We start from the raw sequence: 52,463 nt of genomic DNA, 5'->3' as shown, positions 1-52,463 counted from the left end.
GCATAACCAGGATAAGATCCAGCAAAGTAGACTAAGAAATAGCAGTCATACAGGGAGGAGGGAAATCAAAATAGGGTAGTGTCATGGAAATCTGGTGAAAAGAGTATCCAGGAGAAAAGGGTGACTGACAGTGTCAAAGGCTGCAGAGCAGTTTGGAAGATAAGTACCAAGAAAAGCTTGTTAAATTCAGCAATTGAGAGTTCATTGACAACTTTGGCGAGTGTAGTTTTAGTTAAATAATGAAGCTGCAAGTCAGACTGAAGAGTAATCGAAACATCTGGGAGAGCTGCTGTAATTAGAGGTATAAATGGATTGCTTTGCCACAGTGAGGGCCCATTTTAGATTATGTAACATAAACATGTTGTGAATCTCAAAGTATCCCAGCTTTCTCCCACATGGGGGTATTTAGTCTGTGCCCTGATTAAGTGGTCAGTACTGATCTCAGCTGGGTGCTGTGCTCTTTCCCACAACTTCCCACAGGCAGTGTCCTGTCCTGGTGATCTGTCCCATTCCCTCTGTCCCTCAGTTCTCCAATTTGGCATCAGTGGTTCAAGACTTGTTTTCCCCATCACTGAGAGATCAAAGCTTTGCAGCACTGGTGCTCCTGAATTGCAGTCCCGAATAGCCTTTTGCTACTTGGCTGTGGCTAAATTGGCTGAGGAGACCCAAACTTCCACAGCCTGGAGTGTGTTGGGAGAAGGGTATCCATAGCAGTGGGGAAAAAAGGAGGTGGGATTACAGAAGCAGGTTTTGTTGTAAGCCTTTTGGTTTAGCCCCACTGTGGTTGCGTGGTAGTGGGGAAGGGGTGCTGAATGAACTCAAGGTCAGTTCCTGTTAATTTTTTTTCACGTTCTTTTAGATTGTGGGTGTCCTAGACCATGGAGACAGCTTAAGTTACTTCATCTTTGGCATACAATTTGGTTTGGAGAAATTTGGGGGGGGATTGGAAAAAGGATCTAGTCTGCCATCTTATTGTTTAGCACCTAGTCTACACGACCAGTTCACACACACACACACACACACACACACACACACACACACACACACACACACCCCTATAGTCATACAAACACAGATACATCTACATAAACACAGATATATATGCATATTTTTCATTCAAAGTGTTGGAGAACTAGGTTTCCCCTAAGAAATGCTTTGGCTGTATCTTCAAACTTTTGGTATGCTTTTTCATTGTAATGGTTTGATGAAATTATCTATTGTTTCTGCGATTCGTTCTCTGACCCACTCATTTTTTAGGATTGTCTCCATTTAAGTTTGACTCCTTTCCTTCAAAAGTTATTTACTAATGTTAATTTTTATTATGCTGTAGTCAATAATAGGTAGGGTTAATTGCTTTTTGGCTGTGAAAGTAAAACTTAGAAACTTGTGTTTTAGGCTAGAAGTGTGGCAGAAATAATTTATTAATATTATTAACACATGCAAACTTGGAGGGAGATTCAAATGATAATTTCAGTTGTTGATTGAATTTTTCCTTCTGGCAATATGTATTAGAAATTAGAATTTCAGAATTTAGGATTCAGAAATGAAATTTCTTTAGAGAAATAAAATACATGAAGTTTAACTATGGGGTTCTGTTTAAATCAAAGAAACCCTATAATTAAACTTCATGTATTTTATTTCTTTTAACCATTTCACCCTTCTAATAAACTGATCAAAGATAAAATTATCTGACTTCTAAAGCACTTTATAACCCAATACCTTCCTACTTATCCATCTTCTTACACTTTGCTCCCCACTGTGGGCTTTCTAATACAGTCAACTCCCTCTCCCAACTCCTGGCATTTTTTTAAAAAATGAAATTAAAAGGGCTGTCTCCTGGAGTCTTTCACACTTCATCTCTGCCTTCTCTCAGCCATAATCATGTCTCCTTCTAGAAGCCTTTCCTAATACTTCTTAATCTGAGTGCCTTCCATCATCACCCATTCATTTTCTGTCTGTTCATTCTATTTGTTCATAGTTGTTTGCCTGTGGTCTAGACCTGGAAGGCAGGGACTGTGTGTGTTTTGCTTTGCTTCCTCAATGCTTAGCACAGTACCATGTGCATAGCAGGCTCTCAGTGAGTACCTTCTGTGGGATACTAACATCACTGATGTACTCTTTGGGGAAACACTAGATTTCCTGGAAAACTAAATCTAAGATGGAATAAACAAAAAAGGCTAACCTGTCTCCCCCCCATTTAAAGTCCAGGATAAAAAAGGGACACTTTAGTTGATAAAAAGCATTTCCTCTTTTACCACTACCCTCTAAGATTCTCCTTTTATTATGACCAAAGGTGAATAAGGCAGTAATTAATTGGAATAATTAAGATATTACTGCCCTGAATTTGGAAAATTCCTTCCTGACTCTAGACTAGAACACTGTTTTCTTGAAATGTGACTAAGAACAGACAAGGTTTTGAGACCGAGGACACAAGTAACATTCTTAATTAATATTTCTCAGAGGACAGGCTTAGTGTGCTTCCATATTGCATCTTTTTCCACGGTGTTAGTCACTTCATATGTTCAACTTTTGGAAGGTAAAATTTTTATAAGGTAAAAAGTGATAATGTTTAATATAAAATTTTGGAATAATCTCTTTGTTCTCTCTGAAGCAAACTCAGAGAATGCCCCTTCCTATGTCAACAAAGCCAGCCAAGGCTGACTCTACATTCCTTAGGAGACCTTTAACCTAGGACACTATCTTGAATAATGGGACTTTCCTTTATATCTTATTATCTGTAGACATATACTATGTTATGGCATATTAATGGTAAAGAAAATATAGACGTCTTAGGTCGTAATTTCTATTGAACTTTGTTTATCCTTTCCTATGTCAGTTATCTGTTTAGGGCAGGAAGCCTGCCACTCATTAGTGGTGGGATTTCTTTCCTTGTCACCGAGACATATGTTTACACAGCCTGGAATTGCAAGGCCTGACCGACATTACTTTGTTAATTGTCTTGTCTTACTAAATTTATGATTTGTTTAACTAGGAGAGTTCCTTTCTCACGGCAAAATGTATATAAGCCAGAAGATTTCCGCACTGGGTAGCCAGAACATTTCTGGCTCCATAATGCATTATGTTACCGTTGTCTTTAATAGGGAATTGATCAATTAATTAAATCATAAAATGTATGCATTTAGCCTGTTGCCTTTTCTTTAACAAAATTTTCAGGTCAACAAAAGTAAGTTAAAAGTTTACAACCTTCCATTCCAATTCTGTAACCATGGAAGACAATCATATCAAGCTTTTCTAAAATTTCATTCAGATCTTTAACTTATTATCTTTTCAGTAATTTCATCTTGATCTGAAAAGAGCAAGATTTAAAATCTCAATTATGGTAATCAGGTTGTTACATCATCCAAATGAACAAGGAAGCGGCTGAAGAGGATGACCAAGAACCAGATAGTGAAGTCATTGTGAAAGCTAGATGAAGGCTGGCAAAAAAAAAATGGTAATCAAGATAAATGCTCCAGGGCATGGCCAGTTTTTCTTAACTCTCCCATCCCCCAATCCTAATTACCTAGCTCCCACTAGATGCTGAATGTTTACTCTTAGTTGGATGCAGACTGACTATTCTTACCTCCAACAAAATATTCCAGAGTTCCACTCCCCCTGCTCTTAAGACCCATTCTCTTTTTGGTCAGGGACCATGGCCACTGACCCTTCAAGTGCTTCAGACTCCAGGTATCACCTAGCTTTTCCTTCTGCCACAAAATCAGGTCCTCCTTTATATTTTGTCTCACTCGATTAGAACATGAGCTCTTTTGAGTGTAAGGACTGTCTTGGCTTTCACTTTATATCCCTAGAGTTTAGATTGAGTACTTGTCATTTAAATACTTTTCCATTCTTTGACAAATGACTGCATTACTGAGTTGTGAAACCTTTCCTGGCTAATCACTAAGATCTTGAGTATTTAAATTCAATTTATTTATAGAAATATTTATTTATAGAAAGATTCTGTCTCAAGTTAGAGGAGTGAAGATGAGGTTACTAGCTAGACCACTATATTGAGCAAATGAAGGGATGAGGTATAAGCAGTGGGTCAGGAGCTATCTGAAGTACAGATATCATGCTGGCATTTGTGACTCATTTGAGGAAATCTTGACTTTTAAGTCCTATTTGTTTCAGAAAGGAGACTGAGGAGTAAAGCAAGTGAAATAACTGACTTGGTTAACAAGTTTGAAGTATACATCACAGAAAAACATTTTATTATGGTGATTTGCATTGTCCAGCCAGTTTTTTACATGTTATTTTCATTAGTACCTCTGAGCTAAGAAACTTCCAAAAACTGCATCTAAACTGCCATATATGGTATCTATTCAAGGGCCATCATCAAGAAGATATTTAAATGATTAACAATGATATTCAGTGATCAACAAGCATTTGAGTGACTCCTAGGTTCAGCACTATATATTGGGTCCTAGAAGAACAAAGACAAAAATAAGTCCCTGTCCTCAGGATTTAATATCCCATCAGTGAAAACATGCACACCTAAAATCATAGTGAAGGAAATGCTAAAAGCTGGAGAGGCACCAGCAGTTTTCAAGAGAAGGCCAATAGGGGAAGGCCTCTTATAGAACATGTCACTTGACTTGAATTCTGAACAAAGCTAAGAATTCTAAGAGGTAGAGGGGAGAGAAAGCATCTTAAGCGTGAGCGTGTGTGTGTGTGTGTGTGTGTGTGTGTGTGTGAATAGTAGCCTATACAAATGCTCTAAGGGGGGAGATAAATAGAACTTACATTTCATGAAAGAAAGTGATAATAAGCCTAGGAAAAGGGGCTGGAGCCAGATTGGGAAGGGGGTTTAAATCCCAAATGTTAGAATTTTATTCTAGAAGCAATACTAGACCTCTGAACCATTACTCTATCGAAAAAAGAAAATATTAAGTGGAATGTTTCCCAGATCAGAATTTTAACAATATCACTGTAGAAGGTGTAATGCAGGGGAAGGAAAACTACACTAGTCATAGAAACTAAGTTTGAATTCAGGCTCTGACTGTGATTTTGAGGAAGTCTTCACTTCCTCATCTGTAAAATGAGGGTGTTAAAATGAGAGATGACCTCCCTCTAAAGTCCACATCCACTCTGGTTCTAAATTTATGATTCTCTGATTTTAGGTAATGTATTTTAACCTTTGTAGCTCCAGAACCATCGAACATTTGGTAGGTTGTTACCTTTCTTTCCTGAGACTTCTGAATACTTGATTGCCTCTCCTATATTTTTGTTTTACTTAGTATCGTTATTTCTAATATCTATCTCTACTACATTCCAAGTGTTTTTGTGTCTTTCCTGGGGCCCTGCACATGGCAGGCACTTTGTAAGATAGTGCCCCACTGCCAGCAGCATAACTCACTAGGGCAGCTGCAAGGGGTGAGGAAGGGAGGAGAACGACTGCTAAAACAGAACAGAGACATGCCAGTGCAGCCACTGCACCAATTATACCTGAGATAATTGCACAGGAATCCAGTACTGGCAATGTGCATTTTCCCATTTGCCAGTTGTACACGTACACTGCCACTAGAGGGCAGTGGTTTCCAGAACAAAACCCTATCCAGACAAATTTGCTAGTAACCAGGTTACCTCTTAAGGGGACTGAAAATGAGGCACAGGACAGAGAAGTGGATCCCCAGGTCTGAGATGTCACCACAATCCAGCAAGATACAGTCAGGTCAATAAGAAATGATGAACAAGAAGACTTCAGAGAGGCCTGGAAGGACTTATATGACCTGATGCTGAGTGAAAGGAGCAGAACCAGGAGAACTTTATGCACAGCAACAACCACAGTGTGTGAGAGTTTTTTCTGGTAGACTTAGATTTTTGTAATAACACAAGAACTTCTTACCAAAAAAAAAAAAATCCCAATGGAGGATCTCAAGGCAAAATGCCTGCCACACTCAGAGAGAGAAATATGGAAGTCACTCACATATTGTAGCAGATCATGTTTGTGTATGTGTATGTGTTTGTGTATCATGTTCTGATTTGTTATACGATTTCTTTCATTTATCTTAGTCTGACTACATAGCATGACTATAGTGAAAATATACTCAATAGGAAAGTATATGTAGAATCTATACAGAATTGTATGCAGTCATGGGGAGGGAGGGGGGGAGTGGGGGGTAGGTGGGGGGGATAAAATCACAATTGTATGGCAGTGATTGTTAAACATTACAAAATAAAAAAAAAAAAAGATACAGTCAGGTCAGAACTTGTCGTTTTGGGCCTCAGACCATCATTAAACTTCCAAAACACAGAATTTTTCTTTTTTCGTCAGAACAGAATTAAAGTCTGAAGTTGGCTTTACAAGACGCACTGGAGCTGTGGGTCCCCTATGTTTGTGTAGTGGCTTTTGGCTAATGTGAACAGGTGTGTGGGTCTTTCGTGGTGTTCCTCCAGGTGTGTAGGGTTGAAAAACTCAGGTGATGAGTGAATTTCACTGCTTTCGCTGGCAGAACAAACACAGTATGCTCTTTGAAGGTTTTCTTGACCAATGTTCAAATTCAACGAACACTACGCACTTACAAAGTGCAAGGCTTTATGATCACTAATGAGGGTATAAAGAGTGCAGACAGACACTGTTCTCAAGGAGTTGGCAATTTAACGGAGGTGGAGGAAGATGCTCTCCAGTGTGATACAAAGGAGAGAGAATGGCAAAGTGCTACAAGAAATCTGAAGAGGATTAGATCTTTTGGAAGGAAGAGGGAGAGGTGTGAGAGGTGAGGATCTACTGAGAGAAGGCAGATTCTCTGAGGGGAATGACATCTAAGTTTGATTTAAAGGAAGGACTTGAAAACTGACATAGAGGTGGATGGTGAAAGCAAAGATTCAGAAGGCATTAGTATAATGTATGCAGTTCAGTCTGGCTGGAAATGTAGAATGTGTAAAAAGCGGTAAGGCTGGAAAAATCAGGTAAGTAGAGTGGAGGGTCCAGAAGGTTAGCAGTCTGAGTTCTGGAGCAGCCAGTTCCTAATCTGTTCCCTCTGCCTTGTATTCCCCAGTCCTGTTCTTCATCCTCACAGCTGCATTCTTTCCCAGGTCATCACCCCTGTACTGGCAGTCTCTCCTTCCCTATCTTGACCTCTTCGGAGGCTAGTTTCAATTCTATAATGTTCTTTTGAGTTTCTTGCCCCTCTTTATAAGGGATAAAAAAAACCCCATCTGAGATAAAAATTAGACTTTCCAACAGTGATCACAACCCTTGTATACCTTCTACCTCATCTTTGAGGTACACCTCTTAAATGATACTTCAGCCTTTCCATTCTCCAGACTTTGCTCATATATGTACCACAGAATATGTCTCTGTATGTTTAAGGGGGAGGTGGATTCACCAGCCACCCCGCTTTTTTCATCGTAACCTTGTTTTGGGTGGTTTTGGTAATTTTGGGGGGGACAGGCATCTGAATTTCAGGACACACTACTGAGTAAGTTCACATTCTTTGCTCTCTTAAAACATTCACAAGCATTTAAGAGCTGTGGCTAACAGTACCAAAAGCTGAAGAGAAAATCTAGATGATTCTCATGGTTAAAAATAAGAAATGCTACTGCTCTTAACAATGGCCCAACTCCATGCTCCATACACACAACAAACAAAATCAGCAAAAACTTCAAAGAAAAGAACAATTTAAAATCAACGTTTAATAAGAAATTCACACAAAAAATTAAGAGTTATGACAGGTGGTTAGCACTACATAAAAAAAAAGGAAGATCATATAATAAATAACTATTTGAAGTGGGATCAGGGCTGACAATGCGTTTCGTGACTGCCTCAAATGTTGAATTTTGCCCCTAAAGCAGTCTGTCTACAACCTACTGTGGTCTGCCTATAGTATATTGTGAATGTCTTTGGGTCTTCCTGAATACTGCAGTCTCAGTGTAGATTAACAGAGACTTGCTTACCTTAGCAACCCTCCCCTCTAGGACAGGGGGTTCCTGATACCCTTTTCCAAAACTGAGAAGCGCTGAGAATCATTTCTCCATGGGCAAAGTAAAACTAGGAATTCCTTGATCCTATGACTTATGCTACTGAGAATGATGCTCTTTGGCATTCTATGGCAATGGAATGCTGAAGCTTCTGCTTTAAGGAGAATGAAGAAAGTTATAACGTTCCTCTAAGAACATGTAGGGAAACCTCTATGCTTAAGTAAAAGTGAGGCATCTCCCTTCAGTCGCGCAGTATCTAACTACTAACCTGCACATAGAAAACAGAAGCTTCAATAAATATCTGTGAACAAATCAATACACATGACTTAACGGTTAAGCCATTTTATAATGCAGGCTACTTTCATGAGAAGCTGTCAAGTCAACGAGCAGAGCAATATTTGGGCTCATGCTCTGGGAAGTTCTTTGTCCTAGAGCTTAAGAGAATGAAACACAACTGGCATGAACTAGTGAAACTCTTTACACCGATTAACATTTGTTAACCAATACTGGTTTCATGATAAACTGAACTTAGCAAACTCGAGTTAGTGATGAAAGTTTGTTTAAGAAGTATTTCATTTCCTTCGTTTTGCACATGTATCATCCGTATCAAATTGTCTGCCTTCTCAATGAGGGGGGCGAAGGGAAGGAGGGAAAGAATTTGGGACTCAGAAATTCAAAAGAAAGACAAATGTTAAAAAAGTGTTTTATCTGTAATTGGGGGTAAAAATAAAATTTAAAAAAAAGTATTTCATTTCCTTAAGAACTAAAACCAGATGTTATATCCAGGAAAGGGACAGGTCAGCCAGCAGCCTGATGGACAGGAAATTTAAAACCTGGGCTTTTAGTCAAGAGCCTGTCAAAGAGGGCCAAGGAAAAACCATTTTCCTGATTCCCTGCCTTTGGACACTATCTGATCAAGATTCCTGGCTCACTCCTAATATTTCCAACTGGATGAAATATCAAATAAGACAAATGTTCTCCTAACAACAAATCAGCCCCTTTTTTATTTACTATAAAATAAATCCATTAAACAGTCAAATTTCAAAATCAGAAATATGCATCTTTAGCTTAGTATGACTGATTGAGCTTTACTAGCTGTGTACAACATTATACAAGTATTCTTTAAATGCATCCTAGCGCACTCACAATAGTGCAAACATGTTTTACTTTTGTAAACATCTGAGAACTTTAAATCATCCAGTAAAAAAAGTAAAATGAACCTTTTTAGTATAAAGTGGAAATATCCTTCATTAAGAAAAAAAATCAATACCAAAAGTATTCCAATTTTCTCCTTACTCACAGATGAAAAATTCAGTAGGATAAATAATCTCACTGTCTAACTCTGAAAAAGAAATGACTGCCAATTCCTCTAATGTAACTGTAAAAACACAACTGATTCCAGGTGTTTTGGCACTTGTTTTAAAATCGTCTCTCTTCTGGAAACTATAAGTTGGAACAAGACTCCAATGTTGCTTCAAATTTTGTCAAAATGACAGTCAGCATGCACCTCCTCATGGTGCACATCTAACGATGAGCTCATGCAGAGCACTGTACAGTTAATATGGAAATAAGCCAGCTGTAGTTAGAGCCTGCTCCAAGATGACCATACAAATCTCTGGCTGTCTTTACTTTTGGGAAGGACAGAACTGTTAATGGCAGGCATTCAAGTCACATACAGTCAACCACATTACTGGATCCTTGGCCCACATCACGGATTTGAGAACTTAAACAGGAACACACGGCTACACCTGCTCCAGCCCTGCAGTGAGACACTGATCCTACAAGCTCCCACCTGGAGATGTAAAAAAGAAATTGTATTATCTTAACAAGCCACATTCACCCCACTCTAAAGTAAGAATGATTTGATGCCAGAAATCATGAGATTTAGAGAGGTTGTCATTCAACACCTTCTCTTTACAGAGTAAAAAACTCAGGACTTAAAGGAATGACTTTCTGAACAAGAGTGAGTTTAGCTCCAAATACAGTGTTCTTCCCATTGCAACACAAAAGAATCCCTTCTGAGGGGCTATTTTTTGATCCATAGTAAATTCTGATGGCAAGAAATAGTTATAATTTAAATTCTTTTTATGCCCCAATAATCGTTAGTACTATGTAAATATGGAACAGGCATTCAAAAAATGATTTTTGAATTAGCTGTTACTAGTGAAAAATAAAATTGTATGAATGAGTAGCAAAATGATTAAAACAGAAAATAAAAATCCTTAAAATTCAGTTGGGAAGGAAAAAAATCAAGCTGAGATTCTGGAATAACAGAATACACACACACACACACACACACACACACACACACACAATAAATAAAAAGTTACCTGTTCACCACAGGATCGAAAGCTTCCACTGTATTGAGGTACGCATTGCCATTATGACCACCAACAGCAAAAATTTTGCCCATCACTGTAGCAATCCCCACACCCCCCCTAGGAGTGGTGAGCTCCGCTACATACTCCCATTTGTTGTTTCTAGGGTCAAACCGTTCAACTGAACTAAGAGGAGAATTATCATCAAATCCACCTATAAAGAGAAAACATTCAAATGCTTCAATGAGCTTGATAACATTTATAACTTGATTTTTACTAGAGCTACTCAGCGGTCTCACAAAAACAACTGATAACAGTAGCTGACATTTATAGTGCTTACTATGTGCTATGTGCTGTACAATTCTCATCTCATTGGATCCTCACAAAAATCCTGAAAGGTAGACACTATTATTATCTTCATTTTAGAGATGAAGAAACTGAGGCACACAGGCTAAGTGACTCACCCAGGTTCATACAGCTAGTAAGTGTCTGAGGATGAAGTCTTTCTGACTCCAGGCCCAGTGCTCTATCCACTGGCCACCCAGCTGCCCCTGGAACACTGACTGAGATTAACGATGGAAAACATCTCTACAGCAAATGAGTTAGCTGGGGGGAAACCCACTAGCATCCCTAGAGATTACAGGAGAAGAAAGGGGTTTAGAGAACACTAAGGACACCAGCCTTTAGGGTTTCTTCCTCGCACGGCTGAGCATTAAGATGAAGATGACACAGTGGTACAACTTCTTTGGAATATTAGCCTGGAATAATCTTGCCTCTAATATTCATCAGCTGAGTGACCATGAGGCCTAATCTTCTTCAGCCTCAGTCTCCACATCTGTAAAATGGGATAACTTATTTTCTCAACCTCACAGGGCTGCAATATCATACGTAATATGCTCTGTAAACTTTACACTACTATAGGTTAGTTTATTTTTCTCTTAAGACTAAGACCATAATATAGATGAAGAGGCATTTGCTATGTTTGGGTAGTTAAAATATCTGAAAACAAAAATATACTATATAATTTCTTAAAGTCTAGGGAATATCTAAAAGTTCACAAATAATTTAAATAAATTCCCTCCCTTAACCCTGAATGAGCTAGATTGCTCAACACAACCATAAATACATGACGATTTGTGCCCAGCCTGCAAGTTTTATACAACATATCCTGGATGATGACAATTGACATTTCAAAGAATGGAATATTTAGAAAACTAAACAATTCTGCTACCAAAAATAAATTTCCATATTCTTCCTGTTAAGATCCTTTTCAAACTGGCTCCATCATTAGTTCTCCTGTGACTAACTCTTTATGAGAATGCCTTTCTTTAGACAAGGAAGTCGTAATGACGCTCAATCTAGGTAACTGGGTCACTTACAGAAGAAAAATTGATCATTTTATTTTATTTTGGAGGCATTTGGGGTTAAGTGACTTGCCCATGGCCAGCTAGTAAGGGTCTGAGGTCGAATTTGAACTCAGGTCTTCCTGACTCCAAGGTGGATGTTCTATCCACTATGCCACCTAGCTGCCCCAATAGTTAAACTTTAGCAACTTTAGGTATGGGGTATAAGTTTAATTATTGCTAACCAAAAGTGTTGTATTGACTGTCCTGTCTTTCCTGAACCTACAGAGTTTATTGTTTGGAAGTATAAACAGCCCTACAATAACAGAAGGGTAGTGTGATGTAGGGGAAGGAACTCTGGAATTAGAGGCAGAAAAATGATAGCCCAGTGCTGGGTCTACTATGCAGCATCTGTGTGTCCTTGGCCTGATCACTTTTCTGTTTTAATCATTTGTAGCAGCTTAAAAATAATATTTGCACCATCTAAAGTTCACAGGAGTCTTCTGAAAATCAAGTGCAATAATATATGTAAAGTAATACATGAACGTAAGTTTTAAAAAATAAAATGTGAATATAATTGTTTTTATTTCATTTCCATTTCCTGACGCATCTCCTGCCTCTCCTCATCCTCCCTTCTCCTCACTTCCCCAAGTCATTCCTTTTCAAAAAGAATAAAAAGTTCAGCAAATCCAATCAACACACTAACAATGTTTGTGGCTACAGTATACAGTGTTCCACACCCACTGTCCTCATCCTCTGCAAAGAAATTGGGAAACTTGAGTTTTTATTGTCTATTAGGTAAGAAGCCCAAGCGTTTCAATGGAAATTTAGCAGTAGAGGGAACTTCTTTTGATGATAAGTAAGGTTTATTGGGAATAGAAAGCTAGATAAGAAAATTTGCAAGGAATGAAACTAGGATAACAGCAGGATGATAAGGTCAAATGGTGACGTTAAAGAACAATGGTGAGAAGAAAAATACTCTGGCAATGGTACTAATTATTTGTATTTTTTGGTCACAACTAAGAAAATCTTTCAAATTTTTTCCAATCTGCTCTATCTCTATGGGCTTCTTTTTTAAAAAATGCTTTTCCAGACACATCTGACTCTAAAATAGGAATATTAAATTCTCTTACAAGTATTTTTTCCTACAATCTTTTCTTTTTTGAATTCAATTGTATAATATCCCACTTGGTATGCACATACTGAGAAATGTTAGTTTACTGTCTATGGGGCCTTTAAATATGATCTTATCTCTGATGATCCCTCACTAAATCACTTAGTTTTACTTCTGCCTGACACGAGATTACGGTGGCAATTTCTGCAGGAAGCAAATTTTATCCCAACTTTCATTTGTAAGCTGTCTTAGACATATTTCTGGTACACAGCAAATAGTTGAGCTTTATTTTCTAATCTACTCTGCCATTACCTTTCATTTAAGAATTAAATCCATTCACATTTAAGGTTGTAATAGTTAGGCTTCTGTTTTCTTTCACTTAATCAACGATGATGATTTTTTCACCCCAACTCCTTTCCAAGTACTTGGTACCTAAGTCGGTACACACTTACATAAATGATATCAATTTCTCCTCTGTTCCCTCCTGTTTTTCTTTGCCCTATTCCAAGTCACTTGAGTTTAATTTACATATTCTCTTTCTCTTTCTTGTATTTGTGTGTTCTTCCCTCTCTGAGCCCTGATAAAAATACCATTCAGAAGCCCCAGTCCTGTTGAGTCATGTTCATTTCCTTTTCAAAAAAATGTTCATTTACCAAATCATTCCTTGTTTCTTTCCCATTCTAGCTCACTCTCAAGTCTAGCTGCCCATTTATGGGCTCACTCATTCTTTGTTGGTTGTCTGTGTTATTCATACAAAGTAAAGTTTCTGGGGGAACAAAAACCTTGCGGCCTCTGGTCATCTAATAATAGGATAACAGATCACAAAACTTCTTCTTTTTCCATTGTTTGGGGTTTTACATATATACACAGATGTGTGTGTACATATATACATACACATAAACACATATATGTATACATACATATACACACATATACACGTGTGTGTGTGTGTGCGCACGCACGCACTTTAGGGGCCTTTTTCTGATTAAGCCCAACTTCTTGAAATCTAACCTAAAGAAAGAACTGTATGTCATGGTGGGGAAGGTGTGTTTCCAAGTTACAGAGCCTGGCACTACTCTACACCCTTACATTTACTGCTTATCAAAGGCCAATATGTGCTTCCTCTGGACTTGTTTCTGACCACCCTGAAGCCCCAAATAACCCTTTCTGATAAGGAGGAATGTATCCTGTTTTTAGGGTATAAATACATTGTGGTACATATATCCTACAAAAAAATAAATAAATAATTTCAAAGACATGGATATACTTATGTGAATGGTGAGGATTTATCAGATGCAGAGTGAAGTGAGCAGAACCAGAAAAGCGGTATTTGATAGCATCAATGTTATGAAAATGAAATGCAGAACCATTTCTATAACTGCACTGTAAAAAACATCTGGAAACTGTACGAATCAACGCAATGAGGATTCCTGAGAACGCTCTTCATTACAGAGAGGTGACAGATCTAAGGTACGAGGCTGACCATTCCTCCTATGTGGGGTGGGTCACACAAATAAGTAGGAAGAAACAGTGGGAAGTGTTCAGCAATCCCAGGCACAGAGAGAAACTGTGCTGTCCAAATACATCCAATTTGAACAGCTAAACAAGCAGGGACAGGGAGTGGGTACTTAGGAAGGAGGATAAGTCACAAATAAACAAACTTCCCAGTCCTGAAGAGGGGAATAAAAGGAAGCAGAAAGAAAACAACTACTGTCTGAGGAGGGGGGACCTGACGTGGCCTCTCACGTAACTAGAGAAGATCACTGTAGTATGTGAGTGCAATAGAATATATTGTGCCATAAGAGATGATGAAAGACACATTTTTAGAGAACCTGAACTGACTCAGAGAATGAAGCAAGCAGAACTGAAAGGACAATTTATAGGACAGCAACACTGTAAAGAAATGCAGTTCTGAACAACTTAGGAACTCTGATGTTTTCTGGAGGATCTACGATCATGGAAGGAAAGGCAACAGACACTAGGTACAGAGACATTCCTTTTTTATACATGGCCACTGTAGAGTTTTTTTATTTGACGCTATTTGTTACAAGGGTTAGTTTTCCTTTCTTCGCCTGCATTTTTAATTGGGGTGAGGAGTCGCCCACAATAATGCCAAGAAAAAGGCCATAATAACATTGTTAAAAGGCACGTAAGAGAACCGGACAAAGTTCAGAGGAAAGCTCAAATGAGCAGGACAGTTTAGAAAGTAACCTGAAGGATTTATTATATAACTTATTTTCAAAGTAAACAGTATGAAATGGAGATTCAGTTTCATAAAGAATCCTTTGTGTTCTGCATTTTTCTGATTTAATTACTATAATACTCTTTGAAGATAGCGAAATTCTGAAGGGATATAGGTTTCTGAATGTTAGCTCTACATTATCATACAACTTCATCCAATTTCTCAAATAAATTTACTTTTCCAGGTTTCTCCGGATTTTTGTGTTTATATTTTAAAGTTTCTACTCATCTTAATTTTGTAATCAGAAATGCCTTTATTACATTTAAAATCCACTCCTCCCCTCCCCCCGAGAATCATTACAATCAACTAAAAACTAAATGAAGTTTTTCTTCATTAGAAGGCCATACATATCGTTACCCTTTGGAATATTATACATCAAGCTTTCCCTCTCATATAAAACAGCCCATCAAATCTTATATGATCTTGACTTTGTGGATGTTCAGTCATTTTAGTTGCGACCTGATTTGGGGTTCTGTTGGCAAGATACTGGAGTGGTTTACAATTTCCTTCTCCAGCTCATTTTACAGATGAGTATTTGCCCAGGGACACACAGTAAGTGTCTGAAGCTGGATTTGAATTCAGGTCTTCCTGACTTCAGGCCTGGCTCTATCCAATGCACCACCTAAATGCCCATGACCCTGACTAGTTCTTTGACATTGTTTCTTCCTGGAAAGTTGCAGTATTTTTTTCTTTGGTTGTGGGAGCTCTGGAAATTGACTATGACACTCCTGGGACTTTTCACTTTGGAGTTTCTTTCATGAAGTGATGGGTAGAACGGTAGCTTCATTTTGCCCTTTTGCAATAAGAGATCTAGGAAGTTTTTGTTTACGATTTTTTGAAATACTTTCAAGACCCTTTTAAAAACAAAACCAAGGTTTTTAAATTCTTTCTCCTTGCTCAGTTTTCCAGGCCGGTTGTTACATATCACGTATCTTATACTGTTTTCTTTATTTTGTTCTATTATGTGTTGCTCTCACACAAAGTCACTGATTTCTGTTTGGCTGCTTTTAGATTCCAGAAAATCTTACTCAGCCATTGCTAAATATTTTTTTCTCTTTACAATTTTCCTTCAGAATTTATATTTAATTTTTTATCTCTTTCCTCTACTCATACAATCCTTGTGGAAAATCTATTTTTTATCTTGTGAGTCTCTGATTGCAATTAGGCAGCTAGCTCACAAAGTGTATGGAGCTCTGGGTCTGGAGTCAGAAAGATATGAGTTCCAGTCCAGCCTCAGAAGCCTAGTGTGTGGCCTTGTTCTTTAGCCTCTCTTTGTCTCAGTCTTCTCAACTGTAAAATAGGGATAATGATAATAAATAGCACTTGTCTCACCAAGGTAACTGTGATGATCAATTGAGATATCTGCAAAGTGTTTACCTGGTGCCTGATACACAGTATCTGCTAAATAAGTGATAGTTTTTCTAGTTATTATTAGCATTAAGAAAATCATTAATATTAGCAATTGTATTAGTAATATACAGTTACTATCTCCTAGTCTAGATTTTTGGGCATCTCTAGATCTACAACATTCTGTTACACTGGTCAATATCTTCTTTAGAGGTTCCTGACTTGGGGCTCTGTGCCAGGTCCAAGGTCTGCCCTGCACTGTACTGGGTAGTGTGGTCAGGTGCCTGGTTGTCTTGGGCTGACCTCCACCTCCCGAGCTTCAGAGACCCTGGATCTTTGAGATTCAGAGAGATGTCTTCAAGGTCCTTCCATGTCATCTCAGAACAGTGTTAGACACCTTGGAGCCTCTGGGCAGTTGGGTTATCCAGGTCTGAGCACTGGTCGATTCTATGCCTAATGATTTCCTGGATCTCTTCTGGATTTCCAACCTACTTGGGACTTTTTTGGGGGATTGGGGGGAGAAAATCCCCTACTCTTGTTGCACCCAGACATTGAGCCTTGCAGGCTACATGTGTATCTGGTTGTGCTGAGATATTTGTTTGCCTATGATGGTTCTGGCTTTTCTCATGGCCTCCTTCATTTGCCCATGTCCATGTCTATGCAGTTCCAAGATGGAAGAGGTCACTCTACTTGTCATTGGATTTTTTAAAATAATATTCAGTTTGGTACAAATTTTAGGGGGATGCTGGACAATCTAGCTCGGGCAGCCATTGTGAGCCACAGAGACCAGTTCCTTTCACATGGTCCCTCGCTTGACTACCCTCCTCTTGACAGAATGCTGAGGCCGAGAAAAATTCTTATCAAAATCATTTTACTCTGCATGACTGCATAAGTCATTCCTTGGTCCCATAAATAACTCATAGTTGTCATTTCTTACTTTACGATAATGTTCCACTAAATTCATGTGCCACGATATGTTCATTCCCCAACTGAGAGGCACTGATTTTATTTCAATTTTTGGGTAACATGAGTGCTACAATAAATACTTTCAGGTCTTTATCCCTTTGACATCCTTGGGATATATATGTCCAGTAGTAAGATTGCTGGGTCAACAGGTATACAAAAGGTAAGCAACTTTGTCTAGCCTATTTCCCAATTATATTCCCAAAAGGTTGAACCAATTCACACCTCCACCCATGAACTATTAGGATGCTTGCCTTCCCACAGCCTCAACAAAATTTCTTATCTTCTTTTTGTTAACTTTGCTAATTTGATAGATGTGATGTGAAATCTAGGAGTTACTTGAATTTGCTATTTCTCATTAGCAGTGATCTGAAATACTAACTAATAGACTACAATACTTTACAAGTGCCACCTTGCCCATGAAGGCTTTCCTGCATCCCTCAAATGTCCTTATTTCTGTCAAAAGCGGAAGCTTCCTTCCAATCTTCCAGGTCTGAAACCATAGCATCATCCCAAACTCCTCACTCTCCCTCAATCCATACACGTAACACTGTCATTATTCCTTTCCTAACAGTTCTGGCACCTGATCTCTTCTCCGACTCACAAAGCTATCACCTTAGAGTAGGCTCTCATCGCCTCTCACTTAGTACTTCTACAGCCTCCAAAGGTCTCTCTTCTTCCAGTACCCCACTTCTCCAGTCCATTCTAAACACTGGCAGCCCAAGTACAGATCTGATCACGTTACTCCCCTACTTAATTCCAGTGGCTTCCTATTGCCACTAGCTGAAATAGAAATTCCTGTTTAGCTCTAAAAGACCTACACTATCTGGCTCTAACCTGTCTTCCCAGCCACATCAGATATGATTCTCCTTCGTCTTCCTTTGTGACCAGAGGAAGCTTCTTCGGCTTCATAGATTTCCCTCTTCCTTTAAGACAGCTTAAGTTCCAATTTCTGTACGAAGTTCTTCCTGCTCATACTTAGCCTATTAAACCACTTTGCAGTTAACTACTATCCATCTATTTTGTTGAGTCTCTTGATATGTAGTGCATATGTTTATACATGCACTTTCCCTCCCTCAAAATGTTAGGTTCTTGGGAATGTTTTGTTTGTACTCACATGCCAAAGTCAGCAGTGTACCTGGGGGATTGATTTCCCCCTCCAAACAATCCTGTATATTTTGTATGTACTCCAACAGAATATAAGCTCATGGAGGGCAGGCTGTTTCATTTCTTTGAATCCCCAGCACTGAAATGCCTACTGGCTGATATGTGTCAGTTCCTTGTAGGTCTTGGACATCAGTGCTTTCAGGTAATTTTGTACCACAGAATTAATTAATAGCAATTTCTTAGCTCTGATGGGACTCCTTTTACCTTCCCTGTTAGTTTATCCTCAAGCTTTCCCTGCCACATTCTTGCCATCTGCTCCATCCTTTTTGATTAGTTTGCTTAAGATAAATGGATGAATGGAAAATCAATTGCTAAGCACCAGGAATAAAAACCACCCCACCCCCTTCTCAAGAAGCTCCCATTCTAATGGCAGAGACAAGACACAATGGAAGTTTTCCCTGGAAAAGTCATCAGAGTCCAAAGCAGAGCAGACAGGAATGCATCTTCTTTAATGAGGTTTCCAATGATAAAATCAGACTGGTTTATGATGTTAAACTACCTGACAGTGTGAAAGTGTTCCGAGTTGGGCCTGACTCAGGACGGACAGTCCCCTCGTAGTTTATAACAAAATTAGACACGTAGGTCAGTCTACTTAGTAACAAGAGATTTACTTAGACATCCCAGGAGGACAGTCAACAAGGACTGGCACTGAGGATACCCCAAGTAGAGTCAGCTGAGGGAAGCTCCTTGACCTTGGCTGCTCTCATGCTAAGCATGAGAGAGGTTTGGGACCTCCTTTTGGCTGCTTTTGTACTTGGACAACCAGAAAATGATATAGCACCAAGTCTTAAGGAGGGCTTTTAAACTTTTCAAAAGAAAATCTAGCTTAACTTGCATAGGATATAGGTCAAAATATTGCTCCTACCATGAAAGACTTTGGAATCAAGAATTTTCTTTCCCAGATCTACAACAGCTGTGGGTACTGAGAATACAGAAGCTGAATATCAGTCAGTGATATGGTTTAGAACCTCTCTAGCAACTACCTCAGTGTTTTTTTTCCCCATCGAGAGCTGGGAAATTTCAGAGGATGCCTATAATTGGGTGTGTACCATCCTCCCTGCCCTTGGCATGGAAGATTGGTTTTGTACGACTGGGACTCCTCTCCTCTGCATGTTACAGTTGGTCATCTTTTTCAGGGAATAGGTCAGTTATTTCTGTTATGTTACAGGTTCTGCTTGCTGATTTTAAAAAGTCAACAATATTTTATCTAAAACTACAAGTTACATACAACCACCAACTAAAGGAGCCTATTGCTCTATTTCTGTTAAGGTTGAAGTAGGTAAAGAAACATCCATGTATGTGACAATTCTACATTCCTTAAGGCACTCAACAGTTCTTTAGAAATGAAAAAAGAACTGATTTTGTGAGATTACTATCTATCTTTATAAAAAGAAGCAGCAATTCTACTCAAAGTAGCATTTTATTTTTAAGATAACTGTCTTCAAAATAGAGTTGATATTAGAGAAGAAGGTTTGAAGATAGAAGAAACAGCTCTAAACGGAAGGAAAGAAATCAAAGAACCAATACTTGGCTCCTGCCTACTTAGCGTAACAACAACATGCAGATAATGGTTTGGCAAGATCATCGTTATTCTTACTACACAATTATGAAAGGGACTGACTACTTACCCACAACATACAAGCAGCCATGAAGCTCACTAACACCATTGCCTGCTCTCCGCTGGCCCATTTCTTTAACTTCTATCCATTTATTCAAATGTGGGTCATATCTCTCCACGCTAGACAAAGAGGCCAGGCCATCGTTGCCTCCCACAGCATAAACATAGTTCTAAATTTTAAAGTAGAAATTAAGGCTAGCTGTTGAATGGATTCTACATATTGCCAGCGACATACCTATAATGTACACAAAAGTAATTATTTTATAATATGGTGTTATAAAGAGATAGTATGGCATTCAACACTGAAATACACAAACGCTGGTTTTCTAACTCATTTGGAAAAACCAAAGGATTCCAAAGAACAGGACAATCTGCACAATGTTTTTAACCTGGTAGAGGAGTATCTGGAATCCACCAAGTTTCTAGATCAAAAGGATTATTGACATCAACCATCTTGATGAGCAGCACAGTGCTTACAAGCATGACAACATATTAAACAATAAATATCTTAAAGACAGAATTCCATGTCAGTGTTTATAAACATAAGATAATTTACTCTGCAACTGGGCACAAAATAACACAAGAGAACTTACGATCAGAGCTACTGAGCCCACCCCTCCTCGGGGAGTATTCATCGGAGCCACCCCACTCCACTGATCAGACTCAATGTCGTATCTCTCCACATCATTGAAGCACGTATTGTCATCTAGCCCTCCAATTGCATAAATTGGACCTCCCAGAGAGGCCAAGGCAATTCCTCGTCTACAAAAGCAACAGAACATATCATTACCACGTAGCATTTTCAGGAAGAAAGTTAGAAATCTGTTTTTAAATGCAGATAATTGCTCAGTGTGCCATTTCCCCATACTTAGGATTCCACTATTAATAACCACCATTTCTAAACTCACTAATCTACAAGATACAGCGTCATCTCAACATTAAACTGACAATTTTTACATAAGATATTTACTAAGACTATTACCTCCAACAACCATTTCCTCCTATGAACAATGACATCTACGGCAAGGGAAGGTAAGGAACATTTACACAGCACCTACTATGCACCAGACGCTGCTTTAAGCACTTTACACATATCACTTGATCCTCACAACAACCCTGCAAGGTAGGTACTGCTATTATTCCCATTTTGCAGTTGAGGAAACTGAGGCAAAGAGAAGTTCCGTGACTTGCCCAAGGTCACACCACTAGTAAATGCCTGAGGCTGGATTTGAACTCAGGTCTTCTTGATTCCAGGCCTGGTGATCTATTCACTGCACCACTAACTGCCTAGACTTGAATCCTAAAAAATAAGGGTTAAAGAAAAAAAGAACTTTAAATAAATCTCCATGACACTCAAAAGCATCAGAGAGCATATCATGAGACAAATGAGTAGAGAGAACATCTGTGAAGCACTTACTATGCACCAGACACTGTTCAGAGAGCTGGGGATAGAAACACGAGCAAGCAAGGTAGCTCCTGCTCTCAAGCAGCTTAGGTGCTAGACAATATATGAAAAAAAAATGGAAAGGGGAGAGGGAAGCACTGGCTGCATTCTGAGACAGCTTGGAAGGAAGGTGGCAGCCTGGATCCAAGCAGTGAAAGGAGGTGAAAAGCTCCTTCATCCCATCAGGGAGGTTCCCAAGGGCCAAGACAAAGTTTTTTTTGCAGGTTTGATGACTGGAGAACAAACAGTATGGTCTGAAGATGGCCAGGAATTACAACCACAGGTTGTACAGTTCAAAACCTTTGTCAGTCAATGACTTCACATGGATATTGATCTAATCATTCCCTAATTTTTCATAAAAAAGATATAAAATCAATCAAAAAGTTTTTATGAAATATCTACTCAAGACACTGTGCTATGTAATCTATTTAGTCTACTTCGATTTTATTCCCTAGTAAAGAATACCTATTGATATTTATCAACTTAGGGCAACGCTTTGCAATCTATGGGACTCAGATCTATGCAAGGTTGTGATGTGTAATTCTTGAACACATAAGAAAACTAATAATTGCCTATTATATTTATCACCAAGAAGATATGTAGCATGACACTGCAGAATAAGGAAGTATACCTGCTGTAGACTGACTGCACTGAACTTGTGGGTATGTATGTATGTATATAAGTATATGGATCAGTATTTTTCAAGGGTTGCTTTGAGTTCAAAGAGATTCACCTAATAACCCATTAAAAGCAAAGTGAGTGAAAAATGCCTGTTGGGAAGACTATGACATGCAATTAATAGACAACCTATAAAGTTAATCCATCATTATACACAACTTGGTTGAAAATGAAGTGGTTGGGTCCAGAATTAACCCACAAAACATGAGAGATTTTTTTTAAGAAACTGCAAAGTTCATTTACTGACCCCCAAATTCTCCCTGAACCAAAGGTGTGTTTTTTTAAGCAATTCAATTAAATATGCATGTACTGACTGCATACTATGGATCAGGTGCTGCCTAGGTGCTTGATATACAAATATCTGGGCTTTTAAATTATTATATTATTTTTTAAGTTAACAAGAATTTATTTTTTTCTCTTTCAATGTACTTCATTCCTTGAAAGCAAAAAAACCCCCCAAAACCCAAAAGCCCAATCTCACCCAAACCCTTGTAACAAATATTCATAGTCAAGCCAAACAAATACCTTCATGGTCCTCTGGAACGGTGGCTGGTCGTGGCCTCAATCAGTCTTTCAAAGTTATTTGTTTTTACAGTGTGATTATTATTATATGAACTGTTGGCTGTCCATTTCATTTTCAGGTTCTCTGAAACGGTTCCTTTCTTCATTTGTTACGGTGCAATAATATTCTATTATATTAGCAAACCATCATCTGTTTAATTTTTTTCCAAACCCTTTTTACTTCTAGGTCCATGCTACTACAAGAAGAGCAGCTATAGACATTTCTGTACATGTGGATTCTTTTTCTCTAATTTCTTTGGGGGCATAACATTACGGAAGTATCTCTGTGTCAAAGAGTATGCAATTGACCGATTTTGTGGGTATAATAAAAATTTGCTCTCCAGAATACCCAGATCCATTTACATCTCCACTAACAGTGCGTTCCCTCAGCCCCTCCAATATCTGGCTTTTTACGAAAGTCATTTTCACAAATCTGATGGGTATAAGGTAGAACCCCAGAGTTTCCATAATTAGCATTTATCCAATCATCAGTGTTTTGGAGAATTTTCTAAAAGGCGATTGATAACTTGGACTTCTTCTTTTGAAAACTGCTTGTTTACATCCTTGGCACAGTTAAGTGACTGAGCATTTATTAAACTGGGAAATGGTACTTTATTCCATTGGAAAAATTGGCTCAGAAGATTCACCCTGTTAAGTGTTTTCCTACTAACTTTACCTACATATGGTTTTGCTGTAATCACAATAGTTCTTTCCAATCTTTTATATCCTGTGACCCTCTCTAGTCTTAATGGGGTTATGAACTCCTCCTACCTATAGATCTGAAGGGTAATTTCTTTCTTGCTCCTGTAATCTGCTTACACTACCACATTTTGTGTGTAAGTCATGTATCCATTTGGAACTTGTCTTGGAATACAGAGTGGGATATTGGTCTACACCAAATTTATGCCACAAAACTTCCACTTTTTTCAGCAGCTTTTTTCCTTCCCCAAACAGAAAGTCTTTACCTGGGGTCTTTGGAGCTTTGTCTGCCTTCCAAACAAAAGCAGTACGTTATCTTAGGTGCTCAGTAAATGTTGACAAAATGTATCTAAAAGGGTCTTGCATAGTTCTCAAAAATAGAAGGGGATGAAAGACATTTATATTTTTCTTTTTAAATAATTTAAGAAGTAACTACAATGCCATCATTTTTAAATACTAGTTTTTCTCTCCCTCGTGGACAAAGAAGTCCGCACGGGCCTACCTCTTTGTGTTCATTGACGCCTTCATCATCCACTTGTTAGTGAGAGGATCAAACACCTCCATGGTGCCTAAATGTTCATTTCCATCATGTCCACCGACTGCGTAGACTTTGCCTATTAAAATAGAAATAACTTTATTTAATCCAAGAAAACTCGTTGGTTAATAATTCTGACACCAAACAGGTGCAGAAAAAAATCACTATTAGTGGTACAATTATTTTTAGCAACTGTTAGTCTAATTTTATCAGTGATGTCCGTAAAAGGTTAAGTACTGATGTCTATGTTATTATATTAAAACTTGGAGCATTTTAAGGGTCCCCCCCCCCCCGCCTCCGTCTGGTAATCTCTTTTGGCTTCCTTCAAGTCTTGGCTAAAATCCCACCTTTTGTAAGAATGCCTTCCCAACTGTCCTTCCCTTGGAGATCACTCCCAGTTTATCCTGTAAACAACTTGGCTGCATGTATTTGTTCACTTGTTTCCCCCACTAGCTTTGAGAGCACTGACTATGTTTCTGCCTTTCTTTGTATCCCCCCCAGCACTCAGCACAGTGCCTGGCACATGGTCGGTGCTCAGTAAATTTGAGATGACTGAAATAACTAAAGCATGCTGATTTACATGAAAATATCAAAAAGTGACTTGTACTTTCTCCTTTTGGTGTTATAATTCTGAAGAAGTGTGGGCAATTTGAAGGGAATTAATTTTTAGCAACTAGGAAAAAACCCTCTAATCTTTAAAAGAGTACAGAAAAGAAATTTATTACTCAAATCTGATTTGTATTTTTTTAATGTTTTTCTAGCACCTATAAATTAAACAGAATTATTTTTATTTAATTTTTAGCTTAAGAACTGGTCTTATTTTCAGTCTAAAACATTTCCACACTGGATCTATCAATAATTGACTTGAGTGATTACACACAGAGTACCTATTAGCTCAAAACAAAATGGCTTTTCATAATGATGAAGTTACCAGTTAGACATGGTACTAACTGAAAAAACATCTAGTAATTACATATATGTGTACATTTATACAGGCACATGCATGGACATATGTTAAAATGAACACTGTATTAATACATGTACATGTACACAGCAGTCATTTTTGTAAGGTAACAGGACTTATGGACTAAATATTTTAAAGTGGGAGATAGTAATGGAAAGATATGGTTTAAGCATGTTACCAACCTCCTACAGATATCACACCCACATGACGCCTTCGACTATTCATTTCTGGTCCAAAGAACCAACTATTTTTGTTTATTGAATAGCATTCAATGCTTCGAAATGGGTCACCTGATCCGCCTCGACCACCTACACAGAACAGCACACCTGAAAGAAGAGATACCATACAGTTTAATCTCAGAACTGCCAAATCAGAGACAGGATTAAAAAAAAAAAACTACCTATGAAGAAACTCAAGTTTTCAGAAAATACAAGAAAAAAATGATCTTTCAGAATGCGTTCAGTAGTCACATTTGTAAAGCAAATAAAAAAGGAATCTAAGATTATCCTGGGTCTATGTTACCACTTCAATGAAGACATCTAATTACATGAACACAATTGAGGATTTCATCAACGAAGTGTAATTTCCTTAGAGAGAAGCCAGTATTTTTAGCTATTCAGATCATCTTATCAGATAACTTTCATTCAAAAGCACCTACACTAAAATATGCGTGTGTATATACACACACACATACACAAATATATATATATGTACACATATACTACTTGGCATAAGTGATTTTATGCAATTTTTGAAGACCATTGACAGTTCTTATCTATCCTAATTCCAAAAAAGAAAAGTTTTGAAAAATAATGCATCAAGGGGACTGCTAGCTATTTGTAGTGAAGACTGATTTTACATGCCCTCATCAATATTACTTATGTATCATTTATGTTTAACTGACACCTTTTCAAAATGGTCATTCCACTAATTTGTTTTTAGATTCCCATATAAAATGGTACCTAAAGTAAGGAAAGCTTTCAGCATTTTTTACAGTCCAGAAGACTACTCTTCCACTGAACCAAACCTTCCCCACAGGAGATCACGGATTTAAAGCTTGAAAGGTCTGTGGATACCGTCTAACCCAACCCTCTCACGGAGACCTGCCAAAGCTGAGGGTGGGAAGTGACTTCTCCCAATCCTGCCTGCTTCTTTATACAACACTTGTCTTTGTGCCTCAAACCCCACATTTTGACTGATAAATTGGCAGAAGAGTTCTCAGTGAAACTGAGTCTAAATTTTGTACAGGGAGGGAGGATGAGATGGTGCATGTTTATAGGACATTCAGACATATTTAGTGGTGCTGAGATTAGGAAAATTTCTTCTAAATTACTTTGCAAAAAGTTTAACCCTACCAGCCCCAAAGTACATCAACAGCAATCAGAGCCCTTCCATCAGCATTTGTTGATGAAAAGGGAAATTGAATTACCAGCAGTCTGCTTCCTTGGAGTGGTTCGAACGGAGTACTCAAAGTCAGGCACTGCCCTGCTGCTCAAGTGGAGGTGGTAATTTCTTGCTTCATCGAGTAAATCCCTACATTTTAGATTTTGCTTGACAATTTCTTCTTTTGCCACAACACCCATAAGAAAATCAATGGGTAACAGTGGTAGTCGAACCTGATGGAATTGTGAAGAGTTGTAGGTATTAAGTTGTCACATTGATGTTAAATACTAATCGGATAGCTAACTGCAATGCTGAATGCCCACCTCTGCCATAGTGACACTCCACTCAGACCCTGCATCTTCTTGGCAAAGGACCATCCACCCCACCATTACTCCCCGAAGTCCTTCACACCCTTACTGTTTGACACTCCACTGCTTTTCCTGCCAGAACCTAATACTGCCTGGCCTTTTCATTTGCTATAAAACTCAACCTTCCTTAAATGTTATCTCATCCAGTCAAAAAGTGAGCTCCTTGAGAGCAAGGACAGTGTCAATTTTCTATTTGTAAGTCCAGTGATTAGCACTAAGTAAGCTATAGAGAAATGCTTTGTGGTTGATTTAAGTTGTATTCCCTATTTCTTATACCTTAGACAAGGTTTCCTTAAGGTCAAGCTATCTTATGTAGGGTTTAAAGCCCTTCTTAAAACCTGATTTTAAAGTTGTTAGACTGCATGAAAAGTTTAATCTTGCTTGTAACTCTTACTTCTGCAAATTTATCTTAACTTAGTGGGCATTTATTGAGTACCTTCACTGTTAGGAACCAAAAGATAACATTCAAAGATAATTAAGACTCAGTCTCTACCCTCAAAGAGCTCACTAGTTGGGGGATGATGCATTGGAGATAAGTTACATATGTAAATTAAAGTATAAAGGTGAAGGTGATTTTTAAAAAGTGCTATTACAGTGCACAGGATAGGAACGGTCACTTTTATCCCTTGGGAGAGATACACAGCAACTTATATGTATATGAACGGGGTCACAGAGGATGAGTAGTATCGTTTGAAACAGCCTAGACATGAGGGTCAAGTGATGTTGTCACCATCCAAAGTCCGTCTCAGAGACAAAGTCTGATAAATTCCTGTGCTTTAAGTTTGGGGATTGTTTTGGTTTAGGTAAAAGTTTAATTTGCGGAGAAGGAACTCCTCTCAGGGAAGGACAATCTCGTTTTTCTTTTTCTCACCCCTTTCTGCACAGTATTTCTACTGATCCCAGCCCAAATGCTAATACTCTGTCAATTAATCAGATGCACATTTACTCAGTTCTGCTGATTCACACGCATATACATACGTGTATTCACACACATCTCTCCATACTTATCTCTGCATCTACACACTTTCTCCCATAGAATAAGTTCTCTGAGAGCAGGGATTATCTCCTTTGTTCTGACAGGCCTAGAACATAAGTGTTTAACAGACTACTAAATAACACATAGGAGGCACTTAACAAATGTTTGCTGACGGATTTATTGTTATCAGAGATGACTATGGAGCAGTGAGACTATTTTTTAAACCAACAAACTGGAAATTATATAATAGAATACTTTCCTTCAAAGATGCCATCCTAAAGGCTCTATTCCTACCATTTGCTCAAAGCACTTCTGGAATGTTTTCCCAACATGGATTACTTTTAGCACCTATGCACATACTTTTTAAATATTCTTATTTGTGGCAATTCTTTGTTTTTGGAAGATAGAACCAATTTTTAGAAATAGCAAAAAGGCACTTAATGAGTAAAAGGGGAAGAGAGGAGGGCATAAACATTTACATAGCAGCTACTACATGCCATGCTACACTGTGCTAAACACTTTACACATATTATTTCATCTGAATCCTCACAATAACTCTGGGAGGTAGGCGCAGTTATTTTCAGGTGAGGAAACTGAGGCAAACAGAGGTTACGTGACTTGCCCAAAGTCACACATCCATTAAATGTTTAAGGCTAATTCAGGTCTTAAATATAATAAGATGAATGACTAGCTTAGTTAACGCCATTCTTCATCCCAAATAGAGTGATTATGAAGAGATCACCTTTGCTTGTGCAGGCTGTCCACTGACAGTGAGGACAACTCCAAACTAAGAGTTCCAGAAAATGTCTTGAGCAGTATGGGTTTAAGTACATACGTTCCCTCCTAAAATGATTACTTCATAGAAGAGGTTTTATTTAGGCATGTTATTAAATGTATCTAATTTTAAAATCCACTCACAATAAAAAATTCCTTTTTCAGACTAGTCTGCCTGCCTACAAACTAAACTAAAGGCACCCATCATTCAGAGGTTCATAAAGACTCCATCTGCTTTCACTGGCATTTAAAAACCCTTTGCAAAATATAATCTTGTATTAGAGCAATGGTAGCTCAGAAAACAATTTATCATCAGCAGGATAGCTAAACTCCTCTACTGAGGCAGAGCCTGAATGCTTAGGTGTGATGAGTAGATATGTAAACAGTCCTTAAAGCAGCATTTCTTTCCTCACTAGGGTCAACCAGAATTTTTTGTTGAGCAAAGCAATTCATAAAGATTTAGAAATTCTAAGAATTCTAATTATGCTACATAGTTTCATTTGCTTAGGACAGATTTGTGCATTTTTTAATTGTAAATGTTTCTGATGCCACAATTCTTTTAACCTCATTCATTTCTGTACAGACTCAATTTTCTAGAAGTGCTGATTTTAATTCAAAACAACATTTTTTTCATATTAAAGGATATAAGACGGCCATTTCTAACATTTTGATTTTTACGAATTAGTGAATGGGATTTCTAGTCCCGGGCTAACAAGAACAAATCTCCACTCAAAAGTATATTAACTGTTAATAGCCACAGATAACCCAGGCAAATATCCAGTCTGTTGGATTATTAGTACACAGAGCAGTACGCTCAGCATTGCCAGTCAAAACCTCCTTAAGCACTATACTCTATCAATGACCACTATATTTCCTCTCATAATATGCATTTTTCTCCCAGCAGTAGAAACAAAGAGCTCTGCTTTCACAGTGCTCCTGCTTCTTCCTTCAGCACAAGTCTATCTCTATTTTATCCTACCTGGGCCAGCATTTCATCCAACCACATCGCATGATGCTGAGGATTGGCAAGAAGCCACTTGATGGCGGCACGATAGACCTGCTTTTCATTCTCGATGTTGAGGTCACTTGAGGACAAAAGCTTATGGAGGTGTTGTGGTGAGACACTCACGAAGTCTTCACATTCCACCACTTCAGCAAAATGTTCACAGGCATATCGGTCTGCCATGTCCATTAGATCAATGCGGTTGTGACTCTCTGCAAACGTTCGGACTGCCAAGCAATTAGAAGGATGAAAATGTAACTTCATGTATTCACAACAAGCTCTCGCCACCAGTTCGACCTGCAGAATACAGGCTGCATACAAGAGAGGCTGGACATTGTCAACCGTCAACGTGAGCCGTGAAGAGTAGACAAACTTGACCAGGTCCTCGATTGCGTCACCATCAAAATCCCTGATCTCAATGAGTGTCTGCTTTGCTTCGGCCATTTCGGAAAGAAACATGGCTCTGAAGTAAGGAATCACGCAAGCCAGTACCAATTTGTGGCAGGAGATTAGCTTTGAACCAACCTAGCGGAAAAAAGGAAAGTAATACAAAAATAGCATAAGTCCATGCTGAAGACAAATGCTGAATTTTTGGTATTTTGTTTTTAAAAGGCAAATTTTAAAGAGCAAAAGTGGTCCTTTAATTTAGAACCAAGCCAACTGTAGATCAATTTTTCAGTTCAGCCCATTTATCTTTTAATTTCGTATACAGCTGATCAGAGCTGAGGACTTTCAAAGCTAAATCTTGGTAGTAAGAAATCAGGCTTTTTTTTTTTTAACCTTGAAAGAGCCCAGTAACTACATTACTAAAGCATTAATAAATTAAAAAAAAAAGTTTCCTTAAGAAACATTTAACCTAAAGTGAGATTCTAGGGTTTTAAGAGAATTTTTCCTTTTATTTATGTACAAAAAAATTGGAAATTGTACGCTTTTTTCAAAAAAAAGAAATACATTCATTTATAGTATAAGTTTCTCTAAGTCAACTTTGCAAGTGAAATAAGCTATATAATACAGGTCTGAAAGTTATTATAAAATATTACTACGGGAATCTTTAATTACTTAGCACTTATAAAACAAGCTCATCCTCCAGACTGAAGAGTGTGTGAAAAGTATCAATTTATTATTTCAAATTTTCCAAAAAACAAAAACCTCTATCTTAAACTGTTTGGGACAGGAATATTCACTTGTCCAATCTCTAGACTGACCCTACTATTTTCCCTCTTCCAAGGTAGACTTCCTAAAGCAATTTTGTGTGGAGAAAAAGAACAGAAATAAGGATGCAATTAATGGAAATAAAAAATGTTAATTATTTTTTCATGTGGATTTTCATGTGGAATATGCCACTTCTGTACACTCCTTCTGAAAGGCTAACCTAACAGCGTGGTATAGTGGGAAAAGCCCTGTCCTCAGAGGTGAAATCTCGCTCTCACAAATCTAGCTATGTGACCAAAGACAAATCACTTCACTTCCCAGGGCCTCAGGCAATTAAGGCTTTATAAATGACCTGCTGAGTCACCCGTCTCTAACCACGGCATTTCCACAAATGTGATTCACAACGTCAATAAAATCACAGGTCTGGACAAAAGTAACACTAAACCCACCATAAGACACAAGAGTAACAGACACAAGGATAGCTCTAAGGCTACAATATAAACCCTACACCCCACTAATAATGAATGTATTACAATGTGAATTATGAAGATATTAGAAACTACTGTAATTTTTCTTGGAGAAGGGTAAACACAGCCTATTTAATCAAGAGCTAGAGTTACAAAAATGTTCTTTCTATATTTCATAACATAATTATTTTAGAAAAATTCAAAATGTAGGACTGAGAGTTCCATAAAATATACTTGGCAACCTAGACCAAGAAAAATTATAAATTACAAATTTACTTAAACCCCAGAGCAGAATGCTAAGTTTGCTGTTTAAAAATTTTCTTTTAAAAATGCAGAAAATCTTAAGTATCCCTAGAAACACTTTCTGGATTACTTGTATATATTGAAAGGATTCAGTTTTTATGCTAGCATTGTTAAATTAGATGTTACAGAGTATGGAATAATATGATTTAGTATTACTGTTGTACAACAGGATTTTAGAGTTACCAGACACACTGTCTTACTTCTGCTGACTCCTAACTCAAGTTGTACAAATCAATGAGAGTAAGAGCTCTTCCTCTGGTTTCTGATAGCTTCTATTCCTCCACACATTTAAATTTCTTGGTTAAAATAAATTTAGAGGGCAGAAAAATGCTAGACCTGCCTGAGTTCTCCCAAATTCCCCTCCAAATAACTTTAAAATAACCTTTCAAAAGGAATTCTGGAGCAGCAGGACAAAAGGACTGGATGAAACAATTTTCAAGGCCAAGACAATATAGAAGTTTGGCAGGAAAGGTCTATTACACTGGGGTGGGGTGGGATCAGAACACAGTCTACCCCCAGATAGCCAACAGCAGGCCTTGATGACAACAGAATCAGCAGCAGCTTCCAGAGCTCTCAGGCCACAGATGGTAAGGGGGCCAACAGGGGTCCCCTCACCGGCACTGGGTAGAGGACTCTGCTGCATTGCCCATATGTGAATGTAGGATGGAATCCTGGGCCACAAGCTTGCAGTCATAGGGGAGCAGAGATATGGTCACAGTTCCAGGGTGGAAAAGGGTGCTTGTGGCTGCTCAGAAATCAGAGCAGTGTGTACACATCTCCTTAAATCATACCAGCTTGAAAGAACTAAAAACCTGCAGGCTCCCAGAACTAGCTCAGAAAACAGCTGCATAAAAAACCTGAAGCTTGCCTATTCCACCCCAACTCTAAAGTTAAAGTCAAGAAACAGGCAGGAAAAATGTGCAAACAACAGAAAGAACTTGATCACAGAAAAGTTACTATGGGGACAGAGAAGAGCAAAACACAGAGTCAGAAGAGAAAAAGTCACAGAACTGTTACATTCAAAGCCTAAAAGAAAAAATGAATTGGTCTCAGGACCAAAAAGAATTCCTAGAAGGTAAAAGAAATTTAAAAATCAAACAAGAAAGGTAAAGGAAAAAGTGGGAAAAGAAATGAGAATGATACAAGAAAATCATGAAAAACAAGTCAACAGCTTGGTAAAGGAGGCACAAATGCTAAAGAAAATAATACCTTAAAAACCAGAATTGGCTAAATGGGAAAAGATGTACAAAAATTCACTGAAGAAAAGAACTCCTTAAAAAGTCAAACTGACCAAATGGAAAAGGAATAGCTCACTGAAGAAAATAATTCCTTAAAAATTAGAATTAGGCAAGTGGGAACTAATGATTCCATGAGACATTAAGAAAAAAATCAAATGAAAAAAATAGAAGAAAATGTAAACGAACTCACTGGAAAAACAAATGACCTGGAAAATAGATCAAGGAGAAATAATTTTAAGAATGGTTGGACTACCTGAAAGTCATGTTCAAAAAACAGTGTGTAGATATCATATTTCAGGAAATTGTCAAGGAAAACTGTCCCAATATCCTAGAACCAGAGGGTAAAATAGAAAACCAAAGAAGGTATCCAGCATCTCCTAAAAGAGACCTTAAAATTAAAACTCCTAGGAATATCTCAGCCAAATTCCAGAGCTCCCATATGAAGGAGAAAATACTTCAAAACAGTCTGAAAGAAACAATTCAAATGTTATGGAACCACATTCAGAATAATACAAAATTTAGCAACTTCTACGTTAAAGGAGAAGAGGGTTTTAGAATGTGACATTCCAGAGGTAAAAGGAACTAGAAATACAGCCAGGAATCACCTACCCAGCAAAACAGAATAATCCTTGGGGGGGTGGAGGGTGGGGAATGGATATTTAATGAAATAGAGGATTTTCAAGGATTCCTGATGAAAAGACTACAGCTAAATTAGAACATTTGACTTCCAAATACAAGACTCAAGAAAAGTATAAAAAAAGGAAACAGGAAAGAAAATGCCTAACAGAATTTCTCTAATCAATAGTGATTCAGAGCATTTTTTCTTATGACTATATATAGCTTTGAGATATTTTGTCTGAAAACTGCTTGTTTCTATCTTTTGACCACTTATCAATTGTGGAATGACTTGTATTCCAATGAGGCCTTTAACAGAGAAACTTGCTATAAAAATTTTTTTCACAGTAACAATTACTGTGTGTTCCGCTCCATCCTATTTTTCCCATTTATCCTTCTTTCTCTCCTTTCACTCTGTCTCTCCTCAAGAGTTTTGCTTCTGACTACCACTTCCCCTCATTCTGCTCTCCCTTTTATCATCCCCACTCCCTTTCTCTTATCCCTATCTCCGCCTACTTCCCTGTAGGGTAAGATCGATTTCCATGGTCAACTGAATGTGCATACTATTCCCTTTCAGCCAATTCCAATAAGAGTAAGGTTCAGTCATGTCTGCCACTCCCTGCCTCCATCTTTCCCTTTAGAGTAGAAGTTCTTCCTTTTACACCTCTTTTATGTCAGATAACTTACCTCATTCCACTTTGGCCTTTCCCTTTCTCCCAGTGCCTCCCTCTTTCTCATCCCTTAACTTTATTCTTTTAGGTATCATCCTATCACAGTCAATTTAGATTGAATTTAGTTGCTCTGATAAAGACTTAATTTCTCAAACATATAAAAACTGAGTCAAATTTATAGAAATGGATCATTTCTCAGCTGATAAATGGTCAAAGGATATGCACAGGCAGTTTTCAGACAAAGTAATCAAAGCTATCCAGTCATATGAAAAAATGCTCTAAATCTCTACTGGTTAGAGAAATTCAAATTAAAACAATTCTGAAGAACCACCACACACCTTCAGATTGGCTAATATGACAGAAAAGGAAAATGACAAATTTCAAGGGGATGTGGGAAAACTAGATACTTACACACTGTTGGTAGAGTTGTGAATGGAAAGCAATTTGGTACTCTGCCCAAAGAGCTATAAAATTATGCATACCCTCTGACCCAGCAATACCACTATTAGTTCTGTATCCCAAAGAGATTAAAAACAAAAAGGAAAAGAACCTATATACAAAAAAATGTTTATAGCAGCTCTTTTTGTGGTGGCAAAGAATTGGAAATTGAGGAATGGCTGAACACGTTGTGGTACTTGATTGTGATAAAATAATACCGCGCCATCATAAAGGATGAGCAGGATACTCTAAGAAAAACCTGGACTTTATGAACTGAGGCAAAGTGAAGCGAACAGAAACAGAGAGGTGTGTGTACACAACAGTAACAATAATGTAAGAGGAACCGTGAGTGACTCAGCTATTCTCTCAGGAAGACAACGATCCAAGATAATACCGGAGAACTTATTATGAAAAATATCATCAACCTCTGGAGAAAGAGCTGATGGGTCTGAATACAGATTGGCATCTTTTTTACTTTATTTTTACTGTTTGTTATTTTTTTGGTCTGTGTTTTCCTCCATAACATGACCCATACGGAAACGTGTCCTATATGACGGCACATGTATAACCTAACCTATATAAAACCGCCTGCCCTTTCAAGGGAGGGGAGAGATGAAAGAAGGAAGGGGGAAATTTGGAACTCAAGGTTTTAAGAAACGAATATTAAGAATTGGAAAATTGTAAGAATTGTAATTGGAAAAAAAATTTTTTTTTTTACAAAAATGCTCATCTTAAAAAATGAGAGATAACATTACTTTTCCTCAGCATGAGCGTTCAATAGTGGTCCATGGAAATTAAAGAGTAATGGAGGAATTTTCTATTGAAGACCTAAAGTTTGGGTCTGACCATGTTTCCCTCCTCACAGCCCCTCAACTGATTCCAACGGGTCCCTATCAAAGAATCAAAATAGAAATCCTGTTTGGCTTTAAAAGGCTTTCATAACCTGGCCCCTATCATCTTTCCAGCTTCTTACACATCATTCTTCTTTGTATTTTCTGTAACACAGCATCATACCCCCATCTCCTTACTATACGTGTTCACTGGCTATCCTCCAAGCCTGGAATGCTCTCCCTCCTCTTTGATGCCTCTAGCTTCATTCAAGTCTCAGTTAAAATCTCACCACCTACAAAAATCCTTTCCCAATCCCCTTAGTGCATCTAAGATTATGTCTAATTTATCCTTTATGGCTTGTATATATGTACATAGCTGTTTGCATGTTTTCTATCTGGTTAAAATGTGAAACCCTTGAAAGCAGCGAGTTTTTGCCTTTCTTTGTATCCCCAGTGCTTAATCAACATCTGTTCACTTAACTTGAAAATTTAAATTAACATTGACAGGCTAACTAGCTGAAAGGTTAAATTTAGAATCATTCTGATCAAAACTGAGATTACACTGTTGCATCTAGCTCTAATGGCAGATTCCCAGGAATATTAAAAATGTTATTAATTGCTCTAAATTTATAGTGATAGTAGCAATTACAGTAATAATAACAAGAAACTATTGCTTTTTCAAGAAATATATAAGTGTTTACTACATGTAAGGCATAGGTGCTAGGGAGAGAAAGATAAAAGGGACACAGTGTTTATCTGCTCTTAAGCAACTTATATATTCTATTAGGGAAGTAACATCTACCTAGATAAGTATAAATACAAGGAGGAAAGTTTTAAGGGCAAAGTTAGGTCAAAGTAAGTGTTCCAGGAAAATCTGAGGAGAGAAAAAAACTTAGATTTGGGGGGAATTAGGTGAAGAAACGAAGAGAGGAAAGGGGGAGTGAGGAAAAGGACAAGGGTCTGCAATCCAAGTGCAATCCTACAGGATCCTCACTGATAATGGAGACAATATCCAGTGTCTATTAATTATATTTATAGATGTAACAAAAAACCTAAATTTTTATTAAACTAAGAATTATGACTCAGAGTACATTCAGATGGCATCTTCTGGGGAAGAGACTCTCTCATTTTAATTAGGCTCATCCCATTCATCGCAAGGTCTATACTTTGACTTTTCGTCTTAAGAGTGTCCTGCATCACACTAGTGCTCAGTCTACTACTAAAGCCCTCCTCTGCCCTCAGGATTTGCTAGGTAGGGGTCAAGGAAGTCATAATAGGAGTTCTATCCCAGGAGGTATAAAGATACCTCCTCTCCTTAGAGTCCTGGGGAAATGAAGAGAAAAGAGAAAAGGCAGAGAAATCCCAAGGTCTGGGTAATGGGTATGAAGCCGCAACTGCCCAGGAACCCTTGTCATCAGTTTAAACATTTAGTGTCCAACGGCTCATGGCAAAAAAAACTGCACCATGAACCAAAAACAAAAGAAACCAAACGAAAAAACAGAGGGCCATTCATTTAGCCCACCAGAGCTCTTACTCGGCGGGCGGTCATCTCCATACCAAGAAGAGGCCTATGGAGCATAACAAAAAGACTGTCACATAACATACAGTAACAAATGAGAAGAAAACATGCAATACCACCTTCAGCGTCACATCACAAAGTTCACCGTCTTCATAAAATCGTAGGAGTGAACTGTGAAAATCTTTCCAGGCTTCATTGGCTTCAAACGTATAAGATTCTTCTCCATCCCCGTCTCTATCTGAGGACCTGTCCTCCTGCAGGTGATGCTGCTGCTGCTGCTGCTGTTTTTTCCCCTTTATCAAATGAGTCTTAGCTGATTCTGGGCGCAAAGATTGTGAAGCCATCGACAACAGTCCTCTTTCAATGCTGATTTGTTCACACATTTCTTATTGATTTTAAAAAATTTTGGGGGGGAAGAGGAGAGACATAACCTATTAATCTTCATGTACTTTTCATGTTCAGTTCAATTTGTCATTTCCCTGTTAGTAGATAAAGGGAAAAACAATAGTCATTAGTATTATACTTCACCTGTCCGCTAGATCTGTAGGAACAATCCCCTCTACCATCAAAATCAAAACCAACGAAACATCTCAAGTACCAGGGTAGATACTCCATACGCTGCACACAGCAACGTCAAATTTATTTAATGAATTCTCACCAGAATTAGTCAAATTATCTTGAGGCACGATAAATTAAACACTTGTTACATGCTGTCATCTGAAAGGAACTGTTCTTGATAAAAACTATAATTTTACATTTATTCTAGTCAGAGATTATCCCATGATTTAAAAAACATTCTTTCATTAGATTTAGTTCAAAATTCATTATTTTTCATAGCAATATGGACAATTTTCAATCATAAAAATCAATTTTCTTAAAAAATAACAACCTTGCCTATCTTATCAGTTAATATCATGTAGAAGCAGAATTAATACTCATTTTATATAGCCCAGAAGGTAGTACTAACAATGGGTGGAAGTTGCAGAGTTGGGTTTAAGTTTGTAAGTAAAAATGTCCTGTCAATTAGGAGATGACAGACTGTATGAAGCAGGCTCTGCCTAATACAAGTCTTCTGCCAACACTAGATGATGGCTGGTCAGGAACATTATGTAGACTGGTTCAAGCACGAGTCAGACACCTACAGATGGCCCAGTTCCAATCTATCACTGAAAGTCTGTAATGTCTACACCAGGAGTGTCAAATCAAAGTAGAAATGAGGGCCACTAATGCACACACAAGGATCATTTGTGAGCTGCATACTGACTTCATTTTAAAATATCTATGTTTTTATGTTTTGTTAAATATTTTTCAATTACAAATAATGTGGTTCAGGCTGCACACAGAGTGCTAGAGGCCACACGTTGGTCTTGTGTTTGACATTTCTGGTGTACACTCTCATAGCCCTCACTATGCTGGCTGTGCCAAGATGGAGCATGACAGTAGTGCAGGGTAACAGATGGGAAGAAGACATACAATACAACCTTCGGTGTCACATCACAGAGTTTACCATCTTCATAAAATTGGAGGAGGGAAACTGAAAATCTTTCCAAGCTTCACTGGCTTCAAAAGTTGAAAACTCCTCTCCATTACCAACTCTATCCGAGATAGTGGAGACGAGGTGCTATTGTGGAAATGCCTTGGCTATTTTTATTATTTGGTAAACTTATTTACAAATAATGAGTCAAGAAAAACATGAAACTGGGCACAAAAATTTCACAGCAAGTTTCAGGTCTCATTTCCTAAATATATAGGGAACTGAGAGCAATATGGAACTATGCCCAAAGGGCTATAAAACTGCGGATATCCTTTGACCCAGCAATACTACTTCTAGGTTTGTATCCCCAAAAAATCATAAAAATGGGCAAAGGACCTTTATGTACAAAAATATTTACAGCAGCTCTTTTTGTGGTGGCAAAGAATTGAAAACTGAGGGAACACCCATCTACTGGGGAATAGTTGAACAAGCTGGGTTGTAAGACATGATGTAAGAAGGGGATGGTTTCAGAAAAGCCTGGGAAGACTTATATATGAAATAACACAAAGTGAAGTCAAGAGAACCAGGAGAATACAATGTACAGAGTAACAAAAATATTGTAATGATCGTTAACAGTGAAAAACTAACTCTCTTAGAAGTACAATGGTCCATGGCAATTCCAAAGAAATATATAAATGTGAACTATGGACTGGACTGTTTTCCTTGTGCTTGTCTTTAAAAAAAAGTACTTATCTCATATGAACTCAATAGATGCTACTTTTGATTATGTTTTTATATAACCTAGAGTTAAAAGCAGCACGCTATTTCTGACTGAAAAGACTCATAAACCACAGAATACATGAAGACTTTCCTTCTGTTGCCAATATCATTTATATATCTTAGTTATTCAAATCCAGAAAACACAGCAGGTTTTAAAAATTCTTAAGAAGGATCATTATCTTTTTCTACAGTCAGTATTTAGGAATGTGGTAATTTATCTGAAAGTTTTCCTAACAGCTTATAATTATATAACACACAATTTTATAAGCTTATTTAGTAAAATCTGATACTACCAAAATATTTTTTAAAAATTCAACAAAATTTCTACTGTCTTAATATAGAAATCATAGTGATTTGTTTTTCATAAACAGAAGCAAATAAAAGAATTTTCTCTAACTCAAGCTACATACTTAAACATAACATTTATAGAACTGTACTATGATCAAAATCTTTCTTTTCCTAAATGGAGTTTATAATCGTGATATTTAGCTAGATAAAAAGCAACATATAAAGCCCAGAGACAGACTTTAGCTATAAAGTCCTCCCAATATGGTATACCCAATTCAATGCAACTTTCTCATTTTTTTAAACTATAAGATCTAATATTAGTAATCTACCTATGTCAGTGATTAATGAACCATTAAAGATCAGTGAGCACTCAGAGAAAAGGGGATTTTTAGGCAACTTTTGATTGATAGACCTAGTACTTTATCCATAAGAAATCTTGCTTTCAAATTCTTATTGACACAACTACGACAATTCTTTGCCTAACTTAATGTTTTGTGTACCTTTCATTTGACCTTCAATATAGCTGTGTAGGTCTTTGAAATCAAAGCCCATAACTACTTCCCCAGTCCACGGATAACAGAACAGCTCTGATTTCATTTATCTGAGAGCTGTTAATATATTTCCAAAGGTGAAAAGAATTGCAGACAAGAGTGAATTAGTTTCTGGGCTCTCTCTGTGCTAGATCATCACAACATGGTTCTAATGTCTTGTTCCAAATTTGTTAAATCAGAACCTAAGATCCTCCTGTATCTTCTACATCTATTGCTTTTCAGTTCTCATTGGCACCACTTTTCAGATGAGAATACAGAAGTACAACTAGCCCCTCCATTTCCTTCAATTCCGATGCCAACTAGCTCAAATACCATCCCCTTCTTGAAGGGATCTTCCAAGTAACAAGTGATCTATTCTTCCTCTGAGCTTACGGTTTTCTGAACATCAATCATTATTTATTATGTGCCAGGCACGATACTAAGCTGCTATGATACAAAATCAACAGACAGTCCCTGCACTTTTTAAGGGGGAGACATTAGATAATTATATAATCAAGAGAGGGAAGGCACTATCATTAAGAATCAAGAAATGTTTCTTTAGCTGATGGGATTTTAGCTGGAACTTGAAGGAAGCCAGGGGGTGGAAATTGGGAGGGGGAGTATTCCAGGCATAGGACACAGCTTGTGAAAATACCCAAAGCTGGCAGATGAAGTATCTTGTATGAGGAACAACAAAGAAGACCAGTGTCAACACTGGATCACAGAGTACATGAGGGTGTGGGGGGAGGGTGTAAGGTATAAGAGGACTGGAAAGATGCAGGAGAGGGTTCCAGGCTGTGAAGGGCTTTGAATGACGAACATAAGATTTTGTATTTGACTGTGGAGGAGACAGAGAGCCACTGGAATATAATGAACAGGAGGGTGACATGAATGGATCTACCCATTTTCACATGTATCCTATCCTATTTTGGTTTATGCTTGTGTATACACCTTAGTTCTTCTAAAAGATTACATATTCTGACAGCACTGGCCTTGTCTTACTAATCTCTATATTTTCTTAATGTCTGGCATAGTATCTTGGATGTGGTAGGTGCTCCTTAGGGTTTGCTAAATGAACTAAAATGTGGTACAAAAAACCTCAAAGCTAAGTAAAAAGTATTTTTACATTGTCAGCATTTCTGTCACCCTCCATTCTTGGGAAGAAGCAGACTTCAAGTATTACAGAATTAGTTTGTTTTCTACTGATAAGGTACTGTGAAAAATAAACATCATTTCACATACAACAGTATCAAACAAATTAATTCTGGACACAATCATACTCTGCTTTACAATGAATGACCATAATAAGCAAATACCTTTTTAAAAAATGAAACAGAAGAACCAAAAATTTAATATTTTATTTCTTAATTAATTGTAATTAATAGAAAAGACAGTAAATATATAAAAATCAGAAGATCTAGGATCATTTTAGAAAGGCACAAGGTCAGTGGAGAGATGATCAGAAAGACTTCAAACCCTGCTTCTTGTACATACTGCTGCAAGGTGAATGTGCGGAACAGGTACAGACCTTCACTGGGTGAAGGTGAGGAAATTCTTCACTGGGAATATGAGCACTCTAGAGTCCCCTGTTTTTGTCTTTCTATGTATCCCCAGAGCTTAGTATAGTGCCTGCCATACAGAAAGAACTGAGGGGGGGGGGGGAGGGGGGGAGGGAGGGAGGGGGAGGAATGGGAAGGGAGGGGGAGGGAGAGGGAGGGAGGGGGAGGGAGAGTGAGTGTGTGTGTGTGTGTGTGTGTGTGTGTGTGTGTGTGTGTGTGTGTGTTTTCATCCTTCACTGCCCAAAGAAGACCCATGCCATCAGAGAAATAATGACATGACTTGTACTTGACTTTGTTTTGAGTGAGGGAGGGCTGTGCAGGTCACCAGCCTCACTTCTCCAGAGCCATGTGAATCCAGTGACCAGATATTCATCAGGATGACTGGAGATGACTCAGGATGAGGCAATTGGGGTTAAATGACTTGCCCAGGGTCACAAATCTAGTGAGTGTCAAGTGTCTGAGGTGAGATTTGAACTCAGGTCCTCCTGACTCCTGCACTGGTGCTCTATCCACTGCACCACCTAGCTGCCCCAGGAAGAACTTAGTAAATGCTTACTGAATGACTGAGAGTTCCCTTGACAGATGAAATCACAGATCCAGACATGCTCTTACTACCTTCCCCAAGTCCCCCAAAAGATTTCTTTACAGAATGGATTTGAAAATAGATTTAATATTTAATTAGAAGACAGTCTTTTTTTTTTGGTCCAGACATGTCTGCAGAACTCCCTCTTCACCTATGCAAGCCAGGCAACTCAATCTGAAGGGATCTAGGGCACTGAAGTTACCCATACAACACCCAAGTCACTGTGTAAGATGCAGGATTTGAACCCAGAGCTTCCTGACCCCAAGGACTGCCTTGAAGGCTCTAGATGATAATTACACCTAAAAATAACATCCTATAGTTGAGATAAGAAAGAGCAAAAGGTGGTTAGGGGTTAAAGCAGCAACGATTTGAACTTGGCTTTGAGAAATTTATTTCCACGAGTTAGGAGCATGACAGCAATACTACTTGAAAGTGACTATTAATCATTGTAAATAGGCTAATTATATTAATATACTATTTTCAAGTTAGTCCTGTTGTTGATACCAAGACAAGTCAACTGCAAAGTCATTCTGCTACTAAAAGTAATCCAACCAGGGCAGACCAAAAAAATGCTGTTGGTTTTAACCTACACTTACAGGCCTATGATTTAGCTGACATGGATAATCTCTCCAATAACGTACACTGCAATCCACCCATACCTGTCCATCCTGTGCAACTCTAATCAACAACTTCTCCCGAAGGGGGGATTCCAGTGGAGCATGCAGGAGATCTATTTCTTAGCTTTGTGTGAGAAGTCTGTTTCTCACTTTTGCTATGAGCTTGGCACATCTTTTTATGGTTATATATTTCTCTGAAGACTTGTTTCATACCACTGGTACTGAAAACACCTCTCATGTGTAATGTGCTACAGTCTGCTCACATTTACCATGTACTCCTCCACTGCCAGTTGGAGGTTCTTCAACTTTCAGAGTCTTCAACTCTTTCAGAGTCTACAATACAGTATTCCACGACTCACTGCCATGTATCACACCAGAAGAATGTTGCTTAGTAAGTTGGGTTTTTTTTGAACAAGGGCAATAAGTTATAGCAGGACTAAATCTGAAGAAATCTGAAGGTAATAAATCAGTTTCAGGTAATAACCAGCTAAGTGACAACACCAGGCGGGACTCAAAACGAGGCCTTCTGATTTTAAGTCTGACACTCTTTCCATTATACCATGCTGCCTTTTAATGATGACTAATATCATCTGAATGAATTATAAAAGCTTCACTGACGAGAAAACAGGCAAAGAGATCACAGATCTTCTCTACTAAGTTAGCATATTCTAGCCTGTTTCCAGGAAGAGACATTATCAGCTACTATAAATACACTTTCCTGTCGGTCATCTGGGGGCTATGACAAAGGTTACCAAACATGCATTGTGGTTGAGAAGATTTTCATAAGTGTGGGGCCAGGTATAACAGAAGCTGATGAAACTAGATTTCCAAAGTCAACACTAGGTTTGAAGGGGGAAGGGGGAGACAAGATTTCACATCAGGAGATTTAAAACCAAGGCATAATGGACTGCTGTTCTAATCCTGACCTTTCCCCTGCCTTTGCTGATGTCATGTCCTGTGTTTTGTAAAGACTACTTCCTCTCGACCCCATTTCCATATTTCGAGGCCTAAATCGGGTACAAGCTTCATCTCAATGAGAATAGTGTGTATAATATCTATCTGGCTTGCCAAATGTTTACTGAATCTGAGAAGTAAAATCAGTGGTCTGGGACTGAGAACATTTAAGAACCACTCATTTAAATCTTTCCTCAAACGGATACTATAATTCCAAGGCACTACTGTTTAGCACCCAGACCATTCTAATGGCCTTCTAACTTGTCTCCTTATCTCATTCTAGTTCATCCTCCAAATAGCTACCAAGGCAACTTTTTAAAATGACAGGTCTGACCATACATCTACTTCCCCACCTCCTTCACTCGGTGAACCCCAATGGTTCTCTATTACCTCCAAGAATCAAACAAACTCCTTTGTTTAGCATTTAAGACTCTTTATAACTTGGCGCTGCTCTTCTGTTTTTTGTCCATGATTTAATTACACTGGCCTACTTGTAGTTCCTTGAACACAACACTCCATCTCCTGTATCTAAGCTTCTACAATGGTGGGCCTCAATGCCTGAAATGTTCTGCCCTCCCCTTTTCCCTGTTTCCCTGGCCTCCTTCAAGACTCAGCTCAAACCCCACTTCTGCAAGACTTTCCTGGTCCCACCATCTATCAGTGCCTTCACTTCTCAGATTACCTTTAATCTCCTCTGCATACTGCTTGTATGTAGCTTATTATCTGCATGCTATTTCCTCCATTCGAATTCAGCTCTTTGGGGGCAGGGTCTCTGTATCCTTAATGCTTAGCATGGTGACTGGCACATGGTAAGCACTTAATAGATGCCTCACTGTCCTGATGGAGCTAAAGGCTGGTTCCCAGTGACTCTCAAAGGATTGGGAAAGGCAAGGGAAACTGGAGGGGTATACCAACCTTTAGAGAAATCATATACTGGCATCTAGGAGAGACCCTCCACCTTCCTCTGAAGGGTACTTAACCAAATGACTCCTTGCCTTAAGCCTCTCTAAGTACTGTACCTAAGGGCCAAACGCCCAATAGCTACAGTTATTGATACAGGAGAATCCATTATGTTCTTTCTGTTCCCACAGCCTGAGTAAAACTGGAAGGACCTCGAGAAAAAGAAGGCACCATAAAGATGTTCAAACGTCTCTAGACAACTTTTAAAAGAGATCCAGGCCATTTAAATAGTCTTTTAAAAGCCCATATGAGGCAAAAATTTAAAGTAATATTAATTAGCAATAGGTGTCATTTATAAAACACATTGTAGTTTTATAAAGATTAACTCATTGGATCCTCACAATCACTCTGTAGGTTAAGTAGCATTGGTAAAACCCCTATCTGATGAGAAAACTGAGGCATGCCTCCAAGTCCTTAATTCTTTCCATTCTAATACCTTACCTCCAGCAATCCATACAGAGGTAGAACAAATAAAGAGTCAACCTTAAAGCCAGAAGACCTGAATTCAAGGCCAGTTCCTGACAAATACCATACGTGTGACATTGGTCACTTAACCTCTTGGGGCTCCTAAGCAATGTAAGCTGCATAAATTGCATAAACGATGCCAACTTGCCTGGTGGTAAAGGGAGTTTCCTCAGTGAAGAGTTCTCTATACTAATGCAAACCCAGGTTCAGTCCCTTTTTCTATTCCTATTACTAGTCTATACTTCCAGAGAGAAGTTTCCATTTGCTTGGATTTGTATTGCTAGCATTTAACAGTACCTAGTACCCTGTAAGCATTTCATAAATGTCTGGTATACTCTGATACATCATATGTATCACATAAATGGTACATGTTCTTTGTGGCCATTATAGAGAACTTTTATAACAGAGGCAAAGAGTGGTAGAGAAAAGAGGATCCCCGAAGTCAAGAGATGTGGGTGTGAGGCTTCTTAGGCGAGCTAGTTACCATCTCTGAGCTGTGGGGCCTTCATGTAAAAGATGAAGTGGCTGGACTAAGGTGGTCACTAAGAGACTCCTAGCTCTTAGAATCTTATAGTAACTTGAACCATTTAAAATGATTATGGGAGCAGAATGGCATAAATAATAAAGCAACTACTTTGAAGTCAGGAAGCCCTGAACTTGTATGTGTTTTCTCATCGTGGAATTCTGCCTTTTGCTTGAGAATGTTAAATTATTTATGAAAAATGACTGGGGCCAGAGAGATTTTCACACACAGAATGGATCTCTTTCTCTTTGGATTTCTCTCATTCTCTAAAATGAGATGTTGAGAGTTAGAAGATAATTAACAAATTTGTTTCTGGAAGAGTTGTGCCAAAAAGCACAAGCGTAAATTGAGTATTTCTTTCACATTACACTGGAAAGAAATTCTTAACCAGAATGACCTTGGAGACTGTCTGCTATGCTAATGTCCAATTTTAGCTCAATTCTTCAATCCCTGTATTTTCTCACTCAATAAAAACAAAGGCAGAGAAATGATAGTCTGTAAAGCAGAGTTGTCATTTTTTTTTAAACAAAAAGCATAGAAAATAGAAAAGGTACAAAGTTACTCTGAGATGCTCAAAAGATAACTAATTATAATTTTTTCACTTCATCAAATGCAGAAAATTAACTATTCACAAATATTTCTTACAGCAGACCTTAACTGGCAAATTAGGAAAGTTGCATAATAAAACTCACGTTACTGGAAAATGTGCACAATAAGGATTTCCTTTTCTCACAGTTAAAGGACAGTAGCACTGGTATCTAAAATCAAGTCAACAAATTTAAGTGCTTACTATGTGCTTATTAAGTGTTTACTATGTACCAGGCATTGTGCTAAGTGCTAGGAATACACATGAAAAGAAAGCTAGGCTATACCATTAAGAAACATAAATCTCATTCTAATGGGAGAAGACAATTCATAAAAGGGTGCTGAAAAGGGGGATGGGGAGTGGGAAAGTACCCACACACAGGAACGTGGATGAAAAACCTGGAAACTCAGGTGCAGAGATGGTAGGTGAATGAAGGCACTTCCTCAATTGGAGATTCCAAGAGGAACTCACCAATAGAGGAACAGGGAACCATAGGATCAAAAGGATCTTCCAGGCTGCTTCCAGGCAGCGAGGGATGAGGTATCTTCCAGGATGAGAAGGTTGCTGAAACATGGTGAAGGAAAAGGTCCTTTGAGTCAGGAGCAGAGCCCAGAGAGGAAAGAAGATTCGAGCACTGCTGGCCCAAATCCTTCCTTAAAATGATGCTTCCATGAGGAACTGGCTGATCAACAGGGGTGAATGAATCTTCCAGGCTGAGGTGTGTCTTAAGTGCCCAATGTAGAAAATTATACACTCTTCAGAGTCTATTTCTCCTTACACTACAAGCCTAGAAGGCCAAACACACAGATCTACAATTTATTCCACATATCTTAAAAATCAACTTATGTCACTGCGTCTACTATTCAATTTTAGGTGAAAATGTTTGCCAATTTCCACCCCTTCATCCCCAACACATAATGTCCAAGGTTGTCTCACTGCCCAAACTCATTAACAACATTGTGGCTGGCAACATTTGACCATTAAATCCTCACCAGGCTTTGTGGATGCTAGCAGTTAACTGATCCAGAAACAAGAGTTGGCCTGAAACCCCACAGCTCCATAGCCTAGCAACTTATCCCGAGGGAAATAGATTCATCTACATAACAGTTCAGATTTCAGTGATAAAAGCTGAAATTTAACTTGGTTGACATTAAGTCTAAAAATCTCAAATTTCAATTAGGTATATTAAAGAACCTCTAATTTATCAACTATACCATAAAAATGACCTAATTCATATAAACAAGTATTAAATTTCTAAAAGAGGATCAAGAAATATTTCTTGAAGATATACTCATCTGTTTTCCATTTAAAACAATACTGAAAGCCATATAATTATCAACTAGTATTTAACATTCGCTAGATGCCTCCATATTGCATGTCACAGAGAAGGAGAATGTTGCTTTTCCTGCAAAGGCTAATCTAAAGCATCCGGTATGAAAAAGGAAGCCTATTACTGAGTCTTTCAAAGACTTAGAAAACAAACCACAAGAAAATGTCTAATGCTGGATCAGTCCTGTCATGGTCCCACATGAACATAAACATAATGTTATTATTAGGTTATAGATGTTACACCCTAAAATATGACATTTCAAGACTAGAAAAAGCAGAATGTAAATGCTCTGTCATTCGTTTAAACAACCATCCCAAGAAAGGGCAATGAAATGGAGAACTTTACTAATGGTCCTTCCAATTCTATTATTATTAGAACAGGACGGACTCAAGTGAACTAAAAAGTTATTGGAATTCTGATAACACTAATTACAAATACATTTCTTTGATGAAAAAAATTCATGTTTTCCACATTAACAAAGACTAACTAAATCCACTGGAAAATGAACTATTAGAATTTACTTTTAGAAAACAGTCTACAGAAAGGAAGACAAAATCCCTTCAAGTAGGACTAAATGTATCTTATACAACTTTAACTGTATTAGAAGTTATCTAGTATGTACAAAAAATAAGAGATTAAGAGATTAAAAACCTTTCACTTCATCTCGGTTCATTTCAACAGGTTAATACAGAATAAATACATTTAGGAAAGCAGAGACTTACTGAACATGGTAGAAATAAAATCAAATTCAAGAACTGACAAATATAATCATGTATATTTTCAACTCTAATAAACATAAGTTTTCATCTTCAAAATAAAAATGACTTTTGTGGTATATCCAAATACAGAAAACGAAAACAAACCTATACCTGATTTTCCTTAAACACAGAAATGTCAGAATAACTTTTTAAAAGTCCAAATACATATTCCTATAAGGGTTATGCTTAACTGTCATAATAATTACTTTCCTAAGCTTCTAATACTACATATCTATTGATCAATGATTTGGTTCATAAAGCTCCCTGACAATGGAACAAATTTTCTCTTGATAAATTCAGTGTCTTAGAATATTTAACTGATATCAGAACACTTATATTTATCAAGTGCTGAGAGATTAAACTACCTTAAACATCCAGGATGACCCTAAAGGTAACTACAGATAGCTGGGAACATTCTAGTACAATCTATTTTACATCAATATTCACAGCAATTCATATATTTTTTTTAAATGTAAATTTCAAGGCATGCCTTGGATAAACCGGAAAATGCTAGATAAAAGTGAGTTATTATTACACTCGACTCTTTGGATCAACTAAATTTACATCATGAAGCTGAAAGAAGAGAGACTTCTCCACTAGAGAAATAGTTAAGAAGCTACCTTGGTCAGCTGTTGGCTGCCCAAACTCTTCCAGAGGTGGGGAATCCTTTTGCCTCAAGGCCACATGTGTCCCTCTAGGTCCTCAAGTGATCTTTGACTGAATTCAAATTTCACAGAACAAAGCCCTTTAATAAAAGGTTTTGTTCTGGTTACTTTGTATTCAATCAAAGTGCCACACTTGAGGACCTAGAGTCTTGGCTATAACAGGTCAAGTGGGAAGGAGGGGGAAAAAGTATACAAAATACTGATAGAAAGCAAACTGTTAATATTAAACAAGTCAACATAAATGAGAGTAAAAGAATGAACAAATTTTATCAGCAGATAAAATTCTCTGCTAAACTTTTCTAAGAGTGATTTTTAAAATATAGTTCTCTTGATGAACTCTTAAGGGAAGACTGAAGAATTTTTTCACTTTATTTTCTTGCTTTTTTTTGGTAACATGGCTAATATGGAATTTTTGAAAATTTAAAATATATACATATAGTTCTCTTACTCTAAAGACAGATCAGTAAGTATGGTGACGGGCTCAGGTGTTTTATGAAATGGCATTCAATTCTGAACTTTAAGAAAAAAACTGCCAGAGACTGAGAGAAGTCAAATAACTTGAGACTGAACAAACCTGTAAGTACCACAATACAAAAATACTACAGAGAAAAATCGCACTCCTAACTTAACTGACAAGCTAAACATTGGCATTGGGGGGTGGGGGACTTTACTTTCATGAAGCCACAAAACCACTGTCAAGAAACTGATAAACAAATGCTTTCTGGGTGCTAAGCACTGAAAACTTACATTTGATCCCTGGGGTTTAAAAATTATTTGAAAAAATATTTCACTATTTCAATATAATTGCTTTCATTTGCAATGTTAGGTATTTTATACATTTTAAAACATGCTGAAAAGGGATCTATAGGCTTCTTCAGGTGACCAAAGGGATCCACAACACAAAATGCAGTGTTTATATTATATTATGTATGTTTCTATTACTTATAAATTATAGTATATGTAATCACAATATTACATATTATATATAACATTATATATACACATATAATCTATAATCAAATAATATAATCATATTATTATACTGTATTATAAACAAGTCATATATCTATTTATAAACAAATATATATTACAAACATAAATATTATACTACATTATAAATACATAGGACATGTGAATTACATTATATTTTAGGGGGAGGCATCAGCAGCTCCAGGAAATTAGGGAAGGTGCACGGTTTGCGCCCTTTTCTATCCCACAGAAGGGCAGGCGATGTCCACAAATCTGACTTTCCTACACGGCAGGATTATCGCGGAGGATCAGAAGAGAGAATACGGTAAAGTCCTCGGACAGTAACAAAGTATCCAAAAAGTGTTACCTGTAACATACAAACGCACCCACGCACTGCTCTTCTCTACGCCAGGCTGAGATCCGTTTGTGCCGCACTAAGCCCGCCGGACACCGGGTCCGAAGGCCAAGGGAGCCTCCCGTTCCATGGGTCCCGGAGCCAAGCCAGGGGTCATCGCCCCCTCCCCCACCCCCTGGTCCGGCCCGGTGGATTCTTGTCTCAGTTTTCCGTGGGGTCTGACCCCTCCCCCCCAGGGGGTCACGATTTGGTTTGCCGTTTCCTTCATTGGCTCATTTTACAGATGAGTAAACTGAGGCACACAGGGTTGCGTTACTTGCCCAGGGTCACGCGGGTACGATCGGACTCCAAGGCTCTAGGCACCGCCCCCTCCCCTGTCCCGGAGCACCCCCGCCTCCCGCCCCCGGTCCCGGACGCCGCCGGGCCTCGAGGCCGCTCCAGGCCCCGGGCTCCGGGGGGCGCTCTAGGCTCGCCCCCTCCCCTTCCAGGTGCGTCTCCTCTTTTTCCGGACGCCGGATGGACGCCCCCAGCAGGGGGCCGAGAAGGTGAGGGGGGGGAGCGGAGGGGGATGGAGGCGGCGAGCCTGCCCCCGACAGTGGAGATGGGGGGCCACGGGTCTCCCCTCAGGGGCACAGCAGGGTGCACGGAGGGGACAATGGCGGGGGCGGTCGGAGCGGACTGGAGGACTCGTACCTAGCTTGGTCTGAAAAGGGTCCACCCCCCTCCTCCTCCCTGGCTCCTCTGCTCTTCCACTAGAGGCGGCGCCAACTTCCCCGGGGCACAGGCTCGGAGCGAGGTGCTTCGGGGCTTCCGTGGTCAGGCCGGCGGGCGCCAGCGGGGCGAGCTACGGTGGTGGACACGCGCCTTCAGCGCGCGCCCTGGAGGCTCCGCCCCCCCGCGCTGTCACTGCCCATGCGCGGGCGGGCCGGCCCGGGCGGAGAGCACTCTGGGAAATGTAGTTCCTTTGTGTCCTCTGCTCTTCCCCTTCGCTGGGCTGCAAGTGAGCGAAGCTAGCTGAGAGGTACAGGCTGGGAGCGGTACACAGGGAGGGGCTAACAGCTTCCTCGTCAGTAGTCGGAGACCTTCGAGGCTAGCCGGTCCACCTCGCCTTATTAATCAACATAGCAACATGCATAGATGAGAGAGAGACGGAGACAGAAACAGACAGAGACAGAGAGAGAGACAGACAGAGAGACAGACAGAGAGACAGAGAGAGAGAGAGAGAGAGAGAGAGAGAGAGAGAGAGAGAGAGAGAGAGATGCAGATGCAGCTATCCCTACCTATCCATGTCTATCCATGTGTATTGTGTGTCCAGGGCCAGTAAAATTGCAAACAAGAGGTGAAGAGGGTGGGTTCATGTTCCCTAGATAGGCTGTTTCCTGAGTTCGTGTTTATGTATGTATGTATGTATGTTCATCATTATTACTATACATAAAACATCTGATGTGGGTCTGTCACTGTGCTAAACTCTGGGGATTCAAAGAAAAAAACCCAATAAAATCAGTCCTTGTCCCGAAGGAGCTTACAGTCCTTGAGGAGACGACAGTACACCTTGAAGTGTACAAAAATATATTTGTAGAAGATGTATTGCATGAAGCCAAACCAATGGCAGCGTCTCTTTCTCCCCTCTCCGACACTGCCAAACTCCTGGTGAAGGTCCTCGTCACCCGACGCCTGGACCAATGCAATAAATAGCCTACTCACTGGTCAGCGGATCATTCTTCATGCCCATCCTTCCTCCACTCAGCTATCACTGGTCTTTTTAAAGCATAGGTCTGAGCAAGTCACCCCCTTATTCAATAAACCCCATTGGTTCTCCCTCACCTCCAGGACCATCCTGTGTTTGAATTTCATAACCTACCCTTTCCAATCTTTTCACACCCTATTCTGATTCACATACTCCGTGATCCAGTGACACTGACCTCCCTGATATTCCTTTCACAAGACCCTCCAACTCTGTTTCTAGGCATTGCCATTGTCTGTCTCCCGTGTCTGGAATTCTCTCTTCCCATCTCTACCTCCTGATTGAGCTAGCTTTCTCTAAGTCTCAACTAAGCTCATCTTCTATGAGAAGACTTTTCCTATCCTTTTTAATGTTAGATCTTTCCATCTAGTATCTTCCTCCCCTTCAATTTATTCTGTATATATCTTGTTGATCTGTTGTTTACATAAATTAAATTTGCATAAATTTCCTTCCCCCTTTCCCCTGAGAGAAATGATTATTTGTCCCTCATATTAATAACAATCAATCATTGAATTAAGATAGGACTTTTTTAGAAGCCTGTAGGTTGTTCCATCTCTGGAGGACATTGCTGATAAGGAAACTGGATTAACTTTCTCCTCAATCTTGTTCAGACCGTACCCAGATGGGGAAGCCCATTGAGTTGTACTCTGATCTGGGTTGCTATAAATTCTTT

General features: G+C 38.6%; 1 protein-coding gene across 3 annotated transcripts; it reads right to left on the bottom strand.

Annotated features, from left to right (window-relative positions):
* Nucleotides 1-7,615: 7,615 nt before the first annotated feature.
* Nucleotides 7,616-50,941, bottom strand: KLHL8 (kelch like family member 8). 3 transcript variants are annotated; one of them, XM_072622549.1, is made up of 10 exons: nucleotides 50,740-50,941; nucleotides 36,770-37,129; nucleotides 29,394-29,942; nucleotides 26,343-26,529; nucleotides 25,096-25,239; nucleotides 23,917-24,028; nucleotides 20,626-20,794; nucleotides 20,043-20,202; nucleotides 10,251-10,452; nucleotides 7,616-9,712 (listed from the first exon to the last, which is right to left on the bottom strand). In XM_072622549.1, exons 2-10 carry the CDS (start codon nucleotides 37,031-37,033, stop codon nucleotides 9,589-9,591), a joined length of 1,911 nt encoding a protein of 636 aa, XP_072478650.1. In that variant the 5' UTR covers nucleotides 37,034-37,129; nucleotides 50,740-50,941; the 3' UTR covers nucleotides 7,616-9,588. The 3 variants fall into 3 exon arrangements, with proteins under 3 accessions (XP_072478650.1, XP_072478651.1, XP_072478652.1); XM_072622550.1 differs by lacking the exon at nucleotides 50,740-50,941 and adding an exon at nucleotides 46,441-46,464; XM_072622551.1 differs by lacking the exon at nucleotides 10,251-10,452 and having other exon boundaries at nucleotides 8,896-9,712.
* Nucleotides 50,942-52,463: the final 1,522 nt, after the last annotated feature.

The sequence above is a fragment of the Notamacropus eugenii genome, chromosome 7 (assembly GCF_028372415.1).
Source record: "Notamacropus eugenii isolate mMacEug1 chromosome 7, mMacEug1.pri_v2, whole genome shotgun sequence".
Lineage (NCBI taxonomy): Eukaryota > Metazoa > Chordata > Mammalia > Diprotodontia > Macropodidae > Notamacropus > Notamacropus eugenii.
The sequence above is the reverse complement of the archived record's forward strand: the minus strand, read 5'-3'. Positions and strand labels throughout refer to the sequence as shown.

Coding starts and splice junctions, on each gene's coding strand:
- KLHL8 (XM_072622549.1), bottom strand. CDS start 37,033: ATGTGTGAACAAATCAGCATTGAAAGAGGACTGTTGTCGATGGCTTCA. Junction 25,240..26,342: donor TCCAAGGAAGCAGACTGCTG/GTAATTCAATTT, acceptor CTCTTCTTTCAG/GTGTGCTGTTCTGTGTAGGT. Junction 20,795..23,916: donor GCGTCAATGAACACAAAGAG/GTAGGCCCGTGC, acceptor TTGCTTTTGTAG/ACGAGGAATTGCCTTGGCCT.